The sequence below is a fragment of the Chanodichthys erythropterus genome, chromosome 15 (genome assembly GCF_024489055.1).
Source record: "Chanodichthys erythropterus isolate Z2021 chromosome 15, ASM2448905v1, whole genome shotgun sequence".
Classification (NCBI taxonomy): Eukaryota; Metazoa; Chordata; class Actinopteri; order Cypriniformes; family Xenocyprididae; genus Chanodichthys; species Chanodichthys erythropterus.
In genome coordinates this window covers 37,519,785-37,591,873 of record NC_090235.1, presented here as the reverse complement: position 1 = coordinate 37,591,873, position 72,089 = coordinate 37,519,785, and the positions used below count along the sequence as shown (strand labels likewise).

The 72,089-nt window shown below is 35.7% G+C and overlaps 2 protein-coding genes, 2 long non-coding RNA genes and 3 other non-coding genes across 15 annotated transcripts in view; 5 read left to right on the top strand and 2 right to left on the bottom strand.

Moving 5' to 3' along the window:
• Window positions 1–14,190: 14,190 nt before the first annotated feature.
• LOC137037530 (uncharacterized) lies at window positions 14,191–19,951 on the bottom strand. 2 transcript variants are annotated; one of them, XR_010897289.1, is made up of 5 exons: window positions 19,860–19,951; window positions 18,793–18,871; window positions 18,265–18,660; window positions 17,983–18,118; window positions 14,191–15,021 (listed from the first exon to the last, which is right to left on the bottom strand). It is a non-coding gene; the product is annotated as an uncharacterized lncRNA (long non-coding RNA). The 2 variants fall into 2 exon arrangements; XR_010897288.1 differs by having other exon boundaries at window positions 18,265–18,871.
• A 4,171-nt stretch (window positions 19,952–24,122) lies between these two features.
• Window positions 24,123–26,024, top strand: LOC137002105 (uncharacterized). Its single transcript, XR_010891770.1, has 8 exons — window positions 24,123–24,208; window positions 24,299–24,414; window positions 24,560–24,703; window positions 25,244–25,303; window positions 25,390–25,425; window positions 25,598–25,651; window positions 25,758–25,814; window positions 25,885–26,024. It is a non-coding gene; the product is annotated as an uncharacterized lncRNA (long non-coding RNA).
• A 7,514-nt stretch (window positions 26,025–33,538) lies between these two features.
• On the bottom strand, window positions 33,539–37,948 carry LOC137037549 (uncharacterized). 6 transcript variants are annotated; one of them, XM_067411603.1, is made up of 5 exons: window positions 37,271–37,944; window positions 36,742–36,841; window positions 36,560–36,652; window positions 35,307–35,464; window positions 34,136–34,659 (listed from the first exon to the last, which is right to left on the bottom strand). In XM_067411603.1, exons 1-5 carry the CDS (start codon window positions 37,369–37,371, stop codon window positions 34,653–34,655), a joined length of 459 nt encoding a protein of 152 aa, XP_067267704.1. In that variant the 5' UTR covers window positions 37,372–37,944; the 3' UTR covers window positions 34,136–34,652. The 6 variants fall into 6 exon arrangements, 3 of the variants coding, with proteins under 3 accessions (XP_067267704.1, XP_067267703.1, XP_067267702.1); XR_010897290.1 differs by having other exon boundaries at window positions 33,539–34,220; window positions 34,526–36,652; XR_010897291.1 differs by having other exon boundaries at window positions 34,151–34,659; window positions 35,084–36,652.
• A 20,147-nt stretch (window positions 37,949–58,095) lies between these two features.
• Window positions 58,096–58,225, top strand: LOC137002291 (small nucleolar RNA SNORA3/SNORA45 family). Its single transcript, XR_010891822.1, has one exon. It is a non-coding gene; the product is annotated as a small nucleolar RNA SNORA3/SNORA45 family (small nucleolar RNA).
• Window positions 58,226–59,365: 1,140 nt separating this feature from the next.
• Window positions 59,366–59,496, top strand: LOC137002292 (small nucleolar RNA SNORA3/SNORA45 family). Its single transcript, XR_010891823.1, has one exon. It is a non-coding gene; the product is annotated as a small nucleolar RNA SNORA3/SNORA45 family (small nucleolar RNA).
• A 3,282-nt stretch (window positions 59,497–62,778) lies between these two features.
• LOC137002290 (small nucleolar RNA SNORA3/SNORA45 family) lies at window positions 62,779–62,908 on the top strand. Its single transcript, XR_010891821.1, has one exon. It is a non-coding gene; the product is annotated as a small nucleolar RNA SNORA3/SNORA45 family (small nucleolar RNA).
• A 5,028-nt stretch (window positions 62,909–67,936) lies between these two features.
• LOC137037092 (uncharacterized) overlaps window positions 67,937–72,089 on the top strand; it is a 13,692-nt gene continuing 9,539 nt past the window's right edge. For 2 of the 3 annotated variants that reach the window (XR_010897248.1, XM_067410883.1), the window contains exon 1: window positions 67,937–71,158. Coding sequence is in view for 2 of the 3 variants with exons in the window: in XM_067410883.1 (XP_067266984.1) it covers window positions 71,026–71,158 (133 nt within the window). In the remaining variant the exon portion in view is untranslated. The remainder of the gene's footprint in view (window positions 71,159–72,089) is intronic. The other variant, XM_067410880.1, reaches the window with a different exon arrangement.

Here is a 72,089-nt window from a genome sequence, read left to right as displayed (position 1 = left end):
ATGCCAGAAGAACCTGTTGGTGAAAATTAGATAGCTTGACAGGGAATTTTTGGGGATCATAATTACACATTAAGACAAATTTTGCACCACCAAGCTGTGAGAAGACAGAATGAGGAAAAATATTCCAAATGGAGGTGGGATTTTTGAGGAAACGATTAAGCCAATTTATTTTAATTGTATTATTTAAGGAGTTAAAGTCAAGAAAGTTTAAACCACCCTTATTCTGAGAATTTAATATGACTGATTTTTTTAAATAATAAGGCTTGTTTTTCCATAAAAATTTAGATAAGATTCCATCGATTACTTTACATGTGGGGTTATTAATGTACAATGATTGAGCGGCATAAGTGAGGCGAGATAGACCTTCTGCTTTAACAAGCAAACTTCTGCCTTTCAAAGAAAGGTCTCTCTGTAGCCAGCAATTGAACCTTTTTTTTTTTTTTTGTAATAGGGTTAAAATTTGCAGAGCATCTAAGGTTATCTTTAGTTATCTGTATACCCAAATATGTAACACAATTTTTAACTGCAATACCATTAATTGAAGAAGCCATACTATTTTTAACTGGAAGTAATTCACATTTATTAAGATTAAGATGTAAGCCTGAAGCTTTAGAGAAACGCTGAAGAATATGTAGGGCTGTTGGTATTTGGAGAGAGTCTTCTAAGAACAGAGCAGTATCATCTGCTAACTGAGTAATAATTATCTCTGTATTTCCAATACTGATGCCTTTTAGACGGCTTGTTTTGATGTATGAGCTTAGAAATTGTGTCGCAATCAGGAAAATATAGGGAGAGACTGGACATCCCTGTCGAACACCTCGATTTAAGAAAAATCTGGGAGAGGTACAATTACTTAATTTAATTGAACTATTACTGTTCACATACAACATTTTGATCATATTACAAAAGGGGTCCCCAAAGCCAATTCTATGCAGTGCTTGAAACAAAAATTCATGTTCTAGCGTATCAAACGCTTTATAATAGTCTAAAAATAAAATAAAGCTTTCTTTTTGAAGTAAATGTGAATAGTCTAACATATCTAATATTAAACGTATGTTGTTTGAAATATGTCTGTTAGGCAAAAATCCAGACTGCGTTTCATCAATAATTGAGTTTAACACACATTTTAGTCTTTTAGCCAGAACTAATGCTATTATTTTGTAGTTATTATTTAGTAAGGAGATTGGACGCCAATTGTCTATGAGAAGGGGATCTTTGTTTGGCTTTGGGATTAGGGTAATTATTCCCTGACATAAGGTGGGGGGGAGAAATGTTTTTTCTGTACTTTCTTTAAAAACTTCTAATAAAAAAGGTGCTATTTTTTTGCTAAACAATTTATAAAACTCTGAGGTGAGTCCATCATTTCCCGGAGATTTTCCATTTTTTAACATACTAATTGCATCAACAATTTCTTTCAAGGTAATAGGGCTGTCACAAAAGGCTTTATCTACCATATTCAACTGCTGTACATTCTGGAGAGACTCAAAAAAATCATTGGCATCTTGGTAGCAAAATTTGGATGTATATAATTCACTGTAAAATTTAGCGCAAAATTTTCCAATAATTTTCTGATCTTCACTTATTGTTCCATCAATTATAAGTTTTGTTATATTATTATTTGTGGCTTGCTCCCTTTCTAATCTAAAGAAATACGCAGAGCTTTGTTCACCTTCCTCGAGCCATTTTCTGCGCGACCATAGGCTCCTTCAGCTTTATCTTTATATATTTTATCTAAATGCTGTTGCTGTTAAGCAAGTTCAGCTTTTTCCAAATCAGTAATATCTTCTATATTTTTGGCTAAAAGATTGGCAATTTTAAAAATTACTTCATTCTCATAGGATTTCCTCTTTTTAGCTAAGTCACCACTGAATTTACGAAAAAACTTACAGACTTCATATTTGGTTAGCTCCCAATTGCTGCAATAATTATTTTCTTCTTTTGCTTTATTCCAAAAGGTAGTAATGATATTATCAATTTTGTTTCTTACTTCATCATAAGAGAGGATTGAATTATTAAGCTTCCAATAAGAGGGAGATCTATATGAGTTAATATTATTTGAAAGAGGGATTCGAATAGTAATACATTTATGATCAGATAAAGACGAAGGTATAATGTCAGATGAAATATTATGCAGGTTCTTTGAAGTAAGCCATAGGTCAATATGAGATTGGCATGAGAGAGAGTTATTACTCCATGTAAATACTTTTAAAGATGGGTGGGTTTCTCTCCAGCTATCAGCCAGAGAAAATCTTTGCATGAACATCTTTAAGTAGTTGGAGTTAGGCGTATTAGATTTGGGGGGCCATCTATCAATATTATTGTCCATAACCACATTGAAATCGCCTCCGAAAACCAAATAAGAGTTGGGGTAATTATTTAACAGTGAAAGCATACGTTCTTCCATTCGATAAAAGAAATTTTAATTTTCCTTTTGTTGATTAAATCCGTAGAGATTGGTAACAATAAACGTAGTATCTGAAATTTCAAGTAAAAGACAAACATATCGTCCATTTGGATCGCAGTCTGAAAAAAGAATTTTCCCATTAAAGCGATGACGTAAGATGCAAACCCCAGCTGAGTTTGATGTTCCATGGGACATCCACAGGTCCATGCCCCATTGTGATCTCCAAAAGTTCAAATCTTCTTTGACTGAATGACATTCTTGTAAAAAATAGAAGTCAGAGTTAAACTGTTTAAGGTATAAAAAGACAGCCTTGCGTTTGGTAAGGTTTCTTAGCCCTCTAACATTAAAAGAAATAATAGACAGAACCATGACATAAAAAAAAGGAAAAATGAAATAAATAAAACCTTCAAGAAATATTATACGAATAACGTAGCAAGAAAACGCACTTATCTACTAGGAAGTATGCGCATAACGGAGCTCAGCAAATTCTATAACAAAAGATACCAAAGTAATTATGTAGTGCAGTATAAAATGAATATTCATAAATTATTAACACCAGAACATAATATAATAGGAGAACAGGTAATCCACACATTGCTAAACAGCAATCGCACCAAAGCTTCTCGTTTTGTTCAACCAATTCTAAACTAAACCCATTAGAACAGGGTTGAAATCCAAAGGGGTAGATTAACAGAATAAAGGCAGCAATGCTCAGCAATGTTCAGCGTACAAGCACACGAGAAACTGAGAGTCCTTCGCTGCTCGCCAAATTGCGTCACGATAGAAACGCGATGTAAACTGAACGATGATCCCTCTAGGTTTGTCGTTGCTCATCTGTTTACGACCGAGTCGATGTACAGTGTCAACAATGTATGGAAGTTTATCCCTTGCTTCTGGTAAAAGCTGTTGGCATACCTGGATGACACTCTCTCGAACATCCTCCCTCTCCTTTTCGGGGATCCCGTAAACTCTCAGATTCCATCGACGCGTGTATCCTTCGAGGTGAGAGAGACGTTTTTCTTGCTCGGACGATTTCGTCTCAACATTTTTCACTTGTGATTTCATTGTGCAGAGTTGAATTTTAACATCATTAACTTCGGCACTCACAAACTCAACAGCTGTCTTCACGTCGGTTATCTGTTTGGTGTTTTCAGTGATGGTTTCTTTCATGTTCGCGATCGCTCGTGCATTCTCACCCACCATTCTTTCCAGTGCATCAGATCGATAGTTAATCAGACGCGAGAGTTCTTTGAACTGTGAGAGAATACTGGCAGTATCAAGGCTTTCCATCTTCCGTTGTTTAATTAAAGGAGACTCGCTTGGAGTTTGGGGAAGAGGAGGAAATATTACCTCAGCAGGCATGATATCTGCAGAATCCATTTCTGACTCGAGGTAATCATGCAAATTTTCACTCAAAAGTTTGCTCGGGCCTTGTTGCGTCACTGAAGTAGCTTTATTAGTCGGGTTAGCCTTAACTTGATACACGTTCTTGTTTTTCCTCTTCTCAGATTTTCCCATTCTCAGTTATTCCAAATGTTACTACAATCACATATGCACCAAAATGTAACTGAATGGTCTTTGTTATTGCACTACAATTAAAATATTAGTTTGAATTTGCGTAGCTCTCTAATGCACGTCTTATCAGAGCGCCATCTCGGGGCCTCCGCGTTCACGTCACCTCGTATTTACCGGAATCTTGAAATGACAACACGTGACGTTATATTCGGAGCTGTTCACGTCCTTTTGGTCCTTGAACTGGGAATTATGCGTTTCCATGGCAGCACTGTCAACGCCTAAATGAATCTACAGCTGTCAGGTGGTACAGCGCGGCCACATGGTATATCTGGGAGCTTTCAGAAAACTCCCAGCTTACAAGCTGTAATTACGAGCTCTACGAGGACGTGAACGCTTTTTACAATCTAGAATCTCGTAACTACAGGAATTACGAGGCCACGTGAACGCACCTTAAGCGTGAATAAGAAGCTACAAACGCGGAAGCGTCGCGTTTTTTAAGGTGGACTGGATAGCGTCAATAAGAAGCTGCGAATAAGAAGCTGGATAGGCCTTTTTCACAAGAATCGGAAATCACGTGACGCAGGGTAAAGTTCCCTGATAGCACACGTACATCTTGGAGACGTCTATTTAATGTGTGTGTTTACGTCTGGAAGACATATTTTTTAGAGTGTTTGCTCATCTGCAATACGTCTATAGGACGTTTCCTGTCAGATGTCAAATAGGCGTTTAGAAGATGTTTTTAAGATGTTTATGATTTAGAATGTATGTAAAACTGACATCTTCAAGACGTCCATCAGATGTTTGTAAACAGCAGATGCTTTCCAGATGAAGTGATCTTTAACAGACGTCTTGCAGACATATGTGTGCTATCTGGGTTAGTTCCGCTATGCGTCTACGGCTATTAGATTGATATGCTCTTTTCTCAAATATCGCTTCTTACCTTTTATGTTTTGTCTGTTTTCCAAGTCGCTTTTGTATAATCTACAAAGAAATTATTTTCTACTGGTTTGTAGCTTGTACGGCCACTAAGACCGTTGCTCGAATTTACCGGCAAGTGGATTTATATCACCAGCTGTCATACAGTAAAGGCTACGCAGCTGCTCATTCAGCTATTCCCCCGATCGTATTACCTACGACGAACATTATTCATATAATTTATTAATTAAAAAATAACTCCCAATACTTTAATGGGGGATATAAAATCGAGATACATAATATTGTCGTGAGTTTAATATGTTTTAAAAATATATAGCATGTAATATCATATGGCATCATCCCACATTCAAGCATATGTTATAACTAATCCTGATCGATTAAAATGATTAAACTAAGACATAATTAATTTCCAACACCACATTGTACAACTATCAGTCTTTGCATTAATGTTGCAACAGCACAATAATACTGCGCATAATACACACTTTAAGATGACGACAGGAAAATGAGTGAGAGACTGAAGTGTTTATATCATAGACTGTAAGGTTTATATCCAGGAATATCAGGGTGCGAGTGGTCCTGTTTCATGAATCAGAGGATCTTGCGTGATAAGGGAGCTTCCAGCTGATCATTTCCCCAGCACGTCGCTAAAAGCACTCTATACTCCCAAAGTGCATACTATCCACCCTAAATAGCACTGAATATTAGTACACATAGACTACTATTTACTATTTTATTACACATAGCACTTTGAGACGCAGGCACCGTCTGTACAGCACATGGAGCGCGATAATGCACAGCGCCAAACAGGCACGAAGAATATAACCAGTTTAACCGTCATCACTTCAAATTATTTATTAAATTTTGCTCTTAATGAGAGCTCTGTAGTCTCACCAATAATTCAACAAGAACGTTCAAACATTTTCATGACATTTAATTCGTAAAACGACTTTGATTCCCGAGCTGGTTCTGATCGAGGCTATCTATCACTGTAACCGGAAAAAGTTTTACAATGCGTGGATCGTTCTAGTGATGTGTCGTTCTTGAACGATTCGTTCATTTTGAACGAATCTTATGTGACTCGGGAAGAACGAGTCGTCTCGGGGGGTGATTCGTTCAGTCGCGCATGTGCAATATTCTACTGCTAGTTCACCTGATGATTCAATTGATTAGTTCATTTCATTTCGGGTTTTGAGTCGTTCCTTAATCACGTGACAGACCCATACGCTACCAATGCATTCTGAGCCGGAAAGAGAATTGATTAGTTCTTTTTATGAGTCTTTCGGGTTTTTGAGTCCTTCCTTAATCACGTGACAGACCCATACGCTATGCTGTGTGACCAGGGCCGTCGCCAGAATAGACAGAATGGGGGGGCATTTCATTTTCATAGGGGGGCACACTATTTTATGATCTGAGAAACAGACCCGTATTTATTATAACTCAAATAGGCCACGTTAAATATTTAAACAGAACATCAAAACAAGACAATCCTGTTCTATTCAATGATTAAAATAAAATACTTCTCCGTATGATTTCAACTTCTGTTTATTTTCTCTTTACATTTGTTGTAGTATTTGTTTCGTTGCATACGCATAGTGCTCAACACAGTAAAAACAATACTAGATTGCAAAAAAAACAAACAAAAGTGTTGCAGTCAGTCAAGCAGTGTAGCCTATACTCATAACACAACTGATTAAAATAGTTGAAGGCGGCGGGTCTCCGAGTGAAATCTCCGAAGAACTTTATATTTCCACTCGTTTAGACACTTGCGTGTGAGGTCCTTCTCAAATGCTAGCTGAATGAGCTGGGCCTTACGTGTGTGGCGCATAGAACGTCTGTGGTCTGTGAGTACATTCCTCAAAACTGAAAATGAGTTTTCACACATTGCAGTTGAAGCGCCCAGTGTTAATCCGGTCTTCAAAGCTGTCAGTATACTTGGCATTGCTTCTAGTGTTTTGTAGTGCTTTGAAAGGAGATTTTGTGTCGTCAATTTCACGTTTTCTTCTTTTTTCATTAGTGTAGAAATGAACTGTTTAGCAACTGTACATTCTGTCTCAACAATGGTTGATTTTGTTAATGACATGATGTGCTGAAGTAACTTCGGGTTAAAAAATTGGCCACTCTCTGGGTTCAAAGCAATCAGCGACTGCGCTAGCTGTGTGTTGCGCTCACCAAAGCGATGGTTCATTTCTCCAAGAAGTGTGTCAAGTGCACTGTAATAAAGCCTTCGTAGCTCTGACTTGTCATTGTCCTTTTGTCCAGTTGTTTCTTCAATAGAGTTCTGGTGTAACTTTGTATTTACTACGCGCTGCCGTTTTGAAGGTGCAGCAACACCTGGTGTAACATCCAAATCGGTGACTGCATCCCACAGCTCTGTGAACTTGGCCTCACAGCGGAGTTTTCTTACACACTCTGTAGCACTCACGACCAGTTCCAACCCAGTCAACAGGTCCATGTCCTCACTCTGCAAAAGCTTGTTAGGACCATCCAGCAGCATCAGCACCTTCTTTACAAAGTGTGCGATAAACATAAACGCAGGCTGAGAAAGTTCTTTCAAAAGCCCGATGGCCTCCATCCTCACCTCTGCACCATATGTCCGCTCTGTGTCGATCTCTGAAAGTAAAGAAATGATCTCTTTATAAGACTTGATGATCGCGGACACTGTTGATAAATGTCCTGTCCACCTCTGCTCGAGAAGTCGCTTTAATCGCTCGCCTTTGTACTGCGCTGAAACAGTAGGCTTCCGAAAGAATCTGTAGAGGGTGCAACATACATCAAAAAAATCTGTGACTGCTTTCTCTGCTGTCAAAGTGTTCACAACTACCAGGTGCAGCTGGTGGTTCATGCAATGAACATATGGGATTTCTCGGCCCAGTTTTTCTTGGAGTAGTTTCTGCACCCCGCCATTCTTTCCAGCCATAACCGAAGCTCCATCATACACCTGACTTAAAATGTTTGAAGTGTTCAGTCCCGCTTTTTCCAGTTCTTCTATAATTTTGTTTGTCAGTGTGTTGGCATCACTGGCATCTGCTGTAGCTATTGTGAGAAGACGTTCTGTTGTTTCATTTAACGCAGACACGAAGCGAATAACTATAGATATGTTCTCGCATCCAGTGGCGTCCCGTGTCCCATCCACTTTAATAGTATACCACGAATCGCTGACCTCTTGTACAATGGCATCAGTCACAATGTTACTCATAATGGCGATCAGTTCATTTTGTATGTCCGGACTTGTGTAGCTTGCATTACGGGGGATATGTTTTATTATTTCAGACAATGTAGGGTCTTTCTTGACAGTATAATTCAACAGGGAGAGAAAGAGACCACTGCCATCCTCTGCCATGTCATCAAAAGCATCACAGCTCCCTCTGAATGGTAACTGATTTTCAGCGAGAAACCCCACAACATCAATGAGAGCAGACACGTAATAACGATTTCTGCCTAGTTGATCAGAATTAAGGAGTGTGGAAATCTCCTTTCCACTGTCTATGCGCATCTGGTGTTCTTTCCATCTTGCCAGACAAGTCAAATGTTCTTTTGAACTTGCATGTTTATGGAACCCCTTGTCTTTTTCAGCGGCATGTTTCCAGTCACGGTACCCTTTCATTGTGAAAGTCGAGTCTACTACGGCATGCTCGCTATTGAACACTCGACACGGGAAGCAGAATGCTGCGTCAGCTTTGACACTATATTCAAGCCAGTCACGAGTCTGATACCATGAAGACACAAAGGAGCGATTTTTATTATTATACAAGCGAGCAGGGTATCGCTGTAAAATGATCTGATTCGGTCTTTCTTTTCCAAGATCATCAGGGGCCTGCAGGTTTGGCCCAGTCACAGCTGCAGCGGCGTCGATTACGTCACTAGTAGTAGTAGTAGTAGGCCCATTCATAATCACATGCCCTCCCGCTGCTCTGTCTATGCTGTGATCTTGTGTCTCAATTGATAAATTCTCCCTTCCTACCATCTCATTGATGTCTCCAGATTTGTCTCCACACTTGTTGTTGTTGGTCGAAGTAGTCTTTGTCAATGACGAATCTTTAAACCACTTTTTTATATCCATGGCTTTGCTGTACGAAACCGCCAAAATATATTTCGAGATTGCAATGCGCACGCAGCTGCGCAAAGGAATTACATATAAACAATACTGTATGCGTATATGATTTATATTATTTATATCTTTACATATGCTACACACAAAGTGCATACTGTAATTTTAATAGAACTTCTAACACAAAAATATAAACATTGAAAGATCAGATGCTGGAGACTTGCCATTGGCTGTTGTATTTGAATATTTAATGAGTTAGGTCTATGCAAGGTTTGCGTGATGTTTTGGGATGTTTTACAGTCATTTAAATATAATTATGTTTATTTATGTTTTGTGTAATAATATATAGAATATGAATTTTCTGATTCATATTTCTGAAGATGTTTTATGTATTTCTGGAAAAGTGTTACCATTGTGAAGATAACTGTTCCTGTGAGCTAAGAGCTGCTGACGGCTATGTATTTAAGCGTGCAAATATGTTAAGATTCACAGATTATGGTGTTCATTATATTATGTTTCACGTGATAAAACGAGTTGCGCATAGGGGGGCACAATGAGTCATTTGGGGGGGCACTGCCCCCTAATGCCCCCCCTTGGCGACGGGCCTGTGTGTGACCCAAGCACATTATATTTATTAGTAAATAACGTTAACTCTCCAGTTTTGTTTGAGTTTGTGTTACAACTGTTAAAGCTGAAGTTATCATAACCTTGATGTTTTAAACTAACATTAATAATTCAAATTCAAAATGTTATTTGCTTTTAATTTATGTCATTATGTCCTTTTTGGGCAATCTTCTTATACATATATTAGACTAATATGTCAAGTCTGACTAGGAAAAGCAATTATTATAACAGCAAACTCAAAATTGGAGTAAAAATGAACAAACTAGGCTATAAATACTTTGTATTGTAGGCTTGGATTATTATATTATTATATATGTTTATTTACAGATAGACAGTCAAAAAGATAAATTAATCAATACTTTATGCATAACAGGGCTTTATTTATTTATAATAACACACCACAGATCCTCAAGAAACAGTAACAAAAACAGTGACAGAAATAGCGTATGGGTCTGTCACGTGTTTAAGGAACGACTCAAAACCCGAAAGATTCATAAAAAGAACTAATCAATTCTCTTTCCGGCTCAGAATGCATTGGCTTAGTGTATGGGTCTGTCACGTGTTTAAGGAATGACTCAAAAACCCGAAAGACTCATGAGATGAACTAATCAATTCTCTTACCGGCTCAGAATGCGTTGGTTTAGCATGGGACTGCCTGTCACGTCATTAAGGAATGACTTAAACCCGAAGACTTGTCAGACAAGAGGTGAGGTGAGCTTAATCAGCTTGTCATAAACTGAAGACCCAGGTAAAGAATGAATCATTTCTGAATCTTATAGTTTTGTATTGTTTGTAGTGGGATCAACGTTTGCATAAGTAGTAGATGTGTTGGGGAAGTAACACGTAACATTTTAATTATATTTTGCTAAAATGAACGAAATGACTCGAAAAAAGATTCGTTCATTTTGTTGAACGAGACTCAAAAGTCCGAGTCAGTAAAATGATCCGAACTTCCCATCACTAGATCGTTCCGGAAAACAAAAACCCGGAAGTGTGAAGACCCTTTTCACAGTGACGTCAGTTAACTCCCGCCTATCCGCAAAGCAGTGTATCAGTTGTTCCGTCTTACCTTCGTGCCGGCGACTTCTCGGGAAAAATGCTTTAATAACTTTAAATGCGAACTGTTTATGTCAAGAATTTACACATTCGGGTTCTTCTGGTAATGATATTTATTATTTCCTTTCTGTAACTGCCTTGGTTAGGGTTTCCACGAGCAGAAACTTTAGCAATGTTGTGTCCGTGAATTGCTGTCAGTTTTATCACAACGATTGTGTGTCCACACAAATCTCTTAGCCTATTTGGAATAACAACAACATTGTCTTTAAAAACAAATCTTTGTTTTTAGAAATTGGTAGGCTATAATAATGGACCCAGCTAACACACGACGTAACAGTTACGTAATGTATTCGTACTTTTTGGTAATGTAATGACTTACTAACTGACAACGTAACTACGACGTCGCATGCCAGTAATTTCATTACCTTCAGATTACCATCTCACAACGTCGTCAGTACGTTCTCCTAACGTTATAAGATTACCAAGAACGTTCCAGATACGTCCTCTATTCGTGATATATTGGTAATTCCATGACTTACTAGTAACGTAACTACAACGTTGTATGCCCGTAATAATATTACCATCAAATTACCATATCACAACGTCGTCAGTACGTTCTCCAAACGTTACAAGATTACCAAGGACGTTCCAGATACGTCCTCTATTCGTAATATAATGGTCATTCCATGACTTACTGGCAACGTAGCAGCAACGTCATGTGCTCGTAATTTCATTACCATCATTTACACATTCTTTATATGTTATTATTACCAGAATTTGCAATATAAAACGTGTAATTAAATGTCAGACACAAGACTGAAATGTCCCCTTAAGAAATTTTTTTTTTTCTTTTCACCAAATCAGAGTATGGATGACTGGTTTTTATATATAGTGACGTGACATACAGCGCGCGCCTCCACAAATGTAGTGCGCGCGTGCCCACAGTATGTTAATAAGAGTGTAAAGTTAATTTTTCTGAGAGAAGAATTTATTTTTCCGAGGTGACAACGAATAAATGGCTTTTATAAAAATGTATAAAGTTAACTTTGGAAAGACGCAAAACCTTTTTTATTGTTATGTTTACGTTAGTGCAGGTGGCCGTTAGAGTTGCCATGGCAACCGGGAAAACATTCAAGCTGCTGGAGAGGACAGCGTCGACGTTTCTCCGTGTTTCTCGTCAGTTTTATAGCAATAAAGTTCAACAACTGCGTCAGATTGGTTAAGTAACATTACCCACAGTCTACTTTAAGTACTTTTGTTAATATTTTTACCTCTGTGATTTCCTTGATCGTCTGAAATATATGTTAGCAAAATGTTACGTTAGCATAGCATATGTTTTTAATGATACTGAGAGCAAAACGTCTTGAATGCTTTTATTTTATGTTTCGTTGTAGGCTATATGTTTTTATTTATAGTATGAGTGTATTTCATTATTTTTATTTGGAGTTTTATTCATGTTCTGTGTGTTTTTCAAAATAAATGAATTGAATTCATTTCGAGTCTGCATTCATCGTTCACAGCTGTTGGAATAGCCTTTACATTAGTTTGGGCAAATGAGGACATAAATTAGGTTAAACTACTGCATGTCCGCCCATAGAAAAATAAATAAATATAAGAATTACCAACTGATGACCAACACACAACTATTGATACACAACGTTGCCACGACGTCGCAGTTACTAACTGGCAACGTCACAAAGTTACGTTGTGGCGACGTATAGGCACCTTTCACTTTTCCGGTTGCCACGACGTAACTAGTTACGTCGCCACGACGAAAGTTTGGTCACCAAATTACGTTGCAGTTACGTAACAGTCACGTATTTTGGTTAGCTGGGGATGTTCTTGTGAGATTTATATATGAGTAATTGACACCTGGAAGTAACACATCCACATATAATACTCCGAAGAATTAATAGTGTGAAGATTTGAGATAATTTTACATCATACCAGTTTAAACTGAACTGCTGCAATATATTAAGAGTGTATAATCTGTAAGGAGTGTATTGAAAATACAAAACGGAAGTAGCCTATGTGTTCATTTAATGTTATTCCCTGTTGATTTCGTTCATTTAATGCTGCTAATAACAATGAGTACTATTGTTAATCCTCTGTATATTTTTTGTATGCGACGATCTTGTTCTGCAATAAAGAGATGAATGATGACAATGTTTTTTTTTTACTATGGGAAAAATGCCATGTACATGAGTCAGTTTTTACATTACAGTCTTCATGTAGAAATAGTATTATATTAAACACAATTTGCATTATTATGTGTCATATTTATCGAAATAAAAGTATAAAAATAGACTTTGATATTTAAAAAGAATAAGCTTATGTTGATCTTCATTGTACATAATACCTGTAGGCACTGAAATAAGTAGTACATTAAGCTTTGGATGATTAGTTTTTTACTGCATGTGTAACGGTTGTTCCTCTGCGTTGTGTTGATTTTTGATGGTGAATAAAAGAATTGTCCACACAAAGCTGGTTTTTAAACTGATGACCCAGTAAACACAGAACGTTCCCCTAACGTTCCCATATGGTTCCCGTTTGGTTATTTTTTGGGGGAACCAAATAAGAACGTTCTGAGAACGTTCTCTATTGGTTCCCTTTTTTTAACCTAAAGAGAACGTTCCCAGAACGTTCCCTGCAGGTTCTTTTTTTGGGATCATTTTACAACCTAAGGAGAACGTTCCCAGAACGTTCCCTGTAGGTTATTTTTTGGGTTCATTTTATAACCTAAAGAGAACGTTCCCAGAACGTTCCCTGTTGGTTATTGTTTGGTTTTATTTTTATAACCTAAAGAGAACGTTCTGGGAACGTTCCCTGCAGGTTCTTTTTTTGGGATAATTTTACAACCTAAGGAGAACGTTCCCAGAACGTTCCCTGTAGGTTATTTTTTGAGTTCATTTTATAACCTAAATAGTACGTTCCCAGAACGTTCCCTGTAGGTTATTTTTTGAGTTCATTTTATAACCTAAAGAGAACGTTCCCAGAACGTTCCCTACAGGTTATTTTTAGTTATGAGTGCAGCTGTGTGATTTGAGATTATAATGCATTGACAAAGTTCAAAAGTAACCATTCACAGCAGCCGAAAATGAATCAAATTTGATGTGCACACTTTCTACAGTCCTTTAAAATGTTTTAAAAACTAAGATGTAATTTGTAATAAAAAATATTCACCGAAACTGTGATCAGTTAATTCAACAAGCCAGATATTACATTACCATTATCTCACAGTAGAGGACGCTCATGCACAATATTTTTTGTGTTTTGTTGTAAACATTTTCGGACGAATATTAACTGTATAATATCCATCTGTATAATATGGTGTAAGACAGTACATTAACCAGGTCTAGTGTTCAAACAGCTGCACTACATGAATAAGTGGTCAAACATTTCTGTACTCAGCTCACTAGGAAAAAAAAGAAAAAAGAGGCAGTCAGGTAAGACAATGTAAATATTTGTGTTTTTTACCATTACACACACATTTTTGGGTTGTAATCTCTTGGGCAAGACTAAAGACGACAATACAATAGCAATTCATTTTTAAAATGTTTTATTAAAACAGGAACAAATGGAACAACAGAACAAGGTCTTGTTACAGCATTAAAAAGATATAACTGGGGAAATAGTTTTAAAGCAGGACCAAAAAAAGGGTGAGGGTGAGGAGGGGGGGGGGGGGCAAGAGTGTAAAGAATGGTTTCAGCTTCATGTACACAACAGTAAGCAACAAAATAATCAACATCACTCAAAATCAACATAAAGAACATCCCCATACACAATAAAACAGTGATAGGCAGCGATGTCAGGGATAGTGTGTCCATTTTAAATTGAGAGAGCCTTGGTGAGCAGCTGCAGCACTATTAAAGGGAGATAATACATTTGAAGCATATTGGAAACATTGTAATGCTGATTTCATGCTGGGGGGGGGTTAATGTTTTAAATTGTTACAACTTCTACTGTGGTCTTAAGGGCTTTGTCGACAGCTCACAACTAGGTGTTGTTCCATGAAACAAAAAGTCATACATGACTGGAGCAACATTAGGGAAAGTAAATTACAATTTAAGGTGCTATAAACACTATTGTCACATGTAGTAATGAGTAAATTATATATAGGTTTATTTTTTTTGCAGAGAGTTTCGCCAAGAATTTTTGTAGCACATGTCCATGAGCCTGCAACGCTGGAGACTGACACTTGGAGGGCTCTGGAAGCTTTATGTTAAAATGACACTACACAGTCAGGCAGGATTAACTAGAAGCCAGTCAGATTGGTTTTGCACATTTCCATGGACACTACGAAAAGTTCATGTTTAACTTAACCCTTGTACTTGTGTTGTATTTCTTCTGCCTGTTTTGTGTCATTGACCATTCAACCATCTGTGTCTTTTCTGTAATCCTTCCAAACCAGCCAAATAAGGAAACAGATGAACACCTGTAAAACAATGATCGGAGATTAAATTAATAATGATAATCATCATCGACAGGTAAACAACAGGGGTTTGTTTTTCGTATGTGAATTAATCATCAGTATTTACAGTTGATGATTAGAGATGATACAGGATTGTTAGATTCTTTGAAGTCATTAAGCTCAAACTTGCTCAGGAGCAGGCATATTTGACAGAAACATCTTTATAAGGTGAAAGTTTATCACAGCCACTGTTACTTTCTGAACCAGGGAAATAATTAAAAATATAAACTTACTTGTCATTACATACAGTTGTGCTCAGAATTATTCATACCCTTAGTAAATATTACCAAAGAAGGCTGTGAAAATAAATCTGCAACCGTTTATTGGAGAATAAGAATTTTAAATGGTTAATAATACTAATAATAATCTCATTATGAAATAAATGTTTTTTTCTCTAATACACACTGCTCACAATTAATCATACCCTTTTAATCTGTTTGTAACCTCTTTTTTGTCAAGATAAGAGCTATGAAAAGTACTGCTGGAATATTGTGGGCCTATTTTTCCGCCGGATATCCAGGACATCTTGTTCAGATACATGGCATCATTGATTCTATCAAACAGCAAAAGATAAAAAAAAAAAAAAAAATCAACTTGACTGTCCCTGTTAGAAGTCATATAATGGCTATCTTGGCAAAAGGAGGTTAAAAAAGTTTTGAATAAAAGGGTATGATTAATTGTGAGCAATGTGTATTATAGAAAATCATTTATTTCACAATGAGATTATTATTAGTATTATTAACCATTTAAAATTCTTATTCTCCAATGAACGGTTGGATTTTTATAAAGTTTTAAAATAAAAGATCAAAAGGATGAACAATGCAGATTTATTTTCACAGCCTTCTTTGATTATATTTACAAAGGGTATGAGTAATTTTGAGCACAACTGTACATAATGTGTAGTCAATAGAGACAATTTTACTCATTGAGAGATTTATTTGTGAGTGAATAATTATCTTAATTTAATTGGAGCTTTACATTAAATACAGTTTGGATGAACCTTGCATTAATAATCTGAACGATGACAGCTATTATACTTTATGCAAAATGTAAACAATTAGGATAGTGGTTCCCAACCACATTCCTGGAGGCCCACCAGCACTGCACGTTGTCTCCTCAATCAAACACACCTGATTAAGGTTATCAGCTCATTAGTAGTGACTCCAAGATCTAAAATGGGTGTGTCAAAACAATCATTTACAAATTTTATTTATCTATTAAACATTTTATATTATTTTGCCAGCTTGGCTGTTTCCTATTTTAATTATATGATTTATTTATTTATTTTATTTTTTATTTGAATTAGGACAGTACACATTGATCAACAAATCAGCAATGAGCATCAGTGTAAATATGCTGGAATTAGCACAATTTCATCCGTTGTCCTAAGGCAGGTATCATAAAACACAAAATACAGATTATTTACAAACATAACAACATACATGTAGACATATTACACAGAACAACAAAGACTAAGTACTGTAAACAGCAGTCACATAGAAGTTAAAAGGCCAGAAGGTATGAGACCAGATTGTATAACATTAAGTTATGTAAATATCATTGCATGCATATAAGCCTTTGCTGACTCAACAGTAAGAAAAGGCCATATACGTTGGAAATTTGACAAGTTAAATTTTATAATATTTGTGATTTTTTTTTTTACATGTTGCTTAAATGTCAGATGTGAATCAAAGACCACACCAAGATACTTAAATTGTTCTAACACATCTAGTCTATCTCCACTGACAAAGACAGATGGCTCTGGCCCCACTGCTGGCTGCCGTGAGAATACAATACTGTATCATCAGCGTATAATTGCATTTTTATATTTGAACAGACATTTGGTAAGTTATTAACATAGAGACTGAATAAAATCGGTCCCAGTATTGAGCCTTGTGGGACTCCAGCAGAACAAGTAAGATAAGATGACTGTGAATTTCCTATTTGTACAGCTTGTTTTCAGTGTGACAAATATGATTGCATATAACAATGTGCTCTTTCAGAGAAATTAAAATAAGTCAATTTAGCAAGAAGCACATTATGATTAATGGCATCAAAGGCTCGTTTCAAGTCCAGAAAAACAGCCCCTACAAAGCCCGCTTTTTAAATTCTCAAGAATTTAATTAAATATTTAATTTAATTATTTAATTAAGCTTTCTCAAGAAAATAACAAGTGGCTGTTTGTGAAATCCAAACTGAATTGGATGGAAAGGGGTATCACTACTGTTTAGGTGTTCAATTAACTGTGAGGCAACCCATTTTTCAGCTATTTTGAAATTATTGGTAGAATGCTTATTGGACGAAAATTCTCTGGTTTTGACTTATCACCAGCCTTAAAGACTGGGATAACTGTCTTCCATGTCTTCCATGTTTAGGGCACTATTCCCTGTTTTATAGATAGATTTATCAAGTGTGCAATTGGGCTTGCAAGAGCCTCTTTATGGAGTTTTAAAAGATCATTAGTGAAACCAAAAGTATCTCTGGCTTTTGAACTTTTTAGAGATGAAATTATTTTTATAACGTCAGTAACAGATATATCCTGTATACTAAATATTGGTTTATTAGCATCTAGAGGCTTGTATGGGATGTTTGCGCATTTAAAATGCATTGTCAAATCCTCAACTGAGCTAATAAAGTATCTGTTAAAGCTATTGACGATAATGTCTAAATTATCAGTTAGCATACCTTTAACTTGAAGTTGCAGATCTTTGAAATTTATATCTTTATTTCGTCTTAACAGATTATTTAAATTTTCCCATATTAATTTTCCATTTCCATTTGTCCCTTTAATTATCTCAATAAAGAAATTTGCTTTAGCTTTACGGATCTGATTTACATTTTTAAAGTGATGTAAAAATCTGATGGTCACTTGTAATTAATTATATGATGCTGTTATGGTGCTTCCTTTCTGGGCATGTGACTTACCCAGAGGTGAACAACCTCATTCTATGCACCAATGACACATGATAAGACGTCATGGCCCATCCGCTGTGCCATTCACCTGTCACCCATCAATGTCTTCCCAGTAACACTGCCAATTGGTCCCACCAAACCAGCAAACCTGGATTTTACAGAAGAAGCCATAAAAGACATTCAGGAACTACTTGAAAATGGTTTGGATGGAAAAGACATAAAAAAACAGATGTGTTGTGTGTGACACACCCGCAAGAGCCATGGTAAAAAAGTCTACGGACCAATGCCACATACCGTGCTGAAATGACAAGACGTCAGGAGAATGAAGACATTCCAATGTCTCCATTTTTGAACCTCCCACTGGACATGGTAGAGCAATTTTCAATCGACTCCATGCACCAAGCCTGCCTAGGTATAATGAAAAAGCTCATCACAGAGTGGGTTAGAGGAGACAGAAAGGTGAGAATGTCTGCTGGGCAAATAAATGAAGTGACCCAATGGCTGCTGTCACTCCAAGGGAAGGAGGTCATTCCAAGCTGTTTTGCCCAAAAACCAAGGAACCTGTATACAGTGGTGCTGAAGGGAATTCTGCCGGACCAGTTGTACGAACATTTCATGGCGTTCAGTGTTGCCTTGGGTCTTCTGCTCTGCCCTACTCTTGCAGTGGACCACAACAGCTACTGTAAAGAGCTGATGACATACTTTGTTGGAGAAACAAAATAAATCACTTCATGGTGTACAATATACATTCAATGGTGCATCTACCGGAACCGATTTTGGGAAACTGAAACGTCTTGTAAGGTCAGGAAAGCAGCCACTTACTCAAGTGGTCAAACGGCTGGGGGAAATGTCAAATTCCCCACTGTCTGTGGAGGCTTCCAAGTCCAAAATCAAAAGAACTCTATGGAGAAAAACAAAGTCATAATTTAGCATATGATATGCATTTTTCAGACCACTGAAAAGGTGTCAATTTAACAATTTATTCATGAAATTATACTGAGATCCCAATATCTCTAGAATTAAACAGTATAGGGCCTTCAAAATGACAATAACAAAAGAAAGTTTAAGAACCAGAATCTAAAAGGATATTAAGATATATTAAATATTTCTTTAGTTACAGGTATGGGGTATTAAAATAGCAACAAATATTGCTAAAAACAACAGATTTTCCAAATAGACCTACCAAGCCTAATGGTTAGGGAGTCGAACTTGTAACCTGAAGGTCACAGGTTCGAGTCTCAATACAGGCAGGAAATTACTGAGGTGCCCTTGAGCAAGGCACCTAAACCCCAATTGCACCAGGCACCAAAAGTGAATGGTTGCCCACTGCTCTGTGTGTGTGTGTGTGTGTGTGTGTGTGTGTGTGTGTCTTCACTACTCACTACACCTAATGTGTGTGCACTAACTTCAATGGGTTAATAGCAGAGGACAAATTCTGGGTTACCATACTTGGCCTTCACATGGCACTTTCACCTTTTTTTCAATAAACAAAATTAATAAAATGATATAAAATCAATACTTGGTCTTCACTTTCACTAATGTCACTTTTACCCCCTGTAATTTGGGTTAATTTCAGGTGACATATTAATTTTCACCCCCTCTACAAAATATGTGATTAACGTTACTCAATAGCCATTATTTGTCATGGTATTCTTTGTAATAAACACCTAATAACATATAACTTCTCTGACACATTTGATTAAGTTTCAATAGTAAAGATAGATTTTAACAGTGATCCATTTTCAAAGTAATTTTATTTAGCGCGTGCATACCATAGACTGCATACACTGTGGTGCACGTCGGGGGGAAAACACACATATATCCCACAAATGACTACTACGATAAAATACAATACAATTTCAACATAACACATATCATACTATACTTACCTCCAACCACTTGCACGTCAAAAACATCAAATGGTCCCACGCAACGTCTCTCGTGCATACATGCTTCTTCTCTTCCAGCATCTTTGGCGACTCACTAGCGATATCGCCACCTATGGGTTGTTTAATATTATATACATTATATACTATATTATACATATTTCCAGGTATCACCAAAACAATTGTTAATTAATTAATTAATAATATAATACAATAAATCTAAGTTTATATATAATATACAAGGAATCAAAATTTACATTTTATATATATATATATATATATATATATATATATATATATATATATATATATATATATATATATATATATAGCCTATAGACTTCTGTCTTCATTTAAATTCTTACTCGCGTGCCAGGCCCGCGAAACCTGCCGGCGGGCATATATAAGCTGGGGTCTTGTGACCACCGCGCGCAGAGCACGGTACCTTGTGAGAGGAAATCCCATCCTGTGAGTTTTTCTCAGGTAAAGTAGCCTACTTTTTTATTTAACCGATTTAGGTAAATTACTTTGTAATGCATAAATGACTTTAATGTAAATGTATGAACCCACTATAAATGTAAATAACATTTAAAACTTGAAGATAGAAAGCAAATAATAAAATCTAATTATAGCCTATACTCAGGGTATATGTTACCACTAAATAACGGCCACTTTTACATAACGAACCTTTTAAATTGTCATAAAACTGATTAACTGTCATTTCCAGTAAATGTACATATATTGTTCACATAAACAATGGATTTCTGTCTTTTTATCCATTTATCAGCACCGTAAAATACCTGGTAGTGTTAAATACCGTTAAATGCCGTTAGTCTGTGTGACGTCACTTGGGATAATAGAGCATATCCGATCGGATTGAGAGAAGCTCTTTCATTTCAGAGTTATGTCTTTCCTGTTAACCTTGCGTAAAAAGAAATAAATTCTACAATTATAATATGTTCACTTTGTAATTATAATATAGGCCTATTCACTTTGTATGGAAAGTAGCGCCTTCAGGGCTGCGAGCGCGCACACGCGTCACTTCTAGAGCGAGACAAAAGCCGCTGTAAGATGAAAACTGTATAATGAAATTAAATATTGAAATGTTTTAATTTAATTAAAAAATATATTATTATTGTTATTATTATTATTATTATTATTATTATTATTATTGATACTACTACTATTAATATTTCATATTTAAATATATTTAATTAATTAATGTTTAAAATTATTATATTTTAAATGATTATATTATACAATTATTATATTTTATTTGAATTATTATTGTTAACAGTATTAATAATAATTATTATTATTAGTAGTAGTAGTATAAACAATAATACTATTATTGTATTAATAAATTATTTAATGTTATTATTTTTATAATTCTTCCTATTAATAGGCCTATTATTACCACTATTATTGATATTATTTAATATTTAAATATTTAATCATTAATTAACTTTTGTAATTTATACTAATAATTATTCTCTTCTCTCTTTTTCAGTGTCGATTGTCGTCTGATTATTGTAAGTGATAATTCTACACATCCTGATAAGTCAGAAATCGCTGATGCAACTGAAAGCATTTTAATTTGTATACTCATGTTCTCTCCTCTTTCATTGTGTGTTAACAGCAGTTAAATACACCCAAAGGCTCTTTTAAGAGCCCAGCACAGAACGTTTTTGGCTTTGTAAGTATGTTTGATTTTTTTTTTTTTTAAGACGCATCCTGCATCTCTGATTTGTCATGCTCCTCATAACCTTAGTCATAAAACACTGATGAAACTGAATGCATTTTAATTTATATCATATTCAGACATGTTTCTATCCCCTTGTGTTTCTTACTTGTTATTTGGTTACTAGTATTAGTAATACCAATAATAATAATAACAGTTATTATGTTTTGTTATTATTTTAGTTTAATTATAATTAATAGTAATAATACAAATAATACAAATAATAATAATAATAATTAGCATATTACTATTGTTATTGTTATTATTATATTCAAGAATGACCATGTATTTTACTGACTTTATATGGTTTCTTACTTGTTATTGTAAAGTTTTATCAGATGCACTGCTGCCTGCAGTCTTCTCATCTTCATGCACTTTCAGAAGCTATTAATAGTTCAAGAGCCTTAAGTAACTTTTGTAATTTATACTATAAATAATTATTCTCTTCTCTCTCTTTTTCAGTGTCAATTGTCGTCTGATTATTGTAAGTTATAATTCTACACATTCTGAGAAGTCAGAAATCGCTGATGCAACTGAAAGCATTTTAATTTGTATACTCATGTTCTCTCCTCTTTCATTGTGTGTTAACAGCAGTTAAATACACCCAAAGGCTCTTTTAAGAGCCCAGCACATAACGTTTTTGGCTTTGTAAGTATATGTATGACTAACAATCAGACATATTTGGGTTTCTTTAAATAACTGAAGATTTTTTTTATTCTTTAAAATGCATCCTGCATCTTTGATTTGTCATGTTCATCATAACCTTAGTCAAAAACCACTGATGAAACTGAATGCATTTTAAATCATATTCAGACATTTCTACTTTCTCTCCCCTTTCCTTGTGTCAACAGCAGCTACGCAAGTCATCTTAGACTTTCAGGTAACTTCATATGTTTTAATGTTGTTTTACCTATCTAGACATGGCTGTTCAATAAAATATTTTGTTGTTTTACCCCCAACTCAAATCCATTTTTTTTCTCAACTGTCTCAACTCAAATCTCAACTGAAAAGTTTACCCCTTGCAGAATCAGCAAAAAAATGTTAATCATTTTAACAAAAAAGGATCATGAAAATTGCATGTTATCTGTTCTGAATAAAGTATTTCACATAATGGTTGTTTACATAAAGTGCACAAGAGAAAAAAAAGAGCAGAATTTATAAAAATTACCCCATTTAAAAGTTTACATAGCCTACCGTTGATTCTTAAAACTGTGTGTGGTTACCTGAATGATCCACGACTGTTTTTATGTTTTGTGATGGTTGTTCATGAGTCCCTTGTTTGTCCTGAACAGTAAAACTGACCAGCGTTCTTCAGAAAAATTCTCCAGATCCTGCACATCATCTTCTTGTTCAAACGTTTTCACCCCCGGCTCTTAATGCGTCATGTTTTCTTCTGGAGCATTGAGTCCCTCAGTTGTCCTCAGTGTGAAAAGATGGATCTCAAAATCATTCAGTCACTGCTGGAGAGGGTTCAAATATGCAAAAGGTGCTGGTAAACTGAAGAATTTGCAGGACCTGAAGGATTTTTTCTGAAGAACGGTGGTCAGTTTAACTGTTCAGGACAAACTAGAGACTCATGAACAACCATCACAAGGTAACCACACACAATATTAAGAATCAAGGGTATGCACATTTTTGAACGGGTTAATTTTATATATTCAGCTATTTTTTGACTTAGTACTGTCCTGAATATACAGTACTATCTATCCAAATTACCCAAATAAGATGGGCTGAATTCTTCTTGTTCTATTTAATGGCAGGTCACAACTTAACTGTTATTATGGACACTTTCTGTTAGCAAGAACACTAATCTCTTCCCCTCCCCTTTCCCCCAGTCTCTTGACCCATCAGTGCCAAAGCTTCAGCAAGCACTGTGTGCTCAGCTGCTCTGGTCTCCATAGTTCAGGGAAAGGTAAGAAGTATATAGAAATATTTGTGTTGCCCCAATACAGTTTTCTAAAATTTCTAAAAAAAATTAATTTTTCAGTGATTTCAAGGCAAAAATTTTGTAATCGTTTAATGATTTTCAAACATGACAATGAGTTCAAGGTGCATATTTTTATTACACACACAAAAATGTTTATCTTTAACTTAATCATGACTCTTTTAAACTTCTCTTAACAAATGTACATGTGCCACTCAAACAGCAAACGAGGAGCAAACAATCATCTAAATCAGACTTTGCTGTGATAGTGCAACATTAAAGACATTAAAGAGGTGCATATGCAGGACACATCACTTAAAACAACAACAACAAAAACAGAGAAAATATGATTGTGCTATATACCAAATATTATGCTGAAAATGGCTTTATTTACTATTTATGTTTAAATATGGTCTGAAAAATCTATAGAGAGGTTTAAAAAAGTATGGAAAGAATTTTGAAATTGAAAGTTTAATATTAAGTTTTTGAATAACTGTAATGCATCTTTATCTTTACATTTATTTATATATATATATATATATATATATAATGTGTGTGTGTGTGTGTGTGTGTGTGTTTTTAATTTAATCTCAACAGATGGACACAAAAAAATATGCAGTGGTGGAATTTACAGAGGACAGTGCAGTGGAACTAGTCCCAACCTCGTGGTTGGAAGAGACCAAAGAGGTATGTTTTTGGTTTCAATAAGCTTTCGCTATCATTTACAGTATAAATGTCTGTTCAAGAATGGTAAAGCAACCCCTTTTTTTCTTTCAGGGAACGTTCTGTTACTGGACATTTGGAAACATAAGGCAGCTTGTAAAAAACTGCACAATGCCAGACAAAGGAAAGTGGAGGCGGTGTCTAATAAACAAAAATCTGGCTAAGAACAGGTAATTTAATAGTTTTTGCATTATTTAAATTAATCTACAGTATCTTCAGTACAGTGAGGATTGTTAAAATCATATCTAATTATCAAGAAAATTGCTTTAAAAAAAAGAAAAAAACTATACTTTACACCAACAACATATTTTCCAGACTCATACACCAAAGGTGTCCAGAAATGCAGGCGTGTTGTGGAGACCTCAAATATTGAAACAGAGGAAAGCTCCACAACGGAAAAAAAGAGGGCACACAAAAAGCCAACAAGATATCTGTCTGAAACAGATTCCTCCTCAGATGGTAAGTATTCAATAATGTTTTTGAGGATGAATTTTGTCCATGTTCTAAGCAGGGTCTAATCGTAATGTAAGATTATTAAAAAAAAAAATCAGCAAAAAAAAAAGATAAACTTTGACAAAAAGTAATTTTTATTCTTATAATTGTGATTTCATAATATTTAGATATGAATCCAACTGAAAAAAAACTTGTGAAAAGATATATTTCAGTTAGTCAAATAGCACAAATCAAAAGGTGGAGCTCTGCAGCCATTTACTGGTGAAAGATTTTTTTTTACTTTTAAAACTGCATTTTCCAAAAGATGGGCAAAAATCTTACACTAAACCATGTCAAATTATCCATGTTATCCACTTGAATGAAAGTTAGAAATGTGGGTCTTTTATAAAGTGATTTAAAGAGAGACCCTGAATGTACCCCAAACAAAGATCGCACAAGGGTTAAGAAAAAATATATATATTTATCTCAAACATTATGGAGTGCACGATGTGTCATAATTGTTTTATTAATTTCAGTTCTATTTGTGAACTCTGTTTTTAATTTTAGATGATAGCAGAGTTTTCCCAACTGAGAATAAAACCCTTTCAAAACCTCTTCCACCCAAATGTAAGTTGTTAAACATGTAACATGATTAACACATAACTTTTAACCAACCTATTAGATGCCTTTTCCTTTTTATTTTATATTCACAGATAAGCCATTCTCCAATTTTCAGCCTCTGGACAATGGTTTGTAGAATATACAAATATATTTTTAAGTATAAATACATAATTAAAAAAAAATATTTCTCTCTCTGCCTTCTCACTGGCAACAGATACATTTTGACTTGTCTCTCTTTTTTATGTATACTTATCCCTTCAACTTATGAATGCTAAGTCTGTTTGGATTTTATTTTTGCAGCAGAAGCATCACCGCCAGCATCCCGGCTATCGTGTATGGCACAACCCCTTCAAGGTATTTTACAAAATTTCATTATATTATTATATTATTGTATTAACCATTCTAGATAGAGTGATTTACTTCTAAACTTTGAAAAGTAAATTCTAATGTAATGCCACAGCTGCCTCACAGCTCCTCTTAGAAGAGCCCCAGTGTTCTTCAGAAGCAGCAACAAAGAGTAAGTCACGTTTTTGATTTTTCACACTATACTGTATTTTCAAGTACCAATCTGCAATATTGCTTCACAGACTATCGCACAAAAGTCTTGCAAAAACTGCAAGACATTGCAGAAACCCAGCAAGACATCTTAGCGATGCAAAGAAGCATACTGGCTGCTGTTGCTGGGACGGTGACAGTGACTGAGGAAGGGGGGGACATCCTGGAAAATGGACCATGCCAGACTGTGGATGAGCTGGATACACTAAACACAGAACTGGGAAATAAGGACAAAAGGACCAAGCTGGTAATACATAAGTCACTTAAATGTACAACTATCTTTCGTAAGGTTGGTTAGGACCACTCTTAGCTGTACCTTATCACTGTTGACAGTCTATACGAATATAATTCTGAAGCTGTAATACACCCAGTGTTAGATTAGAATTATGGCAAAAAAATAAACTGCAAATATTCACTGCTAAATTCATATATATAACGGCTCCTGATTTTTTTCTCTGTGATTAGAAAAAACACGGTTCAACTGATGCCTTTGATTGTCTTCTTCTTAGGAGTAGAGACAGTCGACATCACCCATCAAATGAACACCGTGAAAAAAACTGAAAATAAATACAAATTACAATCAAATTTGTGAAGTGAATTTTGCCATGACGTCGTTCAATTAAGCCCATATAGCTTATTAAACATAATACACACAATACCTTAAATTATGAACAAAATATAAGCAAACATACCGTGTGCCTTCCAATAAGGATCCAGGAGACATTATGAGACATCTTCTTATCAAATTCTCAATCTTTGTGTCAGATCAGATCACCTCTCAATTCGTGTCATCACCTCATGTTTTCCGTTGCTCACGCAGCAAAAAAAAGTCACATATCAAACGCTAGTCATGTACTCCACTAGATGTCACTATTGCTAGCTATCATGCAAATAAAATATACAATACCCAAACAAGTATTCAATTATTTATAACAACATTTATAACAAAAATAAACTTTCAAGTGACCAAAATATTCAGCGAGAAAATGCTCTTTATCTGCGACATCTACAGTGCTTTAGCGCTGATCCAGAGCCAGACGCGCGCTCCGCGCTTGTCATGTATCACAACTACTATTCGGTGTTTTTAAGTTATAGTTAAATGGTTGGTGAATATTTTGAATTAAAAATAAAAAAAACGATATAAACGCGATACCTACATGTCTGTCAGCTGCAGGACGCGTCTCAAAGGAATTAAAACTGTTCAAAAATAACAATTTCTACTTCTGAAGTGCTTCTTTTTATAAAGAACACTAATTTCTCACATAATGCAGTGAATCAGCCCCTGTATAGAGTTAATTATCGATTCTCGAGCCATCGATATCAACCAATTCAGCACCAGCGCCGTGGACAGCACCTAACGTCGCAATTAAGATGATATACCTTAAGCAACCTCCTAAGGAACAGGGCTGGGTTTCCCGAAACCTTCTTAACTCTACGTCGCTCTTAAATTATACCTTAAGCTGTACCTTAACGTTAATATGTGTTTCCCGAAACGTTCTTAGTTAAGTATACCTTCTGTAAGTCATACTTTCGTAAGGTTGGTCTGGACCACTCTTAGCTATACCTTATCACTGTTGACAGTCAATACGAATATAATTCTGAAGCTGTAATACACCCAGTGTTTGATTAGGATTATGGCAAGAATAAAATGCAAAAAAATCACTGCTAAATTCAAATGGGCTTTAGCGCTGATCCAGAGACAGACGCGCGCTCTGCGCTTGTCATAACGTTATCACAACTATTCAGTGTTTTTAACCTCATCGCTCTTTATTTTAGGTTTCAGACATTTAAATACACATTTGAATTAAGAAGGCTACTGCATAAAAAAGACATTTATAATTTGTTAAATTCAAATTACACTGATGTCTACGGAAGCTGCAACAATAACCCTTTCAATTATAATTTGACGAAGTGTTTTATTCATATCAGATACACATTGTTTATGAAACAATAAAGTTTACTCTATTCTTCTCCCTGTTCACCGGCCACATACTAAGGCTATATGTATTTCAGGGAAGATTTCGTATATCCGACAGCTCTATCTGCCGTGCAAACTCATCACGCAACAAAACACATTCACTTCCACATATTTTACAATCGGAATATATCATAAAATTCATGATATAGTTAACAAGTTTGTAAATATAAAAAAATAAAAATAAATAAACGATATAAACGCGACACCTACATGTCTGTCAGCTGCATGACGCGTCTCCAAGGAATTAAAACTTTGTTCTAAATAATGGTCGCCTTAAACTCACGCTGATGGAGCTCCGCGCCCCCAGAATGTAGATAAATTACAATGTAGATTTAGTTTGCAATTTGGGTTAATTTTATAACATCCCATGAGTCCTGATAAATGCAATTTCTACTTCCGAAGTACTTCTTTTTATGAAGAACACTGATTTCTCACATAACGCAGTGAAGCAGACCCTGTATAGAGTGAATTATCGATTCTCGAGCCATCGATATCAACCAATTCAGCACCGCCGCCATGGACAGCACCTGGTAACGTCGCACTTAAGAAGATATACCTTAAGCAACCTCATAAGGTATAGTTCGGGGAACGGTACATCTTCAGTTAAGGTCTACCTTTAGAGTCTTCGTAGCGCGCTAAGAAACAACGTTATCGGGAAATCCAGCCCTGATCTCCAGCTTAACTAACATAGTAGCCTACGGATGCAAACGTTAGTTAATGATGTCACGCAGGTGGTGAAATAACTTATTTAAATTAATCTGTTTGAGATACAGATTTTTGCTGTATTTTTGCAGATTTTTGCTGCAAATAACGGACATGGCATCTGATGACTAATTCCTCAGTTATCTTATTGATTTTACATTTTTTGCTCTTAGTAAACCTGTGCATGTCTGCCTTGTTGTGACGGAAACAAGTTGCGCGAAAGCCTTAAAATGAAATGTATTGATTTGTTTAGTTACAAACCCTAAACAGAAGTTATTTGTTAAGTTTAAAAGCAATTAATTAAAAACTATAATTACGATAAAGACATTTCAAAATAAAATCTATTTGAACAGGTGTTGTTGCAAAGTACAGTAAATCTTAACAATGGAGATGAACGCGCTTCTGTCTCTCTTTCCCTTCCTCATTTAAAAACTTTCAACACATCGGCCATGGATTCAACAGTTTCCATTCATTCAAACAAACAAAACACTCTTTCAGCTGCTATCATAATGGCAAAATTCTAAATAACAGTGTTGTTTAATTATGATTTTTTTTGTTTGTTTGTTTTCTAACAGATGAACTACCTTCGATCGCTTGGAGGAACAAATTCAGGGGCAGCCGTGCGCAAAATTGCGCAAGGTTGCATCAAACAACGTCTTGAGTGCCTACAGTTTAAAAGGGAAAAAAGGGAAACTAGCCTTCAAAGACTTAATTATCTGTGATATAATTATAGGCAAGTTTTTTTCCACAACTACTATCAATCATTGTTTTGTATTTTGCACTTTGAAATAAAATAAATATTGTTATGGTACCATATCTCAAATCTAACACCAATTTTCACATAAATCAACGTTCTATGTTATTCTTTCTTCTAGGAGCAACGCAAAAGCTTTTTAGGTCTTTAAAGGCAGCTGACGTGGAAGACCTTATTTCAATGGTGCTAAAATTTGCCCCACACAGGCATTTAAAATGGTAAGCAATAATGCTAATTTTGTTTTGAGATTATCAATTATCAATGCTATGTCAGTAAGAGTTGGTGGTAGCCTACACCATTGTTTTGTCATTAATAGGCTCTTTTTTATTACTCAGTATGACTCTGACATTCAGTTTATATCATGGCATGACTCATCAATTCTATCGAGTAGATTTATGACCTAAAAACTAGACTATTTCTAAATATTCGCATATATAATAAATCTTAAACAAGTAATGAAAAATTAGAGACTCGTTTTCTCAAATGGATCCACACAGTTATTAATAATTAACCCAAACACTGTATCGCGACTTCTGGAACAGTCTTCCTTGCTTTGTCATGCGTATATTTCTCATGCGCCATCACATCCAGCACATCTATGGCCACTAGCCTATTGCGCTTTTGCGCTACATTTGTAACAATTATAGTTAACTAACAAAAACTAAAACTATTAAAAACATTTATGCTAATCGAAATAAACCTGAAATATAATAAAATATAAATAATAGTTGAAAAACCTAAACTAAACGAAAATGAGAAATGTTGCCTTGTCAATATCCTTTCGTTTTTTCCCCCTGACTTTCAACCGACGCGATCATTATCCTTTCACCTTTCATTAACCGACAAGATTATGCTAAATTATAATTAAACAAAATTAGAATGAAGACAAAAAATCCAGGGGTTTAGTTTTAGCCTACAATACAGTCCCAAATAGCAGAATAAACAACAGAACACGAGGATTCATATTCATCATCATCATCACGCACCGGCAGCGCTTCTCGGAGAAAAAAATAGGGTAAAATCATATAAAAGGAATAAACAGCCTATGCCTATACGCGAAATATATTTCACTTAAACGATTAACAGATTAAAAAAAATGAAAGAAAAAAATGCGACAAGTAATAGACTATATGCTGAGTTTCGGTTCATTTTTGAGAAGCTCAAAGGAAAAGGAGACGGCCGAAAATTACTTTTGTTTTCTTTATTTTACAAGCAATGTTTTGTTTTTATTGTGAGTGTACAAAAATAATAAGCCTAACCCTTCACAGATTCGAATGAATGATGTTACTCTTATGACCATAAACTTCTAAGTATTTTAAGTTTTTTCCGCTTTTATAAGAAAATTCAAGTGATAGCGCCGGCGCCTCACGGGCACGCACAACATAAGAATTTTTAGTAACTTGACATTGCAGCCTGTTCATTGTCAAAATAAAATACAGTCAACTATATAAAAAGTTACACTGCTCATTTTAAATAGTCTGTGTACAATCACAGAGTTTAAATTATAGTTTAGCATCCAAATACATCGTGATATAACATTTGGATTTGTGCCAAATGAGAGAGGTAGGTTATAACGCCGGTTTCTGTTTCAAGTTTTAAATGAATTCATTTTGGCTTGACGTTTATATATTAGATTTTTCATTCTTGTTCTGTTCTGAATAATACTATTAAGTTTTAAAGATTTGTTGTAGTGTGAGGGGAAATAAAATAGCCTATGTAGTATCATATATCAGTACTACCTGAGTGATGTATTTTTACAATGCATATCATAATATCAGCGCATAAGTCCACAAGACATCGGCAAAACTGCAATGACATAACTATTACTCAACAGCACAGTGAAATGTTTATAATTTGACTCATGTCCTTTTCGTGTATTTGTTTTTGATTTGCAGATGATGGGGAATTGAAGATGTGTGGTGAAATATTTTTTTCATATTTCATTATATGATGTGTAAATATGTTGTTTAAAGTAACATGTGGCTTTCTCATGATGTATTTGATAATAATTAGTATACGATAATATAGCCCATTTATTAAATTATTATAACTCTAAGTTTTATTATATTCATGTTCATGATTATTACGTTCAATTTTGTATTTGTTGTTTAAAATATGTTCATGGTTTATGTATATAGATTATAGAGATTGTTTCTGTAAATACAAATTATATTTCTTTTAATAATATTACTATTCATGGTTCTTACGATTCTTATGTTTTCTGAACAATAAGCAACGACTATAGTTTCTCGTGATATATTTGATAATAATTAGCATATGATATATGACCTGTTTACATTTATTAAATTATTATAATCTCTTAAAGTTTTAGAATTTTCATGTTCATGATTGTTACGTTCAATTTTGTATTTGTTGTTTAAAATATGTTCATGGTTTATGTATATAGATTATAGAGATTGTTTCTGTAAATACAAATTATATTTCTTTTAATAATATTACTATTCATGGTTCTTACAATTCTTATGTTTTCTGAACAATAAGCAATTACTATAGTTTCTCATATTTGATAAAACTTATTTTAATAATATTACTATTCATGGTTCAAACAATTATTATGTTTTCTGGACAATAAGCAATGACTATAGTTTCTCATATTCGATAATAATTATTTTAATAATATTATTCATGGTTCAAACAATTCTTATGTTTTCTGAACAATAAGCAATGACTATAGTTTCTCGTGATATATTTGATAATAATTCGCATATGATATATGAACTGTTAACATTTATTAAATTATTATGATTCTTAAAGTTTTAGAATTTTCATGTTCATGGTTATTAATGTTTTCAATGGAATTGTATGATATGTGTTGTTTAAAAAAATATGTATATGACTTATTTATAGATTGTTTCTGTAAATGAAATTTATTGTAATAATATATTCGTATGATTCTTTTATTTTTGAGCAATAAACTAAGTAGACTATTTTTTGTAGACTGTGTTATTTGAATATCTGGATGTATAGGTTAGGGGAACGTTCTGAGAACGTTCTGGGAACCTTCTAAGAACGTTCCCGGAACGTTCCCGCAACGTTCCCAGAACGTTCCCGGAACGTTCCCGCAACGTTCCCAGAACGTTCCCGGAACGTTCCCAGAACCTTCCGGGAACGTTCCGGGAACGTTCCCCTAACCTAAAGGGAACGTTCTATTTACGTAAAGAAAACTTTCCTGGAGAACCAACAGGGAACGTTAGAATCTTTGTTCTGGGAACGTTCCGGGAACGTTCTGGGAACCAGAAACGAACGTTCCCGGAACGTTCTGGGAACCAAAAATTGTTAGCTGGGGAGGATTTAATTGTAGTGCCTGTGCAGCAAAACAAGTAAACAGACAGGCACCGTTATCCACAATTGCTATTTAAATGCTCTTATTTTGCCTCTCCTCTCTGATGGCATTGAAGAGGACGAACTTCAGATTGCGCTGCGTTTTGAACGCCTTAATTACGTATGACGTCAGCCGACGTACACATAGGCTTGTTCGACTTGATGCAGCGCCGCAAAGACCGATCGTCGGCTGACTTGAAGCAGTGCATGCCGGTTAGAAATTTTGTCCGACTTGATACAGCGCTGACGCCACGTGACTGTGACGTGTGCCATCAAAGTACCGCGAGAGCGATTCGAGAGTAGCCGGAGAACTCAGCCAGCGCAGCTTCTGAAGAGCGGCTGCACAGGTTCTGATGACGACACAACTGATCCACGATTGGCTGGATTCACTGATGACACCGATGACGTGCGTTTCAAGTTTATTGCGACGACTTCAGTTTCAGAAATTCTCATATGGACTTTTAAATCAGTTCAATACGTTTTTATGTCGTCTTCATCTTATAAATCATATTTATTAAATATTGTTTTACTGTATTTACTTTATTGTTAATATAGAGTTTGTGTATGTTTATTTTGCATGACTTTCTTTTTTATACAGACCTTTTACAGTATTCAGCAACCTATTCAAATGAGCATTTTTAATAACTAAAATGTTAATCTTAAAAACATACAATCTAATGTGGTCATAAATGTATGCTCCTATACAAATGATACATAATACATTATGTTCCTCCATTTGTTTGGTTTCTTCATATTCTCTAGTTTATTTTGCTGTGTTTATACTTCACCTGCATGTGGTTAGCAAACTGCTAACAACTTGCTGTAACTTCAACTTAACAACTTGACAACATTCTGTTCATTTTCAAATAGTTGGTCTAAATCACAATATAAATCCAACAGAATTGTGCTTTTCTGTATATGAAAATCAATGGTGTTATGTTTAAAATGTTAAAAAGAGCTCAGCTGGAGGGTACTGTAAATCTTGTTGCTGAAACCTTCTTAAAAAACACATACCCACCAGGGAATTTTTTTATAGGTTACTTTTATAATTTTGTATTAGCAGAAACACCTATGTCATACTGCTAAAGTATATATCCAATATGTTATCTTGTTTTGGAAGACACCCTTCCAAAACACCACTTATACACACATCTTAAACGCGTGTTAATACCATTAATACATAGAGTTACTTAATCACTAAATCATGAAAACAATGGAAGTCACTGATACAAATGTTGAGCCAAAACTGAAAGTGGACTTAAAATGGTAATTGCAATTGTTGCTAACTATAAGTAATGAATGGAACAGGTGTTGGCTATGGTCCCATGGTTCCTTAGGATATATAAAGAACCTGCATTACCCTGTGTAACACACAACAAAATGGACAACGTAACCATTAATGTGTTAGACAGCAAAGGCAATGTTGTCATGCTAACGGTTTCCAAGGACATTGCTGAAAGGATGCAAAATGGTAAGTAAACCACATGACTGTGAAATAATTACAAGTCACCAATGATTTGTGCAAGTGTTTTATTTATCATTTATTCCCCCAGATCAAATGTTCCTTTCCTCTGTCATGGAGAAAGTATCAGCTGTTGAAACAAAAGGTACACATTTACTTAATGAACAAGAATATACAGGAAATAATTCTTGAGTGACACTGACCACATCTCCAAACAGCTCTCCTCAGTGGCCCAGCTTGTGCTGCAAAGCTTCTCCAACCTCCTATTCCATGTCCCACTACCTCCACTAGGTCGCCGGCACCCCTAAACCTCAGTTTTGTGAAACCACCATCCACCAGCCAGTGCCCCATTACTACCACTAGGCCCCCTGTACCTCCTCCACCATCCACCAGCCAGTGTCCCATTACTACCACTAGGCCCCCTGTACTACTTACCTCCACTGTCAAGGACCCACCACCTTCCACTCTGCAACCTGGTGCAGTGTGTGGAAACCCTTCAGCATCCATTCAACCTTCATCCCCTTCCTTCCAGTCAGACAGGCATGAATCTCAAGGTATTGCATCAAATACTGTAAGGAAGATAAATGGCAATACTGTTGTTAAATTACATAATTTTCTTTGTTGATCTATTTCTCTCCTTATCCCCTCCATTTTACAGAAATAACACATACAATGACACTATTTCTACTGGACCTTACAAAAACTCATCAGCACCTTTATTTTCGGAACAAAATGGCATTCTATAAAAAAATACAAAACTTATTCTCACTAAAGGGCTACAACTTGTCAAGTGAGAAAATTCGAAAAAAGCTAGCAAACATGTTAACTACTTATAAGAGAGTGAAAGACAGGCGCCGTGCAACTGGGGAAGGGAAGATCACCTGGGAGTACTATACAGTAAGTTGAAGACTGCTTTACTTTGTTTCTGAAATAACATTGTCATGTGTTACAAGACTGAAACATTGGTCATTTTCATTTTACATCCACCCCCACCAGCTAATGGATGAGTTATTTGGGTCATCGGGGATCGGTACTGCACCACCTGGCACCATTCACTCCACACCTCTGGGTTTGGAAGAGACCTCTTCCACAAGCAGGCCCACAACGTCTTCTCTTCAAGACCAGCCGGTAGGTGCTAGTATGGATGAACAGCCAGGAACTGCTACCATACAAAATGCAAACATCACAAGAAGGCAAAGACGACCACAACCCTTACAATTCCTGGACGCTTATGAAGAGCATGCAGAGAGAAGGACTGCTGTGCTTGAGTCCCTGGTAAGGCCAGATCTGGAGAGATGGCGGCGACTTAAGGAGAGGCGGAGAAGGTCCTTCGAAAAAAAGATGGTGACCAGCTTGGGAACAATTGTGGAGGAGCTAAAAAAAATGGGGAAAAGACAAGAGCAAATTATGCATCTATTACAGAACCCACATGAACCCCAATAAAATTATAATCTAAAGATGTTATCTCTTTTGATTTACACCTTTCCCCAAAATGTCCTATGTTTTTTTTTCCCCAAATAACAATTTCTAATGACAAACTAATTTTGTTCAATAAAACAAATTTCTTTATTTCAACACAAAATCTGTTTGTTTGTTTTATCATTTTTTGAATATTTCTGAACATTCAAATCTTTACTTTTCATCTTTTGTTTTGTATGTTAACTATACACATACAAGTTAGATCTGGCCACAAATCTGGTCTCTATAATGACATGCATTAGTGTTGTGGGGTTGCTGGGGGTATGGTTCATCATCAACACCATCACTTACCACAACTACTTGATCACTGGGCTCTAAACAAAGATTATGCAAAATGCAGCAGGCTGAGACTGCTGAGCTGATATTAGAAATGCTTCTCATTTGCAGGTAATGGAGCCTCCTAAACTTAGATTTTAGAATGCCAAATGCATGCTCAATGACCACGCGAGCTGCATTGAGCTTTCTGTTAAAATATCTTTGCCTAGCAGACAAGTGGCCATTGTCTCTATAAGGCCTCATAAGTTGAGGCAACAAAGGGTAGGCAGAATCCCCAATTATGTGCATTCCCTGTGGAACAAGTGAATGAGGATCTTCTTCAAGAACACGACAAACTTCTGTGAATCGAAATGCTCTGGCATCATGCCAACTCCCAGGGTGACCCACACTAATGTGACAGAAGCGCCGCTGACTGTCACAAAACCCAGTTAAATTTACAGAATAAAACTGTTTCCTATTCATGTATGCTAGGGGATTATCACAGTGGGGTCTCATTATAGGAATGTGACACCCATCTACTGCACATACAGTGTTGGGGAAACCTGCTGTGTCAAACCCTAACTTTGACATCTTCAGCCTTTGACCTCTGGGCCAGGATATGTGGTGGGCCATGTATGTGTTAATATTGTAACAAAACTCATGGAGATGCTTGGCAAGAGTGGATTTTGACATGTTAAATCTATCTGCCACCCCACGATATGACTCCTGATTCACCAATGTCCAAAGGCAGGCAAGAACACTGTTCGTGAGTGGCAGTTTGGTCTGTTGTAAATTCATATACACAGGACCAAGGGTAGTGATGACATCCTGCAAAGGTAGAAAAATAGGTAATCAAGACAACATGCTAACACTTGTAATAGTTCAATGAATTTTATATTAACCAGTCCAGTACAAACCTCCACTTGTTCTCTGGAAAGCCTGAAATGACTTCTGAATTCTGAGAGACTGTAGAGAGGGACAACATCCTCCACAAAATTCTCTATTCTTGGAACCATTCTATATAAGAACAAGAGGAATTGTACTCACTATATACAGTACATGTAGCCTACCTGAACACACATGTAACATTAGTCAAACATTTATTATCAGTGTTTTATGTTGAATAGGTATTTTAATTAAATAATTAGTCTATACAGAAGTGTTAAAATTTGAGTAAAACTCAATTATTTATCTGTCAGAATGAGTCATTCTCTCTAATTAAACCAAAATAATAACAATTATTGTTAAAAGGCAAGCAACAAGAGCTATTGATTACAAAAAAACACCCATTACATCATTGCAAAGACTTTAGACTTTCGATACAGTATTTTTATTCAACATATAATTTTCCAATTCTAGGTATAGGTCTAGTAACTTTAAAGCTAAATTGATAATGTGTCTATAATTTGTTTAAAAATATACTTTTTACATTTAACCTTTACTCACCTTCGTTGCTCATCGTGCTCAATGTATTGCAAAAATAATGGATTTTCTATTGCTTCCAGCTCGTCTGCGATCAAGTAAGCAAACGCCACGTGATCTGCCATGACTGACGTAATTGCAGCAAACTACGGGAGCCACAGCGTGTCCGACTTCACGTCTCCGTTTTCAGCTCCTCCCCGCCTGCACGCGGCTAATCTCGCCGATCGGTTACATCCAGCCGCAGCCGATGTCGAACACACCTAACATTTAATAAAAGCACGCAACATTTTCAAAATAAAATGCCCCAAAACCATTAATAATAAAAACAAATAATATATATATAAAAAAATAACAAAAATGAATTATAATCTGGTGTAACAACATATCCCTGCTACACATGTAAATGTTGGAAACATGCGTTTATTTCACAAATGTATATAAACAGCTTCATCTGCAATAAAGACAGCAAAGTTTGCAAGATATGGGCAGCAAATTGCATGGCCTCAGTAACTGTTACGTATTCAATTCCTCCGACTTCAAGCAGCAAATCGCGCCGATCGGTAAGTTTGTTTGAGATCTGCGGCTGCCAAATACCTCACCTTGAATGTACATGGAATTAGGCGACTACAGTTATCCTTTAACCACATTTGTGGCATATGTACAAATATTGAGTGCACTTCATTCGAGTCGCGCTAGTATTTCACTATGCTGACGGAAGTGAGGATACACTGCTTCGAGTCCTAACGGAAGCTCTAGAGACGACATAACATTTGGTTTGATATTGCAAGACAAATGTGATGAGCTCTGTATTAATACAATCATATGTCTAGCTAAATTCTTCATTCACAAATGTAGAACTGTGAAATCATCTCCCAAATTTATTGTTTTTTTAAATGAATTTAAACTGTATGTGAAATCTTTAAAAATCTTGAAAGGTCCTAAAGCACAAAAAATATTTGATACCCTAAAACACTTCCCAACTGAGGTTAATAGCTAAACAATGACTGAATCCTCCCCTTATGTCATGTTACAATCTCTCTTTTTTTTTTTTTTTTTTTTTTTTTTTTTTTGAAAATCATTTTTATTTTTGTTACTAAAACTGCAAATATTTTCCTGATTGTATTAAGTGCTGCTCCCTCAGGCTATATCTTGTCTGTATTCTACTAGAAGAAACTGATCTTATGCAGCCATGTTTGTTTGTAAATCTTGAAATGTTCAATAAAAAAAAAAAAAAAAAAAAAAAAAAAAAAAAAATAGTCCTAACGGAAGCTGTGTGACGTCATGTGAAAAGGGTCTATTCAGCCTCTTTGCCTTTAATGTTTCCATAGCGACGCGTCTTGCGTGTCATTAGCGCTGAGCGCAGCAACAATAACACTGTATGACAGATGGATCGCTATTATTTTGTTTTTCCTTGTTTATTTAAAATATTCACAAACTTGCTTACCATGTTATCAACTATCTGATATTCCGATCCTCAAATATGTGTAAGTTAGTGTGTTTTGTCGTTTAAAAGCCTTTATAAATGATCTTTATCTTGATCTATAACGCGAGATGGGCGCCGCCATCTTAGTTTGCCCCGCAGTTTCCTGAGTCCTGTCAGTCGGATTTACAGCAGGTAAATTCATAATTTTCTCCCAAAATATATGCAAGTAAGTGGCTGGTGAACTGGAGGAATAATAGGCCTATTTACTGTTTGTAAACATTCGGGATGCGCGCGCATCATGGTTGCAGAAAACCCGGGAGTGATAACCAGTACGACTTGAGAGTTACGACGAAGCAGTTCAAAGTAGTTAAGATTAGGAACATTATAGAATATTTTGATTTGTTATTTTTTTTTAAAAATGTTGTCGGCATATCAGCAGCTTCACCCAGTGATAAGCACTGTTATTTAAAAAAAAATAACATTACCGAGTGGTATACAGCTTACGGATCCTTTTGCCATAGCACCTTGTCAGTGGTTAAATGACGAAACGAAATGGCCAAGCATCCAGTGGCCAGAGATATATATTTACCTGATTGACACCTCAAGTGTATACTCAGGAGAAGCTAAAAGCGTATAAGTCTCTTGACGCGTACAACTTTGTTTTTTTTTTTTTTGTTTTGTTTTTTTTGTCACTAATTAAAAGAATAAAAAAGTTAATTTCGAGTTTATATCTCACAATTCTGACTTTTATTTCTCGCAAATCTGAGTTTATATCTCACATTTCTTAAAAAAAGAAAAACAATTGTGAGATATACTCTTTTCTGAATTGCAATTTATCCCGCAATCCCCCCCCCGCAATTTTATTGTGAAATAAACTCACAATTGCGAGTAATAAAGTCCGAACTGGGAGTAGTAAACACGCAAATGCAAGAAAAAAAGTCAGAATTGTGAAATTAAAATTGTATAGACTGTTTAAAAGTTATCTATGTGAAATGTTATAGGTTTAAATATTATTTCAATGCTGTAACTGCTATGTATGTATGTCCTCTGAACTGCATATGTGAATATTATGTAGACTTACTGTTTACATCAAATTCATGCTCTAATCCTTGCAGGTGTCATCAGTCCAGTCTGTGAAACGTCTCCGTTTAGCTTCAAAGGACGTTTTAAACGATGGTTTTCTTTAAAAATGAAGACTATATTTTTGCATTCCGATTCCAACATCCAGAGGCACAACAAAACATTTTTCTCTTATTCTGTGGATTTTGCACATTTTCCTCCAATTGCTACCGCTATTTTTCTGCAACCACTATGCGCGCGCAGCTGCAAGTGACGTCATTGTGACGTCTGCTCCAAAGTGGTCTATAGAGTAAACTTTGTAGTTACTTGGGCCCATTATGTGTGTATGATATGAATAAATATCGGCAAATTGTATATGAATGGATTGTTATTGCTCCTTCCACTGATGTCTGACATCAGTGTGCATTTTATAAACTCCAAATATATTGTTTTAATGGTGCTTATGCGTATATAAATGTCTGAAATCTGAAAAGAAACGTTATGTGGCTGAAAACACTGCATAGTTGTGATATATGACAAGAGCTGCGCGCGTCCGTCTCGCAGCCAGAGCACGAAAGCACAGTTTGAATCTGGCAGTTATGTGACGTCGCTGAACGTTCTAAATCCCTTATGTGGGGACCGTACGCCCAGGGGCACTGAAATAAAAATCCCATATGTGGGACCGGTCCGCTCAAAGGGTTATACAGTATGCTGCTACGAAAACACCATAGAAGATGGGTAAAGTATAGCTCCATCATTGTTCAATTTAAAAAAAAAAATCATACTTTGTTAGTTTTAATAAATAAAACATAAAAAAAAAAGGAAATTTATCTGCCAATTTTTTCTTTTTGCTGTATCTAAAACGTACCGAACCGAACCGTGACACCAGTGTATCGCATCGAACCGAACCGTGAATTTTGTGAACCGTTACACCCCTAATATACACACATATATATATATATATATATCCCTCTATGGTACAGTGTAAACATGGTCTATTTTAGTTTGTTTTAAAAAAAATAAGCCACCAATTGATTGATCAAACGTATCTCAGGACAGAATAACTCAAATACTAATCAATAAAAGTGCAAAAAAGACCAAAACATAACCAACAGGGGTCCATTTTGTGTCCTGTTTCAGCACATGTGCACATGTCACATGACTCCATATTTTCTCCATTGAAAAGTGCTTTTTTCATTTGTGTAGTACGTAATTTAATCACCCACAAAAAATATGAGTCACCTTCACTGGCAAGTAAAGAAGTATTTTTAAGAACTTTACATTATATACCATCAAATGTTTTAGAGAAAATAACAAAAAACTGTATGTTGCCCCAAGGTAACATTGTAACATAATGGAATCGCATAAGGCCATACAGGCATAATAGGTTTGAATACAAATGTATACATTTGTATATCTGTATACAAATGTATTTGTAAGGAAAAGAGTTAAAATTATCTAAATATGTTGGCATTTTAACATGATTTTGTAATGCACTTATAAGAATACTAATTCACATACCATATCTGCATATATTATGATCCACACATTTTCTATAGCACTTTAAAGAGGTATAAAACACAGGTAGCAAAGCCAGTTTATGAGGGTGAGGATGAGGAGTTAATGAGGGGTCATACTGTGATGAGGAAGATAAATCATAGTGACAATCCATCAGGAAGAGACTGAGGATGAGAGAGAAGATGGAGATGAGGATGAATATGGATATGATAACTTGATATAATAACATAAATATATGATGGTTTGGTAATACTTGTGTTACTATGGTACAATGTTGCCTGAGGGCAACAGCTGGTTATAAAATTGTACTTTTTATTAAATACAAAACTTTTAATACATTAAAAACTATATAAATTTGTTTAAGTGTCTAGTTAAAGAAATCAATGTTTTCAATAAATATATTTCTTTTTTCTACATGAAAATGACAAATGTTTAATTTTTCCATTGTGGTACAATGCTGCCTCGATGCAACAAACTTATAAAAATTAAATAAATTAAAAAATTATGAAAATGTTTATTGATTTTGTTAAAGTGTCCAATCTTAAGCAGGAAAAACAACACAAATAATTTTTTCCTCATTGATATCATATTGCGTACCATAGAGGGATATATATATATATATATATATATATATATATATATATATATATATATATATATATATATATATATATATATATATATATATAGTACAGTCCAAAAGTTTGGAACCACTAAGATTTTTAATGTTTTTAAAAGAAGTTTCGTCTGCTCACCAAGGCTACATTTATTTAATTAAAAATACAGTAAAAACAGTAATATTGTGAAATATTATTACAATTTAAAATAACTGTATTCTATTTGAATATATTTCACAAAGTAATTTATTCCTGTGATGGCAAAGCTGAATTTTCAGCATCATTACTCCAGTCTTCAGTGTCACATGATCCTTCAGAAATCATTCTAATATGCTGATCTGCTGCTCAAGAAACATTTAATGTGTACAATTGTACAAAATATTTGTGTACAATATTTTTTTTCAGGATTATTTGATGAATAGAAAGTTCAAAAGAACAGTGTTTATCTGAAATCTAATCTTTTGTAACATTATAAATGTCTTTACTGCCACTTTTGATTGATTTAATGCATCCTTGCTGAATAAAAGTATTCATTTATTTAATTTCTTTTCAAAAAAATAAAAATAAAAATTCTTACTGACCCCAAACTTTTGAACGGTAGTGTATAATGCTACAGAAGCTTTGTATTTCAGATAAATGCTGTTCTTTTGAACTTTCTATTTATCAAGGAATCCTGAAAAAAAAAAAAAGTACACAACTGTTTTCAACATTGAAAATAATCATAAATGTTTATTGAGCAGCAAATCAGCATATTAGAATGATTTCTGAAGGATCATGTGACACTGAAGACTGGAGTAATGATGCTGAAAATTCAGCTTTGCATCACAGGAATAAATTACTTTGTCAAATATATATAAATAGTACACAGTTATTTTAAATTGTAATAATATTTCACAATATTACTGTTTTTTACTGTATTTTTAATTAAATAAATGTAGCCTTGGTGAGCATAAGAAACTTCTTTTAAAAACATTAAAAATCTTAGTGGTTCCAAACTTTTGGACTGTACTGTATATATAGTGCCACTGACTTTAGACCAAGTTTCAGTTGGTCAATGGCTCAGTCTATTTCAGTTGCCTCATAATAGCAATGTGCCAACAATGTGCCTGAGCACACCTCGTTTTCAGACCAGCACGCCCATGGGTGCACAAATGGCCCCAAATGCATTTGCAATTTAAAAAACATCACTAGATGTGAAAATGATAACTGCGTCGGGCTGAAACTAGCAAAAAACACATTGTGCATTGTTCTGGGTGTATGATCTTTGATGGGACAAAAAGTCACTTGCTCAACAGTGGGAGATTAAAAAAAAATGGATTAGAGGTGTAATCAAAGGAATACCCACTAATGTCTCTGAAGAAGCAATTATAAATGGCATAACAGGCACCTCAGTGATTGAAGATAAACGACTGAAGTACACTAATGATAAGGAAAGAGTGGACAGTCTCTCAGTAATGTTACACTTTGATGAGGATATAATACCAGAGAAAGGGCCATGAGGAACTCTCTTCCAACCCCGCTGCCTAGCCAGAGGCTCTTCACATCATGTCTGCCAAGTCTCTGCCTGTTCACGTCATGCTTACCACGCCAGAGTCTCTTCACAAGATAGCTGCCACGCTGAGCCCTCAGCCAAGATGGCTGAGCCCTCAGCACAATTGTGGCCACAGCTATCCTTTATGTATGGACCACACACGCATCCACGCCAGAGCCTCTCCACATCATGGCTGCTGCACCAGAGCCTCTCCACATCATGGCCGCCATGCCAAAGCCTCTCCACATCATGAATGTTATGCCAGAGTCAAGTCACGCCATGACCACTCATCTTTCCCCTATAGATTTTTTGGGGGGAGACTATGGGTACCAAGCTCCAGCAGATGCGGAGTTTGGCCCACCACTGCTCCATGGTCCAAGACCACCAATGCTCCATAGCCTGCCACTGCATCACATCCCATGTCTGTCAATGCACCATGATCCAGTCCCACCACTGCTCCATGGTCCAGGCCTGCCAATGCTCCATGACAGTGGTCCACCCATGCTCTAAGGTCCAAGTCTGCCCATGCTCCACGGCCCAGGTCCGCCCATGCTCTACGGCCAATGCCATGCCGTGGTCCAGGTCCTGTGCCCTTGCACGACCTGGCCCTCCATCCCACCCCCAAGACCGCCTCTGCTCCACCCTCCTGAACTTTCTAGTCATGTCTAGTTTTGTTTTTTTTGTTGGGCATCAGGAGCCGCCCATAGAGGGGGGATCTGTAATGTAGTTTTGTGTTCATGTTTCATGTCTTTTATTTTGTAGTTTGCTTGTTTTTGTCTTGCTTCCCTTGCTCTCCATGTGCTCCCTTAGTCAATGTGTCATGTGCTGATTGGTTGTTTTATGGTCATGTGTTTCTGAGTTCTGTTTGTTCATTGGTTCCCTTGTTCCTTGTGTCAATTGCCCAAACTTACATTTGATAGTCATATAAAGAAAATAATAAAAAAAGGAGTTAACGTTTTAAGATGTCTGTCAGGGGTAGGTTGGGGCACAAGTCTGCAATCACTAAAAAGAATATACTGTGATATGATCAGATCAGTAATGGATTATGGTTGCATAATATAAAGCTCAGCAGCAGCATCCACATAAAAAAATGTCACAGGCTTTAAGAATAAGTAGTGAAGCATTCAGAACATCCTCTATCCCAGTAATACTGGTAGAAATAGCATGCCTCTCTGGACGTTAAATTTAAAAATAACTACTGGAGCACACTTAAGGGACACACAGAGAATCACCCAGTAAAAAATGTCATAGAGAAATGCTGGGAACATGAAAAAGAAAAAGAAATCAATAGCTTTGGACTGAATGTAGGAAAAAGAAGCCTAGAACAATAAATATTATAAATATTAGTCCTACAGTGGCATTACCATCAACTCCTCCTTGGTTTTTACCTAAACCAGATATAGATCTGACATTGCAAAATAAGTTGAAAACAAAGGAGACCATCATATTAAAGGAGTAAAGCAGCATTTAAATCAGGAATATTACAATATTCACTGATGGATCAAAGAACCCAGACCCCGGACATACAGCAGCAGCAGTTTACATTCTTCATTTCAAATATTCAATTAAAAGGAGAATTACAGATCTTGTGTCAGGCAGAAATGACTGGAATTTTAATGGCACTTCAGAGTGGTGAAAGAAGTTCCTCCTGTGCATTTAGTGATTCATATTCAGCTTTAATGACTTTAAACAGTGGGAAATCAACATCCAGGCAGGATATCTTGCATGGATTTCTACAATATCTTTACAGAATATGCAGAATAGGAGTGAATATTTCCTTTATGGGTTCCAGCATATGTGGGGGTAGAAGGTAATGAGCTATATGGAAGCAGAAAGGATGACTCTGCAATATCTAGGCTTTGAATAGGGCACACATCCCTTTATTCACTGTTCATCAAAGGGAAAAGAGAATCTGAAATCTGAGAATCTGTGGCCTGCCAGAAACAGTTTAATGTGTTGATTCAATGTACCAAATATGACAGAGACAGAATTAATTTTAAAGAATCATTAAGCCATGTACGAATTAATGACATCAGTGTATATTTCGAAAAGCTCAAAAGGAGTCAAGGGTTTATAATAATTTAATTTGGTATCTAAATGAAACAGGATTGTTAAACAGAATAATAGTCTAGGAAGGTTTTCTTTCTTTTTTTTTTTTTTTAGCTCATTCCCAGTTCCCAGTCAACGCATCTCACTCCTGTCCAGTTGGTGGCGGTAAATGCACCATTTAAGCTGGTTTGCTAACCCCCATAAAACATCTAAAGAAGAAGAAGAAGTAGAATACATTAGGAGGGTTCGCAGACTGGAAGTTCTTTTTCTGTCTCGGCGAGGTGTGGTGTTTGTTCGGCACCGGAGACATGTAAGTGAGAAGTAACGTTTCGTTTTTAAAAATGTTGGACTAAATGATCATTGATGCTTAATATACTTGTCTAACAGTATTTCGCACACATTAATCGAACTCTACAATCTGTTCGATGGATTAAATGTTGGGATATGTTCAAAAGTCTTAATTATCGTTTCAAGAGGTCTTACATTTTGGAATACGAATCGCGATACGACCGATGTGTTTATTAAAACTTGTTAAAACTGATTTATTTAAATGTGAGATTTCAGAGCAGTTCGCAGTCAATGATTGGCCTAATACCACACATTTATTAGGGTGACCACCTGGTTGCCTTGTTGCAAGAAATGTGAGTTTGCGGGACACGTGAGGATATATTTGCTACTGTTAAACCATGTAAATATTTATTTACATTAGTTGGAAAGCCTACCATTAGGTTAGATGAAAACATCAACGTTTCAATTGGCCAATAAGCTGTTAATTTTAACGGGGCTGCATTCAATTTGCACAGGTTCGATTGACATTTTACAGGACCCTTCAGTCTGCTAAATAAATATGAACTGCGTAACAGGCTCGTATTTTATTTTTTTTTTACACTTCCGACTCGTAAGTAAAAAATAGATTAATAATTAAAATACAGACACTGCTTCCAATTTCGGGACTGTCACTACACATATGGGTCAGTGACGTATTTTCGACAGGTCAATTTTAAAATGCAAAAAAATCTATTGCAATTTTTCAAACATTAAGAATGTTGTGTACACATTCATATTCATTTTAAATTAAATGATTTTAGTTTTTTTTTTGCCTTAAATCACGGTTGCACCACATGACTTATCTTAAAATTAATTCTTAACATGCTTAAATTTAAGTTCTCAGTAATTAAAGTGTTTAGAAACAAAGTATTTGCAGTTCTTTTGAGATTAAAGAATTACTTTATATTTTTGTTCTATAACTTCAGAGTTGCCGCCTTAAATGTAGTTAACAGACTTATTTTTCCTGTAAATTGCATAAAACTGATAATTTAAAAAAATACCATTCACTTAAGCATACTGTATCAGTGATTCATATTTCAGCCACAGAAATTAGATATTTTGTTTTTAATTTAATAGTTATTGCTGCTATTTGTTGCACCACATGTGGTGGTGCTCCAAATGAGACCACCTTAAATATCATTAAATCTATTTAAAGAGATCAATAAATGATGATACATTTTTTACAAAAATAATTTAAACCAGATTTTATTAATTTCACAGAATTTATGAACTCAAACATAAAAAAAAATCACATTGCAAACATAAGTGTGCCCTTTCATTTTTAAGCTATTAAAATGAAAGGGTGCACTAACAAATAATAATGTAGATGCAGGTAGATAAATAAAGGTATTGCATAAAAGTAAAATTTGGGGTCAGTGTTTTTTTTTATACTTCATCAAGGACACATTGGGCCTAAATTGATCAAAAGTGACAGAAAAGACATTTATAATTTTACAAAAGATTCTATTTCAAATAAATGCTGTTCTTTTGAATTTTCTATTCATCAAAGAATAGATTGGGCATCAGTTTTGAGCTGAAAGTTGTTTAAATTTTATGTTGACGTAAGTTGTTAGTCTGATATAATAACGTGGGAAATGAGCAGCGGTGTTGACTGTCTCTGCCTCTGTTCATGACCACTCCTCAAGCCCCAGTTGGCCTGCTTTGGACCAAGGTATTCGGCTTGCCATATAACACTGGCCGTCGGCCCCGGTCAAGCCCCGGAAGTGACAGTGGAAAGGTGACTGTTCCTGGCATGTATTGGCATGCTTGCTTTTGGCTCTACAGTGGAAACTAGGGGTGCAACAGTTCTGTTTAAAAAAAACAACAAAAAAAAACATACCGTTCTCAACTTAAGATTCGGCACACACTTGCACTGCAGTCCATCTCGAATGACAATGAATCTGTAGGCTAATATGGTTTGTTGAAAATGGCAATGTATAAAACAGACAGACTTCGGGTAATGTATGTTTCAGTCGATGAATACGCATTCTGGCTTCCCAAAACGTTACGACAACGATCAAAAGCGTGGACAAAACTGTCACTCTTTGTAAACTTTGTTCACTGCGAGTGCCGTATGTTCGAATACACCGTCATCACCCGGTGTTGATAGCAAGTGAGATATGAACCGTACTCTTTGCTATCTGTGTTTAAAACATAACCATAAAAAAAATGGACGTAGTATCCGTGATATCACCTGTAGATTTCTGAAGAGTATTTTAAGTGAAAATGCAGCCATTGCCATCTTGGCATCGCGTGTCAACAGCACATTTTGTCCTTATTTGTCCATGTGTTAAATCCATGAAATATCGATATATTGTCCATTGTTTGCGTCATATTTAACGATCTGCTCTCCATCATCGTTCTTCAAGAAATGATGCAATCTGAGACTCTCACAAACAAATGAGCCTGTGTCCAAAGTATAATATTTCAAAATAGTGCAGCAGTTTGTTATAATATCCACAGCAGTGCTGCTGTGTCTTGAGAGGCATATTCTCCAGCCATTGTCATAGTAGTTAAATCCGACGAACAAAACTTTTAGCTAATGCCAAGGCAATCCAATGTGTGTTCTGTTTATCTTCCTCATGTGTGCACATCTACACAGACGAACATCTCGACCATAAGCACAGCAAGCCATATTACTTGATAGTTGTATGAGATGATCCAGAAAAAAGCACAAACACGTCAGAGATGCCAAGTTCAGCGGCTGGAATTAGCTGATGATGGCTCTCAGACAGCAGTGCAATCCACCTGTCAAGTGGCCACTCTCTTAATTCTGAAGAATTTTAAGGCTTAATATAATTTAAACGGATGAGTTATAAAAAAATCCCCCCCCCCTCAAAGGCAAAATTAACTATATAGACCAAAACCACAATATGGCTGTGAACGTAAATTTTTTTTTTTCTTTTTTTTTTTTTCTCCTGCTGTAAAGTTGGGCATTTTAACATGGGACTCAGTGAGATTCTGCTCTTTTGGAGCCTGTCCCTAGCAGCCAGTCAATGAATTGCAGTTTGTCACTTCCGTATTGGCTTCAAGAGAAACTGGGGGAGGTTGCTGCTTGGTTTTAAACTAAACTCATTTAAACCTTGCTAATTTAAACATTCATGGGCAAGACGTGAAAGGACTCTTGTGCACTATAAGATTTGCGTGTACACGCGGCTCATCCAAATGACAAAGAAATCACTCACTGCTCTTGATTGAATAGCTCTTTTAACTTCAGTAATGATTGATCTTTAATTTATACAGTGAAGATAATATGCAGTGTTATTTTATATTTGAGTACTTTTATTCATTTTCTGTACCTGAGAACTTATGTTAGATACCTGGAAAAACCTGAAAAGCACTGCTTATTTTATTTGAACATTTGCTCTTGTATTGATTTCTGCTGTTGCTTGTAGTTTGATTTCTTATTTTCCTTATTTTTATTTGACAGTAGTCCTATTTTCCCTGAATATAGCACATACCGAACCAAAACCATGATACAAACCGAACTGTGAGTAATGTGAACAGTTGCACCCCTAGTGGAAACTCTGATATTGGGGCTAAAGACCAAGTGTATGAGAACTTCCGATTGCAATCCGATTTGGATTCTGATCACCGTATGAGGCAGAAATGTATTTATATGCATTCCTAAAGGTTACCTACTTATACTAACGATTGATATAATAAATGCACATAAGATTATGGAAAATACCAGAGACTGCTTGATGATTATTGTATATTTATTTGATTTAGTGTTTCATCTGGATCTTCCCTGTGCCTTTTATACCGAACAGTGTTGCCAAGTCTGTGGTTTTCCTCTGGAATTGGGCTACTTTTACACCGTTAACTCTGTCATATAACTCAAAACTCCTGTTTTCTGTCCATGAACTCCCTCTGTTGTTCTGGCTGAAAGGATGATTTGTATAGTGAGATGGAAGAGATCGCTCAAACCTCCTCAGTTGCAAAATTTTGTGGGAAAAAAAAAAATAGAAATGCTCATTCTTTCTAAAGAAATGTGATGTAAACCTATATTTGATCAATAGTTTTCTGTATATTTGAGCCTTTGGACTTAAAAGCCTTAAAGGGTTTGTTCACCCAAAAATGAAAATTCTGTCATTAATTACTCACCCTCATGTCATTCCAAACCCGTAAGACCTTTGTTTATCTTCGGAACACACATGTTGTTCCAAACCGTAAGACCTTTGTTCATCTTCGGAACACAAATTAAGATATTTTTGATAAAATCCGTGAGCACTCTGACTTCTCCATAGACAATTTAACTACCACTTTCAAGGCCCAGAAACGTACTAAAGACATAGTTAAAATGGTCCACGTTAGGGCTGCACGATTAATCATAATCGAATCGAAATTGTGATTTGGCTTAGTGTGATTATGACATTGCAAAGGCTGCGATTTTTAATTATATAAATATGTACACTGTGTGTTAGTGAAGAGCTGCTCTGTGATCAGTAGTAAATTATGCTCCATCTGAGAGCAGCTGCATTAGAAAAAGCATCACACGTCAAATATACAAACTTTCCAAACATGAGAAGCTTTTATGAACTTTTCTAACAAAAGACAACATTAAATGTGCTTTTAGTCCAAACTCACTTCATAACGTAAGTTGAGTGTCAAAATGCTATTTTGATTAGCATTATAATTTGGATTATAAATATACTTTATTACGGAAATACCCCAGAAGGCTTGAAAACCTATAAACCATGTATTGTTGTAATTGTCTATTTTATTCATGTTTAATGAATCAAAGCGTTTCTGCCTTTTTATTCAGCCACAGCGATAGCATGATGCCCATTGGGGATTTCCTGGAACAGTGTTTGTTATTGCGTATATTTGGAGTATTTACTCAAGGGCGCCCTCCGGCGTCCATTATGAAACAGACATGTTTAGTGCCAAGTAAAGCTCACTCAATCCTATTCAGGGAAAAAAAAATTGGAAAAAAAAAACAAAACAATTCCTCTCTCTAAAGAACTTTGAGGGAAACAATCTGTTTTTCTCCAGCGTACATATGTGTACAGGTTTTTTTCCACAGTGGATGCATAAGAGGCACGTAGTTCATATTAAATGCATGGACTTTGAAATGCATGGGTAATTTTGCATAACTCCTGACAAAAATAAAGAAATTGAGACAGATTTTTATCATATATTATTTGATAATACATCCTTAGGCCTTTTATAATGATTTATAGCCGTACTGCTTGCATGTTAATGGGGAACCCCACATTTTGTCAAACAAGTTTTAAATATTATTTTCTAATTATTATAGTTATATTTATAATTAAATACTAATGTTAAATACTTTAAAGGGATCCCTTGGCGTTAAGACTTGTATGGCTTAATATAACGTAAATAATGTATCTTAATGAAATATGTAATAGAAAACCCATGAAAGATTTACGTTATTTAAAAAAAAAAAATCCATAACATATTTGGACAATGGGCGGCGCCACTTTGTTTGCGTTCTATGTCGATGACGTCAAATGGTTGCACTCTGTCAGCTACTTGCATTACTCTATGGCTATTTTTACCGCAACACAACTCTGAATATAATATATGATGCCACACTGTGCAGCTTCTGGTTGTAATTTTCAGTTGATGAGCCGTAAGAGAAGCAATGCAAGTCTTTACTGCTTTTACTAGCGATAAGAGGAGAAAAGAAATGGGAAGTTGTGAAGAATGTGGCACTTTAAATCCGATCACTCAAACCACTTCAGGAGGTGGCCTGGGACACATTCCAGTCAAAACTGAACAGGTCTAAATGCATCTCGTTGAAACCACATGTATATAGCGTTATTTTACTGTCAAATGTGGAGAGCACATTATTGTGACGCGAGAGCATATCAATGTAATGCGCGAGCGCAAATCTGTCCGCTCGCGTGCAGATTTCCTCTGCTCTCGCGCAAATCTGGACACGCGCGCTCAAATATAGTGCTCTCTTGTGAACTGCCTCTCCTCTCGCTCAGATTTTGCGTGTGCACTCTCAAACTGTTTCCTGTGCGCTCAAACTGCACATGTGCGCTCACAAATCTCTCCGTGCTCTTGCAGAAATTAATGCTTTTGGATTAAACGCTGTCAAAAGTTATAAACCAATCAGAAGAGACGACTGAGCCATGAAAATGATACGTGGAATCTTATTGGCTGAGAGTGAACTGTGCCTGGAATTCTTTGGACAAAAATATATATTTTATTTCTTTACAATTTAATAATATTTATCAAATGTAACCTAATCTAACTGCATCACATTACAGGTCAAACCCCTATTTATCTAAACAAACAAAAATGTTTCTTAAAGTTATTGTGGTCATACGTTTTGTGTTGAATTTTTTAAAAAAAAAAAGGGTAACATTTTACAATAAGGTTTTTATTTGTTAACATTAGTTAATGTATTATCTAACATGAACTAACAGTGTGCAATACATTACTGTAATTACTAATCTTTAACGTTAAAAATACAGCTGTTTGACTATGGTGGTATGTGATCTCCACATTAAGTATTAAGGGAATGATGATTTGACCTGATCTTGTTCGGTCTTAAATCAGAAGATGTTTGTTGGTAATACTTTACAATAAGGTTGCGTTAACATTATTTAACTGCATTAGTTAACATTAACTAATAATGAATTGCTCTTCTTCAGCATTTATTAATATTTGTTAATGTTAATTTCAACATTTACTAATACGTTATTAAAATCAAATGTTGTATTTGTTAACATTAGTAAATGCACTGTGAAGTAAACAACCAACAAATGGCTGTATTTTTAACGTTAACAAAGATTAGTAATTACAGTAATGTATTGCACATTGTTAGTTCATGTTAGATAATACATTAACTAATGTTAACAAATAAAAACCTTATTGTAAAATGTTACCTATTTTTAAAATAAATTTCAACACAAAACGTATGACCACAATAACTTTAAGAAACATTTTTTGTTTGTTTAGATAAATCGGGGTTTGACCTGTAATGTGATGCAGTTAGACTAGGTTACATTTGATAAATATTATTAAATTGTGAATAAATAAAATGCATATCTTCGAAAGAATTCCAGGCACAGTTCACTCCCAGCCAATAAGATTCCACGTATCATTTTCATGGATCAGTCGTCTCTTCTGATTGGTTTATAACTTTTGACAGCGTTTAATCCAAAAGCAAATTAATTTCTGCAAGAGCACGGAGAGATTCGTGAGCGCACATGTGCAGTTTGAGCGCACAGGACACGTTTGAGCATGCAGGAAACAGTTTGAGCGTGCACACGCAATATCTGAGCGAGAGGAGAGGCAGTTCACGAGAGCACTATATTTGAGCGCGCGTGTCCAGATTTGCGCGAGAGCAAAGGAAATCTGCGCGCGAGCGGACAGATTTGCTCTCGCGCATTACATTTATATGCTCTCGCGTCACAATGTGCTCTCGATATTTGACGGTAAAATAACGCCATACATGTAAACTTAACTCAAAAAAAATACAAAAAAAATGAAGTGTGAGAGCATGTTATAAGTTAAACAATGTTATAGCAGATATGACAGCGCTATGCAGCACGCATCACCGCAGATGAGCAGCTGATTTTCTATTCAGGAAGACAACGCGCAAACTGCCGCAAATCAAAGTCGCCGTGCTCTCTCTGATTGCGGTCTTGATTTTGGAGCTGATGATCAATAAAATGCAGCTCAATTTTGCTTTCGGTGACATGGTATCTGCATACAGGCCCGGATTAAGAACACATTGGGCCCTGGGGCTATAGCAACACTAAGGGCCCCCTTTCATATGATTGCCATGCCACAGTGTCTTGTACCACAAGAATTTTTTTTTTAATTATTATTATTTTTATATTTTTTAAAAATTCCTTTTATCAAATCATTTTATATAAGCACACTAAATATTCCATGCTATTAACATATTTTAAAAAATATTTAACATATAAAATATTTAACATATTTTAAAATTATATTGCATATATTGCTGACACAATAATTCTTTCCTCTGATTAACACAAAATAAACTATTTTGAAGAATGTGGGTAACCAAACCGTTGATGGTCCCCAGTGATTTCCACATTATATTTTTTTTTTTTCCTACTATGGAAATGAATGGGGACCAGCAACTGTTTGGTTACCCACATTCTTTAAAATATTTTCTTTTGTGTTCAACAGAAGAAAGAAACTCATTCAGGTTTAAAACAACTTGAAAGTGAGTATGTGATGACAGGATTTTAATTTTTGGGGTGAACTATCCCTTTAAGCACAAGGGTCCGCATGCTATTAGGATGCTGTCACTTTAAGACCTGCACGCGTCCGATTTTCTCAACTCACTTCAGACATAACCAACTGTGTTTATGTAAACCTTTTGTGTATTTGACAGTATTATAGCGCAATCAGACGCGAAAGATGAAGTCCAGTAGTCAGGTGCTGTTTGACAGGCTTAAGTGTGTGTGCACGCTTCGGGTGTATGGGGTTGGGGTCAGAAAAAGCGCATCTCAGAACAGCACACGAATGACAGGTTTAACTGGCTTTTAAAGCACATGCAAATAAAGAACTTGTGATTGCGAATAAGTGCAGTGTCCCGTGAGTAACTCTACCGCTGTGTTAACGTGTGATGTGAATGTGTCGAGGTCGAGATGTACGGATGCGGCACCAGAACTGCAACTGATAAAATGTACTTCAAAGGCAGAAAGTGGAGACAAGTCACACGACATTGGTGTTCGTCAAAAAAACAGTAGGAAAGTTAATTCGGGATTTTTACACGGGTGATGATGATGAGAGAAAAACACTGACATTCTGAATTCAAACGGCAATAAAATCAACCGACTCGTCCCTGTAAATGTTGAAAACACCTTACGTTTTAATGAGAAACAATTACTATCCGAATAGGGCTTAACTCGTAATAAAAATAATAACTTGATGCAGCTGCTATCTCACCTTTTTCAACGTGTAAAGCACGCAGATCGGCGACGGTGTCGGGTGAAGATAATTGTGAGCTGCCGCTGCACGCGGGGTCTTCCACTGGCTCGGATGTTTTATGTGAACCGAAGCAGTTAGTTTTGTAATTTTTGCTGTAAGATTAGCATCCCTTTTCTCCCTTTCAAGCTTATTTTTCATTTTTTGCGCAACACTATCACTTTTTTTAATCATTTTGAACACCAGCGAGGCTGAACAAGCAATAAAGGCCAATTTTCTAGTCTACATGCGATGCGATAGCATAATGCAAAGAGGCGTTTCCCGGTGTCATGTCGCGAATTGTAAAGTGATTTTGATTGGACAGTGATTTATCAGTCAGGCACATTTTCCAATCATTTTTTCTTGTTATTTATTAGACACAAATCAACCACCTTTGACTTGTCAATCTCATTTCCTCCAGCCAATCACGGGCCCCCTCTACCCGCGGGCCCTGGGGCTTCAGCCCCACCTAGCCCTTATGTTAATCCGGCCCTGTCTGCATATAGTGCGGGAATTGAAGATTAGGGGCCGTATTCACAAAACATTTTATCTTACCACTAAGAGTTCTCCTAAATGGCAGTAAAAGTTCTTAGCAGCTTTGTGAATAGGTTAAAAGAAAACTCTTAGCTGAGACCAACTTTTACTAAGGAATAGAAAGAAGTCTTAAGCTAAGAGTAAGGGCAGGGTTGACCTTGTTGCTATGGAGTATACACACCGTGATTGGCTGAGGAGTCAGCGATTTAATCATAGAAATATTGTAGAATGAGTGTCATGTTGCCATATTAAAATAAAGGTTTTAAAATACAAATGTTGCCCTATTCAAATAAATATTTTTTTTTTAATAAAGTCAAAATAAAATAATGTTACCATATTGTTGCCATAAAGTTTTTAAATATCACACATATCATAATCAGACTTTTTTTTTTCTTTTTCTTTTTTTGCCGTCTCATCGTAGATTTAAATCTATAAATCAAAATGTATTGCATTTATGAAGAAAAGGTTCAGCACTCAAGGCTCTCACTATTGCCTCAATGGTGTTCAGTGTCTTTGGGTGGATTAGGATTGTCTGTGATTTGTTCTTTAGTGATTTAGGAGTCCTCTTGACTACTCCTAATGTTTCACAGACCTATGAGCTAGTTTTAGCGCTAAAATGCTTTGTGAAATACTCTTAGAGCAAAAATTTAGGACTCCTAAAATTAGGACTGACACGCCCATTATTTTTAAGAGTTTCTCCTAAACCGGCAATTTAGGAGCTACTTTTAGCCTTAAGATGTTTTGTGAATATGGCCCCTGATATATTGGATATAACACATTTATGTGACCAAGTGTAAATGTAATCGTTTTTATAAATCCGATCGCTATCCGATCAGAGAAATTAAGTGACCAGGTGTAATGTTCTCTCCACTTTAGCCCTGATGCTCTGTATGTTTTGGTGCAATAGTAATCTAGTAACACACGTCTTAATATCCGTGGGGTTCCTTTTAAAACACGATCAGCCTTTTTCAATTTGAGCCAGAGCGCAAAATTAGTGCGGATGAAGATGTGCAATGACTCTGTGGCTATTCAAACTACTGTTGTATAGTGTGTAAAAATCGTCTGTCACCTGAATGTATACACGCAGTTAAATATGCTGATAAGATATGCGATCACGGATATCTCGTGCATCTGCGCACGCGAGCTTTGAGGCGGTCTGTCTCATCAAGGTGTTATCTCGATTGTTATCCTATAGGCAATCTCCATGACAGGCATGGTGGTTAAAGCATACACTTATATCCATCGCCAACTGTAAGCTTTTTCAGCTGTGGTCTACTAAAAGCCTCAAAGGCACCAGGGCTTGTGAAGAGAACAAAAACGCGGGTCTTTATGAAGTTTTATTCATCCACAATCTTCACAACTTCCCATTCTTATCGCTAGTAAAGCAATAAAGACTTGCATCGCTTCTCTTGTGGCTCATCGACTGAAAATTACAACCAAAGGCTGCACAGTGTGGCATCATATATTATATTCAGAGTTGTTTTGCGGTAAAAATAGCCATAGAATAATGTAAGTAGTTGACAGTGCAACCATTTGATGTCATCGACATAGAACGCAAACAAAATGGCGCCGCCCATTGTCCAAATAGGTTTTTTTTTTTTTTTTTTTTTTTAAATAACGGAAATCTTTCATGGGTTTTCTATTACATATTTCATTAAGAGACATTATTTACATTATACTAAGCCATACAAGTCTTAACGCCAAGGGATCCCTTTAATAATGAAAGTTATTACAACAGTAATTTCTTATTTGGTTTAATATTTTTATTTAGCAATAATGATGATAATAATAAAAATAATTAGTCAAAATAATATATTGGCACAATTTTGGGCCAAATTGTGCAGCCCTACAAACAAAACAAGCCTGGATATATATATATATATATATATTGCAATTAGATTTTTTTTTTTTTTCTCCAAATCGTGCAGCCCCTAGTCCACGTGTCTACAGTGGTTCAACCTTAATTTTATGAAGCAACGGAAATACTTTTTGTGCGCAAAAACAACTTTCTTCAACTATTTCCTCTCTTCTGTCGTTCTCCTATGCTGTTTACATTCAGTGCTTCCAGGTTCTTCGTCAAAATGGCGACTCAAGTGTGCAAGCTCACTTTTTATGTGTAATAAGGTTTGATTCAGCATGATTGATATGCACTTCTGACACAAGTTACTTTAACGTTTTTTTTTTTTTTTTTTTTTTTTTTTTTAAATTATTGGTAAGATATCAATGCTGGAGTCTTAATTCTTAAAGACCAAACATCCACTTCTCATGTTCTTTTTCCAATCTATTTTTCATTCAGCTAATGTACCTTCCCTGTGCTGGTGAAATGGTGGGGTTGTGTAACATTCTACAGAGGCGTGTTAAGGGTGAGCTTTAGGGTAGTGCTGCAGGGCTACTGGCCCAACAGTGGAAACACAGCTAGATTTTGGCCTTTTAGGTCCGAGGCTGTTGGCCTCGCCCGGCATGTTGTTAGTCCTACCTCGCACTGGCCCTACTGTGGAAAAGCGCCTATGATGACTTTGGGATACAAGGAGTTTAGGGATTACATTTGTTCTGAGTATGCTTTACCTGCTGACATGGGCAAATGTCACACCATTTAGAACGGTTTTTATTTTTTGTTTTTTCCCAAGAAAGATTTGAAGAATATGTTGGAGCTGGTTTTGCTCATGTCTTTGTTAAATAGTTCTTTTTTTCTTTTTTCCCCACAGCATGAACTAGATCTGCTCCAGTTGTGGCAGAGATACACTGAGATCAAGCTTTTTGCATCAACATCTGTCTCCAGTTCAGGAGACATTTGCCATGTCTCCACTCAACATTTGTCTTCAGTGCCAGTAATGTCTCTTTTTGGTTCTGTTTTCATATGACAAGCGAGACTAGAGTCACATCCTGATATTGATCATTGTCCTGGTGTGCTATAGTACTCGCAGAGTAACTCTCTGCTTATTCATTGGCTGCTGCTTTCCATTACCCAGCCAATCACCAGCTCAGAAACATGCTTAAAATTGAGGCTTTTTTCTGTTTCTGACAAAATATTGATAGGTCGTTATATCGTCATCCTTCCCTGTGCAATACGAGAATTGATATGCTGGCGCTAAATATCTATGTTTTAATTAATAAAATAAGGTGGTCTAAATAGATTTTGCTACTTCAAGGCAGCACTCAACACATGAATGAGGGAAACATGAACATAAGTTAACTAGCCTAAAGTTTTTAATGGTGGACAGCAGTGTGAGTAAAATAACAGGGGCCCCAGCCACGTTTAAGTACAATGTCTGGACTTAGGCTTTTATACCAAATGTAAACATCTTTGACATTCTTCACTGAGCGCTTACACAGATACACACAGGAGTGTTTGAAAGCAGCCATCTATCAGCGTATATCCGCTGATAGACACCTGCTTTCAAATGCTCCTATGTGAATCTGTAAGCGCTCTGTGAAGAGCGTTTATAGAGTCGTGTTTTCACCTGGTCACTTAATGTGAACCTGCACTTAACCTTTTCACTGGCATTTTGTTTTCATAGACATATATCATGATTAATAGGATTGTCTAGCAATATCGACTATCGCAGAGCCTTGTGAGGTACCCTATGATTCCCACCCTTAGTTTTGGCTGATTAAACTGAAAAATACTGGCTTTTAAGTCATTTTCAAATAATTACAAGAAAGGGCAAGTAATTTTTTACAGTGTTTCATAAAACAGATAAAAAAATAAATAAAAAAAATTATTACCTTTTGTCATGTCACACCTGGTTAGGACATTTAAGTTTCTCCATATTTTCCTGAGCCTTGCTTTTTGTTTTTGTTTTTTGTCTCAACTCATTTCTGATTAGATCAAAGAGTTTTTATTGTTCTACACATTTAGGATTACATCACTTAAGTTTGCCAAGTACCTTCCCCATTCTGGCTGTCACTACTCTACTAAACCATTTCCATAAGGCCTAGTGCCCCACTGTGGGGCACGTGACAAACTTGGATGATGCACGACACTAATGGTAGCTCTTGACCATAAACCTCAAGCATGGATTCTAGATCATCCAACTCCTTACAGGAGAGGTGGGTATGTTGACAGACTGAAGGTAGTGCTGCATGTTAATTTCAGTTTTAAATTAAAGTTGGTTTTAGAAAATTGTCTAAAGAGCGAGTCTAGAGTCACATCCTGATATTGCTCCATTGTCCTGGTGTGCTATTGTACTCGCATAGTAACTCTCTGCTTATTCATTGGCTGCTGTTTTCAATTGCCCAGTCAATCACCAGCTCAGATACAAATCCTCCAACTTTCTTGAACCTTGTTGCTATTGTGTACTAGTTTACTGGTTGAGCAAGTGTAATGTCTTGTTGCCTCTCTCAACCTCCTGCAGATGCTGGTGAATGCGGTCATTAATAGCATCCCCTGTATCCGTCAGGAGGCAGGCTGTAGAGGTGTCTTCCCTTTGCAGAATCAACCAGGTATAAACAACTATTACATAGAAATGGAGTATCTTTTCACTTTGAAAAAGAATACAGAAATACAGGGAATTCTCAGCATTTAACTGGTGAGAGAGGAGCTGTTTTCTGGAACAATGGGGTTGCAGAGTGTCTGGCCCATGAGCTCATCTGTGCCAAGGTGAATTTTGTTCTTACAGAAATCCTGATCAAGGCACATCCCTGCGTTGCCTAGACCAGGGGTTCTTTTCCATTCCAGGACCCACATAGACAAGTATAATCGGTCTCAAAATATTTAAGATGATAAACTGTACATTACTGTAAGCTTAAAGGGATAGTTCACCCCCCCCCAAAAAAATTGATGTTTATCTGCTTACCCCCAGGGCATCCAAGATGTAGGTGACGGTTTCTTCAGTAGAACACAAATGATGATTTTTTTTTTTTTTTTAACTCCAACCGTTGATGTCTGTCAGTCAAATAATGGGAGTGAATGGTCACACAATTTATAAGAGTAAATAAACATTCACAGACGAATCCTAATTAAACCCTGCGGCTCATGACGGCACATTGATGTCCTAAGACACAATCATCTGTATTTTTATATAATTTTTTACCTCTAAAATAACACTAGGTCCAACTGCATTCAGCATTCGCTTGGTGATGTCTGATCGCGCTCTGACAATGATGTCTAGCACTCATTGAAGTATATGCGCGAGACATCACTGCCGTCAGAGCGCGATCAGACATCACCAAGCGAATGCTGAATGCAGTTGGACATAGTGGTGTTTTAGAGGTAAAGAATTATATAAATACTGTTCTCGCACAAACCGATCGTTTCGTGTCTTAGGACATCAATGTGCCATCACGAGCCGCAGGGTTTAATTTGGATTCGTCTGTGCATGATTATTGATTCTTATAGATTGTGTGACCATTCGCTCCCATTATTTGACTGACAGTCTGCAGCGGTTGGTTAAAAATCATTTGTGTTCTACTGAAGAAACAAAGTCACCTACATCTTGGAAGCCCTGGGGGTAAGCAGATAAACATTTTCATTTTTGGGTGAACTAACCACTTTAATGTTTATCAAATGTTTTACATGACAGAAATGGAGTTTTTTTTTTTTTTTTTTTTTTTTTTTTATAGTACAACTAAAAATTAACTGGTAATATTTATTTTACAATTGCAAGAAAAAGTATGTGAACCACTTGCAGAATCTGAAAATGTGAATTTTAACAAAATAAGAGAGCTCATACAAAATGCATCTTTATTTAGTACTGTCCCGAGTAAGATATTTTGCGTAAATCTTTATATATACGACAAGAAGAAAAGCTGAATTTATTCAAATGGCCCTGTTCAAAAGTTTGTGAACCATTGATTCTTAATACTGTGTGTGGTTACCTGGATGATCTGATTTTGTTTTGTTTTTGTGATGGTGGTTCTTGAATCCCTTGTTTGTCCTGAGCAGTTAAACTGCCCAATATTCTTCAGAAAAATCCTCCAGGTCCTGCAGATTCTTCAGTTCTCCAACATCTTTTGCATATTTGAACTCTTTCAAATTTTTCTAAGGGACTCAGACAACTATTAAATGTTCAAACATTCACTGATGCTGTAGAAGGAAACAATGCATTAAGAGTCAGGGGTTAAACTTTTTGAATTTGAAGATCAAGGTAAATTGTATTTGATTTGTCTTCTGGAAAACATGCAAGTATCTTCTGTTGCTTCTGTAGAGCAGTACTAAATGGGGAAATTTTTTTTTTTTTTTAAACAAAATACGAAATTTGGACTTTCATCCTGTTAAAGTTTTCACCCCCCCCCCCCCCCCAGCTCTTAATGCATCATGTTTCCTTCTGGAGCTTCAGTTAATGTTCAAACCTTTTTTTAATAGTTATGTTTGAGTCCCTCAATTGTCCACAGTGTGAAAAAGATGGATCTCAAAATCATACGGTCACTGCTGGAAAGAGTTCAAATATGCTAAAAAATTTGCAGGACCCAGAGGATTTTTCTGAAGAATATTGGGCAGTTTGGCTGCTCAGAACAAACAAGGAACTCAAGAACAACCATCACAAAACAAAAAAACTGTCATAGATAATAACAATAAACTGTCATCCAGGTAACCACACACCGTATTAAGAACCAGTGGTTCACAGACTTTTGAATGGGGCCATTTTAATTCAGCTTTTTTTTTTTTTTTTTTTTTTTTTTCTCTGGTCGACTATAAATAAACATTTTATGTAAAATATTTTACTCAGGACAGTACTAAATAATAAAAAAAAAACAACGTGCATTTTGTATGATCTCTTATTTTGTTAAAATCATTCACATTTTCACAGATTCTGCAAGTGGTTCACATACTTTTTCTTGCAACTGTATATAAAATGTCCATAACTTTGAACACATTCACTCTGGTCCAGATGTGAACTGTAATTAATGCTTCGAGTGTTGTTAAACTCATTGCAGTGTTCAGTGAAGAAAACTCCATGCTTATTCCATGCGTACATGTGAAATGCTTTTTACAGACGGTTTCCTTATGTGTTTGGTAGGTAGCCAAATGCACACGAAGGAACAAAAACTATGCACTCTTTGTAGTCTGTTTCTGAAAGCAAACGTGCCGAGTTGAACAGAGATAAATGAACAGACCTGAAATGGTCTTTTGTACCTTTTTAAAATCTCTGGTGTAATGCAATCTCATGCAGAATGCAGCACAGTGATTGGAGTGAACGAGTTTGTAATAATAATATAATAATAATGCAGACTGCGATGCTTAAGGAACTAGTCATTCTGAGACCCTCAGTGTTATTACAAGTTGCACCTGCTCTTTAAAATTCACATGTATTTATATAATTAAATCACAGCCTTTGCAACTCAAATCTCACAAAGCAATATCACTATTTCTATTTAATGTTGGTATATTTTGCAGCCCTAGACTAAACTGTGTTTGTGTGTCATTCTCTGAAACACAAATTCAGCTGCAGCCAGGTGACTGTAGGCGACCCATGTTTCCCAATCTATGACCCACAGTATGAAAACCCCTGGCCTAGACTACAGTTACAATGATGTTTTAAGAAAATGAATTGCTTATCTTCAGCTGATTATAATTTCTATGTTTGCAATCATTGTTTTGATGCAAAGCGAGACTAGAGTCACATCCTGATATTGTTTGTTGTCCTGGTGTGCTATAGTACTCGCAGAGTAACTCTTTGCTTATTCGTTGGCTGCTGCTTTCTATTGCCCAGCCAATCACCAGCTCAGAAACATGTCATCTGCTTGTTTGACGTTATAGATTTTATGGCATCAGATGATGTGTAACCTGTTCTGTATTGTCTTAGGGATCATCAAACACCATCAAGAAAGATGACCTGAGAAAACGTTGTGATGCCCAAATTTTTTTTTTTTTTTCCCCAAATCTGTTGCTTTCACAAGACCAAAATTTGAATAAACTTATGATTGTCAATGTGTCATATCATTATTTTTGATATCTACAATATCTGAAGAGGAAACACCCATCATTTTCAAACCCTGTTGTTTGACAAATGTGTTTATGCATATATTTTTGTTGTAATTTAACATCACATTGTCCAGGTAAAAAAAAAAAAAAAAAAAAAAACACTTCTTGCATGACCAAAAAAGAAACTCTGATTACATTTAAGTGAATGTAATGTTATATTAAAACCAAATCTATACACAAGTTTAAGCATGTTTCCCTAATGCAGTAATATTTTCACTGGTCAGTTTTGGTCAACTGACCCTTCCCAGGATCCCAGGACCCTGGGAAGGGTCAGCTGATCTGTGCTGAACTGTGAAATTTTTCACAGATCAGAATAGTGATGTTAGTGACCCTGGGAAGGATCATCTAACCAAAACTGACCTGTGAAAGTTTTCACAGATTAAAGTTCGTGACCCAGGGAACCGTAAGCTGACCATTATATTTATATATATATATATATATATATATATTTATTTATTTATTTATTTGTAATAGACGTTAAATATGAAGAACGCCTTTCTTTCACATTCCTTACTGGCGGACTTACTAAGGGGTTTACGGACAAGAGATTGCGGTGAAAAAATTCCCAGATCAAGCTGGTGAAGATGACACTGGTTTCATTCCTCTAAGTGTCCAACTTTTGGAGCTAACGTTATAGCCATTATAAAATTAAGAGTCGCTATGAAAAAAAAAAAAAAACTTGATTTCGGCTCAAAGGACAGCGTCGCCTTAATTCACAAATCATGGAGAATGCTATTCGGTATTATTTGCATATTACGTTTTGCACTCGGCTATCAAAAACATATGCTATGGTAACATTTTGCTAATATACATTTCATATGATCAAGGAAAGATACCATATAATCACAGAGGTAAAAATATTAACAAAAGTACTTAAAGTATACTGTGGGTAATGTAACTTAACCAATCTGATGCGGTTGTTTAACTTTATTGCTATAAAACTGACGAGAAACGCAGAGAAATGTCGACGCTGTCCTCTCCAGCAGCTTGAATGCTTTCCCGGTTGCCATGGCAACTCTAACAGCCACCAGCACTGACGTAACCATAACAATAAAAAAGGTTGAGTTAAGAAACTTTGTTATTGTGTGTTATTTATATTTAAATGTTTTTTTTTTAAATGAATATTTTACAAAGCGGTATGCTGTATGTCAGGAATACTCAAAGTTTAAGGATCTGGATTTTTTTTTTCTCGAAGTTTTTTTTTTTTTTGAAGTTTTGGAATAGTCAATGCAGTTTTCTTTGCTGCAAATTGAGGAGAGGTGCTTTTGGTGCTTTTTTCATGGAGAATAAATGCATATTTTTCCATCCACTAATTTTTAAGCACACCGTTTTCGTTATCAACTTTATTTCATTTTGAATTGACGAATTGAAACAGCTCACATCAAACACTAAAACATCCCAGGATTCAAAGGTCTTAAGGTAAGCCAACATGCTTAAAATAAAACACTTTACAGAACCGTTTTTAATCGATATTGATGTGCTTTTCTTAAATCACAGATTAAACAAGATTAAACCTTCGTAATGATAGAACTACGTCACTGCGCGTTGCATTCTGGGTAGTCGCCGCCATGTTTTAGGTCACGCTCAGGAGCGATAGACAGTAAAAGAAATGGACACAGCGACCCCATTGAAACTCAATTGAGACAAGTGAAGCCCATTTTTAGCGATTTTTAGCACTTCCGTTTCTGACGCGCAGACTCAAACTAAGCTTGATGATGTCAGCAACCTGTCTGACAGATGTAAATCTTCTAGTAACTGTGCATGCAAACTGCCATCGTTAAAGTCCGCGTGAACCGGAAGTTGCAAACGACTTTTCTCCAGAGCTGTGACGTATTTCCAAGTGAAATGGAATATTGAATAGAGGGCAGAGTTTTATTTTAGCGCTCCTCCTCTCCATCTCTCGCTCATAGCAGACGGTCGGAGGGGAGTGGTTTAAGTGTTTACAACCCAAGCCGTCAAACTGATGTCATCTGATTTTCAGATTTTGATTAAATATTACGAAGCCAAACAATTTTTTTGTGTGGATTGACTTTCACAGATGAATTGTTCACCACAAAATTAGCAATTTGAGCTAACAAAATAAATAAGGTCAATTTTGATTTCATGTGTACTTTAATCTTGCAGAGACGGCGAGTTTGAGCGGGGAGTTCTTTGGCGTGAGTGAGCAGGAGTGAGTATTCTGATTAATTATTTTGTATAGTATTTTAAAATGTAACATCAGTACACCATATTAAGTTAATGCATACTATTGCCTGCGAGCTTCTCCTCCTGTCTGTACGGTAATTTCTCTACTGTGCGACGGAGAGTCGAGTGGTTATGACGCAATCGTTAGCCTATTTTTACAAAAACTGTTTCTACGGGGCCATAATGTAACATAGAAGGTAATGGAGCCCTTTATACATTGTCGTGTATGTTTAGAAATAAATTATGGACAAATGGAGTCTTTAAACGCCTCAGATGTAAAGTTATTCGCTGTCAAAGTGACGCCAAAATGAATGGGAGTCAATGGGATGCTAACGCAAGTGAAGTTCTGCTACAAGATGGCGGCACGCGGCCGACTTCAACTTCCGGTCGACTTCCTTGGGCACTGTCAGGAGCGTACAATGACAATAAATACAACTCACCAGATGAAAAAACGACTGTAATTACGTTATATTTTTTTAAAGAGCTGTTGCGCCACTAAACTACTCAGGGTTCCTACGCGGTTTGGAAAAGTATGGAATTTGATTTGAGTAATTTCCAGGTCTGGAAAAGTATGGAAAAAAGAAATCAGAGTATGGAAAAATATTTGTGTTTCCAGACTGTTGTCTCTATTCAGTTTTCTAATTTATTATACCTGCAAACTAGACACTTTACAGCGAAATTAGCTCTTTTGAATCAAAATACATAATTTATGTTAATCGTGTAGATCCGAAGAGGTTTTTTTCAGGGCGAGTGCGTGTCTCAGGATTCTCACAAGAATCGAAAATGGGCTACTTTCCCATAGACTGGAGTGAGTCGTGATCTTTCTTGGTGCTCTGTGGCGTGATAGATCGCTGTAGTGCTCGTGAACCGACCATCTCTTCTGCTTTACTAGTTACAGCACAAAATAAACATGATTGAACATCCGAAGGAATGTTGAAAGATAAAGTACAACTTACTGAATTCTGTATCACATGCAATCGATCAATCATTGTTTCAACTGCAGAAAGGCATCAATAAAACTGTCATCATGTAAAAATATCACATTTAGCCTACCTCAGAAAAGCCGTTCAATGGCCAAAAACTCATTATTCAGCTACAAAAATGAACTTCAAGAGGAGCATTTTTCTAAATATATGCACTATAGGCTATTGCATATTCATTGTATTTGTACTTAACATGTGCTTCGATATTAAATGTATAAATCTGTTTCTTGACAGCCACCATTTAAATGTTTAGGCCTAAATAATAAAAAAAAAGAGAAAAATAATTGTCATTAAAAATTTATATAAACTTCCTTATGTGTAATTTAGCCTACATGAAAGTAGCTTGCAAATCAGTTTTAACCAATTATTATAATGATGTACCAGCTGTGGTTCCTTGTATAATTTACAGCATTAGTTGAATTTTTTTTTCTTTGAGGAAATTTGCCATGTACAGTATTTGACCTGATAGGCCGCAAATGAATCAATATTGAATCGAAGGTAATCAAATCAAAATCAAATTTTCAAAATCAAATTTTCAAAATCAAATTTTCAAAATCAAAATTTTCAAAATCAAAATCAAGCAAGCTTCTGAATCAAAATCGCATTCAATTGTGAAATTTGTGTCAATTCTCAGCCATACTGTCATTTTATTATTATTTTTATTTTTTTAAATTGAAGGAAATGTTAGTTTTCCCATTTATGTTGTTGTCAGAGTGCACCAGAATGCTTCATTTACATGTTAAAATCACAAAAATCTTCTCCTGGGGAGGATGCCCCCAGACCCCCCTACACATCACCTTTTACAACTCTTTTTACTTTGCAGATGTTTATAAACTTGTGAATTTCTAAAATATTTCTAACATTTCTAAAACTGATACTGTGCTTTTGTAGGCTACTCTATAGAAATGTTTTGATTCCAACAAATACTGACAACAGAACAGAATGGATAAATCAGAGAAGAATGTCTATGAAGTAAATGTGTCGAATTATTAGAATGTTAAACAAATTAAATATTTACGCCTATGTAGCGAGTGGTATGGTCAGAAAGGGAAACAGTCACTACCCTTTTAAACAAGGAATATATTAGTACTTGTAAATTAATCCACAACAGAAGTCACACAGCAACGTAGTTTTAAGAAGAGAAGGGCCTAGACGTAAATACTATATACAAAACTTTATTTCAACAATCAAACACTGATTTAAAAATCACTAAAAGACTGTAAGAACCCTACTACAAACATGAAGCAGAGAAAACATAGAAAAGGAGACAGAGACTAACCAATGGCAGAAAAACGTTTGGAAGGAGGTCTGGAAATTTGAGTCTTGAAAAGTATGGAATTTTGAAATGGAAAATGTGTAGGAACCCTGACTACTAGACCAGTGGTTCCCAAACCTGTCCTGGAGGACCCCCAGCCCTGCACATTTTGCATGTCTCCCTATTTCTGACACACCCATTTCAGGTCTTGCTGTGTCTACTAATGAGCACATGAGTTGAATCAGGTGTGATAGATGAGGGAGACATACAAAATGTGCAGGGCTGGGGGTCCTCCAGGACAGGTTTGGGAACCAATGTACTAGACTAAACTAGTATTACTTTGTGTTCTCTCTATACTGTTACAAGTACAGCTATAATCACGCAGACATTATAAATGACAACTATTTATGACAGCACAAATTATATGGATGAAAAGACTGTGAATCGCTGACAAAATTATTGATATAGACACGGTAAGTGGTGCGTGAAAATAAACGTGAAACGGCCTGTTGCTATACAACACGAACGTGCATGAAACTTTAAGCTGTTGAAGAAATAAAACCATTAGACGCATCATTAAACATCATGCATGTTTTGCTTCCATTTTACTTGACGTCATTAATGCAACATGAAGCAATTGCATAAAACGGCACATTATTTATTCTTGTGCACGCACTAAAACACAGACAGTTCCGTTCATTGGTGGAAAAATATGAACGTGCAGAACTGCTTGTGTTTCCGTGTGTGCGGATGAAATAATCATCCGTAACATTCCTCTGCCGATTGTCTCTGTGCGCTTCAACTCTCAATGCACCACAACTCCTGACAAAAACACAATTAAATGATTTGACGGTCTTGCAGTAAGCTGCAGATTTATATGTGATGCATAAATTAAAATGATTTACTTTTCATGCAGTAAACATTTCTGGATTTATTTGACATTTTAACTTTTTTTTCTTCTACTAAATACTGAGCAAAGGGTCTGAATACTTAGGACCATGTTGATATTTCAGTCAGGGTTTAGCTTCAGCAGTTACAGTGTTTTCAAGTCATGTCAGAAAGGATATTTAAAATGCACATGAACATCAGCACAACTCAATTATGAGTTTAGGTAACTCTGGATTTTCTTAAGAGTTTCCAAGTTAAGTATCTGACAGTGATAAAACTTGTCAGAGGCAATGAATGCAGAGTCTGCCCTAGTGAAAAACCCTTACCAAAATGTATTTAAAATAGGCCTACATTCATTTCACACTAACTTAAAACCCATTAGTCAGCATTTGAAGTGGATCAAAAAAGTTAATCAAAGTTGTCCTTAGAAGAAGGTTTTAGGACAACTTTGATGAAGGGTTTTGATCCACTTCAAATGTTGACTATTCTTCTTTGCTGAGTTCTTCTTTATGCACAATGCATATTTCTAAATATTAAGCCTAAAATGTGTTTAATATTACTATTAGTAAGGATAGTATGATCACTGTATAATTTGAATGCAAGATACATACTTGTACTAAAGTATACTTGCAATAGTTCCACTTTAGCATAATAAAATATACTCAAAAAAAGGATTCAGGCCCTTCATAGATATGACACATTTAAATTTCATTCACTTTACTTAAACATATCTAATTAGGAGTAATACGTATTTGGGTCATTCTACAGAAACGTCCACTTTTCTGTCCCTAGACTTTACAGAAATATTACACTTGAAAAACACTTTAGGATTACAATTTTTTATATATATTTTAATATGAAACAATATGATATTTGAACAATTAAACCTTCTTGAGCCATCAATGTGGCAATATTTGTTTTTTAATTAATTATAAAAATTCCAATCGCCACAGAAGTGCTCGTCCCCACAGTCATGTACAGAGAGAAAGTGCTTTATTTTGAGCTCAGAAACGGGTTTTTCTACCATTTCAAATACAATAATGTATACATAACTATCAAATATATCATGTAAATGACATAAAAAAAACAAAAAAACAAAAAACAAATGCCAAATAAATATTATAAAATATATAATGAATGTAGTGGTCCCCTGGTGTTGTCACTGGTGTTACCTTTAACAAAAATCTCTTATTTTGAAATAATCACACTGATGACATCACTTGACTTCCTTCTTCCTATTTCCTGAAGATCCATGAAGAAAGGCCAATGAAAACTCCACTATCTCTTTTCAATTATCAGAAATTTTAATTAGAAAATCATAATTTCATATGAAGCTTTTAGTTGAAGTCACTGGTGTGACCTACGTTATTGCTAGGTAATTAAAAAAAACTAGAGTACAAATGGATTAAATTACTTGATTTAGTGAATGTATCATGATTGACAACATGTGTATTGATACCTTGCAGCAGCCATTTTGTAAAATGCATTTTTCATTAAAAATGTCACTGGTGTTACTGTCACTGGTGTTACCTTTTTATGAAAATGTCACTGGTGTTACCCATTTATAGATAAACTTTATTTAAAGCTATTCATTTAGTTATTTTGCATAAAATAGCACTAAGATTACATGATTATAACTTTTCTTTCTCATTGTTAATCCTCCTTTGGTTAGAAATGGCTAAATTAAGGATATATGGCTAAATTCAGTGCAGCGCCTTTACGGACAGCATATTTTACAGACAGTTTTAAAATGTTTTTTTTTTATGATCTTTTACTGACTGCTTTCACTAAGTGTCAATGATAGTCTTTTATTGTAAACCAAATGTAAAAATTTAGTCCAATCTACTTAATTATAGTTGAAAAATTAAGGATCATTGGTCCTATGTATAGGTCAGTGGTGATTCGTGTCACTGGTTTTACTGTTTTTTTGTTTGTCACATTAAATAAAATGTGTCATATGTGACATAATAATTTTACATCCAATGAATTCTGCTAAACTCAATTAAGATTTAAAGGATTGCATCATTACTTTTTTATAACTCTTTTTCAAATATTTTCATTGTTATAGCAAACACGTGGTTGCGCAATTGAATTATCATCATTCAATCACACTTTTAACTAACCTGATTAAAATAAATAACACATAATCTCCTTATTTTTTGCATTATCATTATTATTCTGTAACTCTGACTGCATGTTCTGAAAAAAATTGAAAAATAATATTTCATAAAAACATTTGAAAATGCCAGAGAAGTAAGGTAACACCAGTGACAAAAAAGGGGACATGCAGTCTTTAAATAAATGTACAAAAAAAAAAAAAAAAAAAATCGTTAAGCTGTCATTTGTGTATTCATAAAGTCTAAGTGTAATATAATAATGTTGTCTAAGTTTAAATGTAAAAAAAAAAAAATACATTTTAAGACATTTTGTCATACCAAAAGTGGACGTTTCTGTAGAATGACCCATTTATATTTAATGAGTCTAACATAAAATATTTAAATAGTTTAATCTATGAAATTTATTTAAATTTTACCAACTAAATTTAATTTGATTTGGGAAATGGGAGTGCCTTCTGCGCATGCGCGAGACACGCTCAGACAACGCACTCGTGTGACCGCCGGCGCCATTTTCTCAAGCTGGTGGAAGGAGCGACCGTCTCGGCTGATTCTCTGCTTTTGGATCTTCGTTGCTGGTAAGTACTAGATGTTTTGTGTTTAAAAATTGATCTCAATGCCAAGGAATGTGTATATTATAATATTGAGTGAAATATGTTGGGTGAAATACGGTGTTAACCCTCATGTGGTGTTCGGGTCAATTTGACCCGGAGAAGATTTTCTTTTTCCCGAAAATACTAGTTAATGTTATCGCTTTGGAGTGAAACTTAGTGACTTTGTTCCCAAAGGGTATAACTAAATCTCAGTTTTTTTTTGGAAATTTTCTTACTTTTTTTGAGGGGGTTTTGTTACCTTGTTACACTCGTGGTGTTCCCGGTAAAAAAATGACCGGCCTATAAAAAATAGCTTATAAATCACTCATTATACCATATTTTCACCCAATCTTGGATTCAATCTTTTTGTCAACTTGTTCTCTTTCAATTAGGACTGGTTTTATATTTCTGTTTGCATCTGATTAATCGTGGGCCTCATTTATCTGAGAGTAGGCATGGTCAAAAATGGTCACAATGGCCGACCATTGAAAGTGAATGGGAGAGACTGAAAATAACAGAACAATTTAGTTTTCAGGAGCATGTTCATTATTTTCATGTACACATATGAGCATATGTGCTTGCAAACATCGAGCCCTTGGACCTGTCCATGTATCGATACTTTTATACACACGCTACCCAGACACACACACGTTAAAACACACAAACTTTTTTATACACACACTTTAGTATTACATAATATTTTATAAACTTTAGTATTACACGCATTCTTTTCCACAGAGAGAAATTTGATCCTACCCTAACCTGCATCTAATATACATTTATCCATCTGACATTACCACACACACACACACACACACAAACACAAACTGGCCGTGACTGCAGTGACCCGGCTTCAAAAGAATCTTTCTTTCATGTTCCTGTTTCATCACAGCTTCCAGACAAAATATTATAACAT

Excerpts from the sequence above, each read along its gene's own strand:
- LOC137037549 (XM_067411602.1), bottom strand. The coding sequence starts at position 37,371 with ATGGCAGATCACGTGGCGTTTGCTTACTTGATCGCAGACGAGCTGGAA. Across the intron at positions 36,842-37,270 it reads GAGCACGATGAGCAACGAAG|AATGGTTCCAAGAATAGAGA; the intron begins GTGAGTAAAGGT and ends GTTCTTATATAG. Across the intron at positions 36,653-36,741 it reads TTTCCAGAGAACAAGTGGAG|GATGTCATCACTACCCTTGG; the intron begins GTTTGTACTGGA and ends CTACCTTTGCAG.